We start from the raw sequence: 66,994 nt of genomic DNA, 5'->3' as shown, positions 1-66,994 counted from the left end.
AGAAGTTTTCCTCTTGATCCTGTCCACAGTGTTGGTGTGTGGTGATGAATGTTGAATCGTTGTGTACATTTTGTGTGTGTAACGTACAGTAGCTGATGTGTTTGCATAAAGGTGTGTGTGTGTATGTGCTTAAGGGTATATGTGGTTGATTGGGATCTGTACATGATATGTATTCGGGGTCAAAGTTGAAGCTTTTATGTTTGTGGGGCGGGTGTTGACGGAGGGTATTTTTGGTCACTGGTGACGTGGTGTGTGTACTGTGTGTGTGTACTGTGTGTGTGTGTACTGTGTGTGTGTCTGTGTACTGTGTGTGTGTACTGTGTACAGTGTGTGTGTGTGTGTACTGTGTGTGTGTATATAACAAGATCTCATGTTGCTCCAAACGTCACATTTCTAAGTGGTTTTGACAATCCTCCTGCTGCTCAGTATCGTTCTGTTTCTCCAAACATAACATTTCAAAGTTGCTTCATACCACAAATGTCAAAGTTAAGGGTTAAGGTTTGGGATAGGGTTGGATCCGCAGTCATGGAATTACGTCCATTCACCACCCCTGTCCGCAGCTCCCTAGCAAAATTCAAGCCTACTCAGTGGCATGTATTCATGGATGCCAAGGGAAGCCAGGCTTCCCCCAAAAATGTACCAAGAAAAAATAAAAAAAATACAATATTTACTCTCTCTGTGTTTCATAATTTTCCTTCAATTCGGAGGAGGCTTTATGCATCTCTTCTATGAAAGCATCCGAGCGAGCAAAACAGCGCCCCTCTGTCTGTGTAGCCCATCTATCTGAAGCTGTCTGGTCAAAGAGTAAGATATTGTTGCCGCCATAGCATTGCATGCAAGGGAAGCCAGCGAGAATTTGGCCTCCCTTAATAAAAAATATATTAATAATAGCCAATCAGCATTGAGCTAAACTGAGCAAGCTCAACTGAGAATGGTCCTGGCGCACCAAAAAAAGTGTAAAGGGAAGCCATGTTGGAGTTGGCTTCACACCAATCACATCACATCAAAAGCCAAACGTCATTTACAGAAAAACCTTGAGTTGTTGCATCTCGTTGTGTTGTTGTCCTCCAGTGGCTAGCTAAAATTGTCCCTTTCCTAAAATTAGCCATGGATGGAGATAGGGATTTGCACTTAATTCTCCGTACTCACCAATGATTGTAATGCTGATCCAACCATAAATTCATAAGTTGTACCCCTGGCCTGAGAGGATGGAAGTTCAATATGTAGCTAGATGAAGATTTTAACTAGCCAACATTGCCCATGAAAGGAAGTCAGGTTATTGAGCAAGCATTTTAACCAGGTAGTTTAGGACAACAAAAACTAAGTGTGTATTGTCTGACAGTCATAGACTGTTTTGGCAACATGAAAGAAAGGAGGATGCCATTGGTGTTTCTCCACAAGTAGGGTGAGTCAATATTTTGTTATACTTGCAAACACACACACACACACACACACACACACACACACACACACACACACACACACACACACACACAGAAATCAGTACCATGGACAGCCACATCATATTTAGCAGACGTTGATTGGACTGAATTGTTTTTGGTATTTTATTTGTAACTGTATTAGATTAAGCAGAGGTTATTTGATGAAGTTGAAATGGTGCTGGAATAGTGGAGGCAGCTCCTGTTTTCTTTGCAACTTGTGGTAAGTCTCTGTGGTTCTAAATCAAAAGTTGTTTAGTAGTCCGAAAATGTCAGAAACATGAACTTGCTTGACCATGCTGTAGGTCATGTGACTGTTTGTTACATGCAATATAGTTTTTGGACTTCACCGGACAGAGATTGCTCTCTGGTTTTGTGATAAAAACAAAGGTGTGGTTGAATTTATTCTATCCCTGTGTCTTCTTGTTTTCTCGGTCTTTAGGCCTATATATCACGGTGTCAAGGCATATGAACTAACAGGTTATAGAGCAAACAACTAAATTATCCCAACACGTTGTAATATGGAATTTACAGTGATTTTACCCACACACCGCTGCTGAGCCTACTTGACCCTGATTTCCAGATTCATGGGATTATGCTCATTCACCACCGCCATCCACAATGCTTTAGCAAAACACAGGCCTACTTGATGGAAATTGCACTTACTGTTTCCCCCAGTGGACGGTTTTGAAGGCATTTCCCAACTTTGTCGGGAGATGGACAGATGTCCAATTTCTAAGTCAATCTTGGACGATCTGGCATGTGTGTGAGAACATTCTAACCCCTCTCTTTCTTTACTTAATTGTTTACCTGGCCAGAGAACTTAAAGAATGTGTGTGTGTGGGCAACTTGCAAGTTCGTGTGTGTGTGTGTGTGTGTGTGTGTGTTTTGGACTGGCCATACACGCCACACCTCTTTTTTCACTACGAACTCTGCCTCACATACCCAACTATTAGTTCTAGGATGTACTGTATGATAATGCTGTTTTTGATAGATACATGGAAGTTTGGAGGGAATGATTAAATGGAGGGAGGGATAGCTTGAAGACAGGTGGAGGAAGGAGGTGGTATGAGGCAGATAGCTGCTGAGGGTTGTGGGTAGTGAGAGGAACAGGGTCAGAGTATCGGGTGACTTGGGAAGGGATGTAGAACTAGGTGAAGGGTTATGGACTGGAAGATGGGCTGTTAAGGGGCTGTGGTGACACATACACACAGTCGCACTGAAACACACGCACAGACAGTGCTGGCTGCTGGCGCCTGATGAACAAGAGTGATCACCTCAGTGACTCATAGTCCAGTCATGGAACCATAAATGCAGAGCACTTATGTGTTAAAACCTCTTTGGGCTAGACGTGGCGCTAGCAATCCACCTCGACAACATCCGGTGAAATTGCAGAGCGCGAAATTCAAATTACAGAAATAGTAATATTTAACATTCATGAAAATACGAGTCTCATACATCAGAAAAAAGCTTAACTTCTTGTTAATCCAGCCGCTGTGTCAGATTTCAAAAAGGCTTTACGGCGAAAGCACACCATGCGATTATCTGAGGACAGCACCCAGCACACAAAAGCATTAAAAACATTTTCCAACCAGGCTGGTGCGCCACGAAAGTCAGAAATAGCGATTAAAATAAAGGCCTTAACTTTGAAGATCTTCTTCTGTTGGCACTCCAAAAGGTCCCAGCTACATCACAAATGGTCCTTCTTTATATCCCTAAAAACTCTTTATATCCCTCCTTCAAAATGCATACAAAATGAATCCCAAACGTTACCAATAAACTTCTCCAAACAGGTCAAACAACGTTTATAATCAAACCTCAGGTACCCTAATACGTAAATAAATGATACAATTTAAGACGGAGAATCGTTATTGTCTTCACCGGAGATAAACAACAAAGAACGCGCTCTCATCCACGGGCATTAAAACACTACAGCCAAAACGGGAGCCACTTCGAAAATCTACAAATTCTAGCTCATTTTTCCAAAAACAAGCCTGAAACTCTTTCTAAAGACTGTTGGAAGCCATAGGAACTGCAATCTGGGAGGTTTTCCCTTCATATTAAACATGACAGCCATTGGAATCAGTGGTGGGCTGAATCTTTTTTTTTCTGGATGGTTTTTCCTCTGGTTTTTGCCTGCCATATCAGTTCTGTTATACTCACATACATTATTGTAATAGTTCTAAAACTTTAAGAGTGTTTTCTATCCAAATCTACCAATTATATGCATATCCTAGCTTCTGGGCCTGAGTAACAGGCAGTTTACTTTGGGCACGCTTGTCATGCAGATGACAAAATACTGCCCCCTTGCCCAAAGAGGTTTTAATGGATGTGGACATGTTTAACTATACTTGTGGGGACCAGAAGTCTCCATTAGAATAGTAAATGAACAAAAATGTTATCAACTGGTGACATTTTGTTAGTCCCCACAAGGTCAAATGCTATTTCTAGGGGGTTTAGGGTTAAGGTTAGAATTAGTGTCAGGGTTAGAATTAGGTTTAGTGTTAGGAGCTAGCATTAGTTTTAGGGTTAGGGTTAAGGTTAGGTTTTGGGGTTAGAGTCAGGTAAGGGTTAGAGTTAGGGAAAATAGGATTTTGAATGGGACTGGATATTGTGTCCCCACAAGGTTAGTTGTACAAGACTGTGTGTGTGTGTGTGACAGGTGTTCCCGCACAGTGGGAAGTGAGTCAGGAATGAGCAATCCACCAGTGAGGGTTTATATATTTTGGCGGGAAACAGAGAGGTGCCCCTCAACACACACGCCACAGGCCACACACCACGCATACTCCACGAGAAAGGACCACAGGCAACTTCCTAGCATTCTCCACGGCATTCCACGTGTGTGTGTGTGTGTGTGTGTGTGTGTGTGTGTGTGTGTGTGTGTGTGTGTGTGTGTGTGTGTGTGTGTGTGTGTGTGTGTGTGATGGCATGTAGACGTACTGTCTCCATGTGTTTCCATCCCAGTGAAATGGTGTTTAACATCTAGTTTGGGCAGATATCTCTCTCTCGATGTCTCCCTCTCTCACCATGATTACAACCTTTTTGAAGGACAGCAAAACGTTTTTTTTTTCTTCATGAAACATCTGTTTAATCTTTTCAACAAGTTGTTTTTGATTGTAGTCGGAGGATTCTTCTACCCTCCCAGCTTTCCAACACAATGGCAGCACGTCACAACCACAACCACAATAACACAATCCCAACACAACAGTCACACTAACCATTACAAATGTGAATCATGGCAGTCAGAGGATGTTTTCACTCTGAAAAAGTACCGGCTGCTGTGCGTTAGAAGAACTGCAACTGAAGAAGACAACCAGTCTATACACAGAGAGGAGTAAAGGGAGAATCTTAGAGTGTTTTGGAGAGTGGTAGAGAAAGAAGGAATTGGAAAGGGGATAAGTGGAAGAGGGGGAGAGGAAGAGAGAGAGAGGCTCACTGCCTGTTGACTCACTGAGCAGGAATGACTTGACTGGTCATGATCTGTATGACTGAGCAGTGCGCACGCTCTCTCTTTCACACACACGCTCTCTCTCTTTCTATTTCTCTCTTGTGCTCTTTCACCACAGACACACTCACCCGCTGAGTGGAGAGCTCCAGGACAGGCTGCTCTCGCAGCACAGCCTCAGGGACTTAGAGGGACTCTGCTGGGGAAGAGGGACAGGCAGGGACCCCCCCCCCCCCCGGAGCTCACTGGAACTTACTCTGTTTTTCTCTCCCTCTCTTTTTGTCTGTTCCCTCTCACTCAGTCTCTCTCCCCTTTCTCTCCCATTATCTCTCTATTTCTACTCTCTCCTTCCGTCTCTTTCCCTCTCTCTCTTTCCCTCTCTCCTCTCTTACTCAGGATGGACACGGGATGTGAAGAGAGCAGGTGGCTGACAGGCTCACAGCGACAGTAGGTTACTTTTTCTATTTTCATTTTTTCCGTGTTTATAATATATTACAGGGAGTTTGTTAGTGTGTTTTCGTTTCAAGGACACGGAGTCATATTGGAACAAAGTACTGCAAGTCAGGACAGATTCAGAGGAGATTCAAATCATGATGTTAATAAGTTGATTGCCTGATTATTCAAATGCTGCTGCTTATTCTCAGAACTCATTGTTCATATACTGCCAGAGCTTGGCTTTAGGCTACCCTTTGGCTAGGTTAGTGATGATATGGTGCAGCTCTGTGCTTAGTCATTAGTAGGGAACTATGATGCAGTCTGTCTATTCGCTGATAATGACTGAGGTCATTCATCTCCATTATATCTCCTCCTCTAATCGTGCTGGTTGATTGCTGTGAAATACGAGAGGCTAGAGAGGGAGGTAACTTACCTACTGTACGGTTGTGAACGGGTCAACTCAATTAGGAGCCAATTTCAATTAGAATGGGACTCCAAGGGACATTGGAATGGACAAGATATTCCAAGGCGTGTTTGAATCAGATTTATTGTGCAACATTCCGGTTTCTGAGACCAATCTCACAGAGACACACACACACACACACACACACACACCTACCTACACCTGAGGTACCTATAGCTGTTGACTCAGCTGGTTTTGTGTTTTTGTGAGGCTCCTCCCCACACCTCCGTATGTTCTTGGAATCAACGTGTGAATGGCTGGGAGGGGTGGGTGTGGCACGCACCACTGTACCTTGACCTAACACCCGCAACGCCCACACACTCGTAAAACTTTATCTACACAAGCACACTCTTACATACAAGGTAAGGGCATGGCAAAGTGTGTGATTTATATTGGACTAGTTCAGATAGGGGCTACTTCCTTCTCCCTATCCTTCGGATGATAGGTGAACACACCTGGATTGTCCTACTGTGTGTGTGTCTGCTGTAATAGAAAGGCCTCATTCTGTCAGTATGGCTGATTCACTGTAGGGGGAGGCCGGGGGAGCTTAAAACCTGCTCGTCTCTCAGGTGACACACACACATATACATATATACATATATATATATATATATATACACACACACTTATCTCTGCTGGTCAGACTTAGCAGTGTGTTTGTGGCCATAGATCATGTCACTTTAATTGAAAATGCAGCTCCTGTTCTCATGGCTCTGGCTCTGGATGTATGGGGGCTGAGGGGGCTGGTGTTGTCTTTGTGCCCCACTAGAGTGGCCCAGATTCAGTCAGGTCAGCTTGGGTCTCCACTTCAGGGTTGGTAGACAGGTCAGGGTCAATGGTTGGCATGGTTGTTTACATATGTGTACATGAGTTTATGTAGGAAATGTGTGTGTGTGTGTGAGAGAGAAAGAAAGAAAGAAAGAAAGAAAGAAAGAAAGAAAGAAAGAAAGAAAGAAAAAGTTGGATACCACAGAGAGAGCATGTGAATTGGGTCTGGTTTCCCACAATGCCAAGTGTGTATGTACAGAGATATGTATGTACAGAGATATGTATGTACAGAGATATGTATGTACAGAGTCGTGGTCACTCAGGTGGAACCCTCCTCTGTTCCTACATCACCACAGAAACAGGCCTCTCATTTTGTTATCACAGACATACTAAATTGGGGCTACATTGAGATTGCCCCACTTGACCAACAATCACCCGCCCTACTATGAGGGATTATGCTGTTTAAGGAATAGCTAACACTTGGGAACTGAAAGGTGGGATTGACAATAATCTGTGGATAATATGTGGATGTTTAAACTTCCTCTTCACTTTTTGGTTGGTGTCTCTACTGTTTGCTTGTCCAAGCCTGTGGCTATTCCCATTTCTCCTGGTATTCCCAGTCCTCCTCCTGGCTTGGCTGGGCTCCTCTCCAGCTTCCTGTAGTGAAGTGTTTGGCATCACGCTGTGCCCAGGAACACACACTGCAGCCATGCCTGTGGGCATGAAGTGTGCGTGTGGGAGAGAGAGAGAGAGAGAGGGAGAGAGAGAGAGGGAGTGTCAGAGGGGGTGGAGTAAAGGTACTGTCTCTCCCAAACACACACACACACACTACTTAGCAGTGCCACACTTTCTCACATGGTTGTGGGCTTCCTTTTCTTTACTGGTTTTTGTTGACCGCTGAGAAAGACACACCCTCTGTGTTTGGTAGATCAGGAGTCAGAGGAGAGGACAGGAGAGGGGCCAGACTCACCCAGGTGGATTGAGGTAGGAGTGGATGGAGGGGTCACCCATGGAGGACGGTCACTCTGATATTCCCCACTACTGACCCCCTTGTCTTGCGTAGCCAGTCATCATATTCTTGCAATCGCAAAAATCAAAGTTAGTGACACGTTGATGACTCGGCTGGTATCCTTGTGCTTTCTCAGGAAATGGGAGGCTGTGGAGGATATGACATTCAGTCAGCAGACTAACTGGACAGCTCTACTGTACGCCACAGGGGACAGTGAGTAAACCTATTTATTTACTAAGGACCATACGGGAAGCCGTAAGCCATTTGTCATGGTCCTGTTAATGACTAATTAGCGTGTGTGTGTGTGTGCGGATGTATTTCCATTCTGAATTTTTTTCTATTTTATTTGTGTGTCTGTCAGTGCCTGCGTTTCTTCATTGTATGTTAGTATTGTGTAGAGTATGCGTGTTTGCGTTTTTGTGGGTGTGTGTATTTGTTTACATCTGTGTGTGTCTCTGTGTGAATGTGCGTCAGTGGATGGTAACCAAATCCGGCCTGCTCTGACCCATCCCTCTGGTGATGCACACACACTCTGCCACGTCTCACAGCTTTGTTGTAGTGGAATGAATACCTGTTACATCTCGGAGGGAGGGAGGGAGGGAGGGAGGGAGGGGAAGGAAGGAAGAGAGAGAGAGAGAGAGAAGGAGGGAGGGAGGGAGAGTGAGGAAGGAAGGAAGGAAGGAAGGAAGGAAGGAAGGAAGGAAGGAAGGAAGGAAGGAAGGAAGGAAGGAAGGAAGGAAGGAAGGAAGGAAGGAAGGAAGGGAGGGAGGGAGGGAGGGAAAGAAATAAAAATAAAAAGAGAAGGAATGAGAGAGAGCAGTGGGAGGGGGTGTTACAGAGATTGAGGGGTGATTGTTATGTTAGAATAGTAAATATGAGTTGTGTGTCCCTCCTTTCCTATACTGGTGTCTGTAACAGTAAAACACAGGGAATTCCCTTTTCTGCTACCTCTGATAAATACACCTCCGGGGGATGATTTCTGAAAACGTGTTTTTTGTGGGCCTTACACAGAGACACAGAGCATCAATGGGCGTCAATTGAGTGTTCTCAGAATAGCACAGGAAGTGACTTGATTTGACTATGACATCACTTCCATGTGGGGTGGTCCAGAACAGTTTGTTCAGTTGGAACAAACGGTTTTGCTAATGTCATCGGGTGTGTTTATGTGTGGTAGTCCATGTTTACCTGTTAAATTCACCTGTGACGACTTCTCAGTTGAAGCAGAACACACACAGTTCTGAATCGTTGAAGCTCGCTCCCACACATGCTGGAGAACGGTCACTGTTTGGCTGGCCCCAAGGGTGTCTACACATCAGGCCCTGAGTGTTGCGAGAAACCAGGCCAGCCTGTTCCATAGACACACCCGACCCACACACACACACGCTCCCACACACACACACGCTCACACACACACACACGCTCACACACGCTCACGCACACACGCTCACACACGCTCACGCACACACGCTCACACACACACACACACACACGCTCACACACACACACACACGCTCACACACACACACGCTCACACACACTCACACACACACACGCTCACACACACACACGCACCCCTCTGTAGCTATCACTCTGTCAGAGCTCCCATTAGCGTCATTGTTCCCTTGGTGACAACAGGGTCAGGGGTCACTTAGCAACGGCAGAATGTTGAGGACAATTCCTGTGAGGGAGACTGGAGCTCAGTGCTTCTGGCCTTTTGTTCCAGAACATAGCCTCAAGTCTGAAAATAGATATGGGCTGTAATATTTCCACACTGTATTCCGCCGCAAAGTGATGACACACTTAGTCAGATGACGTCATCCCAGCTGATGACACGTTAATGTATAGAGAATCTATGTCCTTCTATGAAATGAGGAAGCCGGCGTGATGTTCTACATGACACTGAGCATGATGGATCGTCTCCTCTCCTTCTGGCTCGCTGCCAAGAAGGGGTTTACATGTCTTAGAGTAGGCTTCCTCTTTCCTTAGTCCCTCTCTGATCAGACAGCACACCGTAAACACAAGGGGTGGTGATCGATACAAGCAGTGTGAGAGTTCTTCCCAGTAACAAATGTTTTTGACAAGGTAAACAGCGGTGATAAATGACTATAGTACTGGAAAAGCACGCGTGTACGTTTATGACGCCACCAGGCTGTGCTGCCATGTACCTGTGCTTCATGTAGTACCTGCGTCACACTACCTGTGTACTCTAGTGACCGTTAGAGGAGTGGCCCTATATAGTCCTTACAGTGCACTATAAACTGAATAATCAGATAAAGATGATATTATGACAAAGCTTATCATATACTGGGAACCACGTACATATACGCTGGCAAAAGAACATTCTGGGACTTGGATATGCTTATACCTATGGCTAGTTTCTGTTCCTCTCTCTCTCTCTCTCTCTCTCTCTCTCTCTCTCTCTCTCTCTCTCTCTCTCGAGTGGCACTGCGACACAGAGGGATTGAACCTTTAGATATTGAGGCAGGCGGAGATCAAAAACTTCCTGTAGTTATTGATTTGTAGGGACGGAGAGGTGCCTGAGGAATGATTTGTAGGGACGGAGAGGTGCCTGAGGAATGATTTGTAGGGAAGGAGAGGTGCCTGAGGAAGGATTTGTAGGGAAGGAGAGGTGCCTGAGGAATGATTTGTAGGGAAGGAGAGGTGCCTGAGGAATGATTTGTAGGGAAGGAGAGGTGCCTGAGGAATGATTTGTAGGGAAGGAGAGGTGCCTGAGGAATGATTTGTAGGGAAGGAGAGGTGCCTGGGGAATGATTTGTAGGGACGGAGAGGTGCCTGGGGAATGATTTGTAGGGAAGGAGAGGTGCCTGAGGAATGATTTGTAGGGAAGGAGAGGTGCCTGGGGAATGATTTGTAGGGACGGAGAGGTGCCTGGGGAATGATTTGTAGGGAAGGAGAGGTGCCTGGGGAATGATTTGTAGGGAAGGAGAGGTGCCTGAGGAATGATTTGTAGGGACGGAGAGGTGCCTGAGGAATGATTTGTAGGGAAGGAGAGGTGCCTGAGGAATGATTTGTAGGGAAGGAGAGGTGCCTGAGGAATGATTTGTAGGGAAGGAGAGGAGCCTGAGGAATGATTTGTAGGGAAGGAGAGGAGCCTGAGGAATGATTTGTAGGGAAGGAGAGGTGCCTGAGGAATGATTTGTAGGGAAGGAGAGGTGCCTGAGGAATGATTTGTAGGGAAGGAGAGGTGCCTGAGGAATGATTTGTAGGGACGGAGAGGTGCCTGAGGAAGGATTTGTAGGGAAGGAGAGGTGCCTGAGGAATGATTTGTAGGGACGGAGAGGTGCCTGAGGAAGGATTTGTAGGGAAGGAGAGGTGCCTGAGGAAGGATTTGTAGGGAAGGAGAGATGCCTGAGGAAGGATTTGTAGGGAAGGAGAGGTGCCTGAGGAATGATTTGTAGGGACGGAGAGGTGCCTGAGGAATGATTTGTAGGGAAGGAGAGGAGCCTGAGGAATGATTTGTAGGGAAGGAGAGGTGCCTGAGGAATGATTTGTAGGGACGGAGAGGTGCCTGAGGAAGGATTTGTAGGGAAGGAGAGGTGCCTGAGGAAGGATTTGTAGGGAAGGAGAGGTGCCTGGGGAATGATTTGTAGGGACGGAGAGGTGCCTGAGGAAGGATTTGTAGGGAAGGAGAGGTGCCTGGGGAATGATTTGTAGGGAAGGAGAGGTGCCTGAGGAAGGATTTGTAGGGAAGGAGAGATGCCTGAGGAAGGATTTGTAGGGAAGGAGAGGTGCCTGAGGAATGATTTGTAGGGACGGAGAGGTGCCTGAGGAATGATTTGTAGGGAAGGAGAGGAGCCTGAGGAATGATTTGTAGGGAAGGAGAGGTGCCTGAGGAATGATTTGTAGGGAAGGAGAGGTGCCTGAGGAATGATTTGTAGGGAAGGAGAGGTGCCTGGGGAATGATTTGTAGGGAAGGAGAGGTGCCTGAGGAATGATTTGTAGGGAAGGAGAGGTGCCTGGGGAATGATTTGTAGGGACGGAGATGTGCCTGAGGAATGATTTGTAGGGAAGGAGAGGTGCCTGAGGAATGATTTGTAGGGAAGGAGAGGTGCCTGAGGAATGATTTGTAGGGACGGAGAGGTGCCTGAGGAATGATTTGTAGGGAAGGAGAGGTGCCTGAGGAAGGATTTGTAGGGAAGGAGAGGTGCCTGAGGAAGGATTTGTAGGGAAGGAGAGGTGCCTGAGGAATGATTTGTAGGGACGGAGAGGTGCCTGAGGAATGATTTGTAGGGACGGAGAGGTGCCTGAGGAATGATTTGTAGGGACGGAGAGGTGCCTGAGGAATGATTTGTAGGGAAGGAGAGGTGCCTGAGGAATGATTTGTAGGGAAGGAGAGGTGCCTGAGGAATGATTTGTAGGGAAGGAGAGGAGCCTGAGGAATGATTTGTAGGGAAGGAGAGGAGCCTGAGGAATGATTTGTAGGGACGGAGAGGTGCCTGAGGAATGATTTGTAGGGACGGAGATGTGCCTGAGGAATGATTTGTAGGGAAGGAGAGGTGCCTGAGGAATGATTTGTAGGGAAGGAGAGGAGCCTGAGGAATGATTTGTAGGGACGGAGAGGTGCCTGAGGAATGATTTGTAGGGAAGGAGAGGTGCCTGGGGAATGATTTGTAGGGAAGGAGAGGTGCCTGAGGAAGGATTTGTAGGGACGGAGAGGTGCCTGAGGAATGATTTGTAGGGAAGGAGAGGTGCCTGAGGAATGATTTGTAGGGACGGAGAGGTGCCTGAGGAATGATTTGTAGGGACGGAGAGGTGCCTGAGGAATGATTTGTAGGGAAGGAGAGGTGCCTGAGGAAGGATTTGTAGGGAAGGAGAGGTGCCTGAGGAATGATTTGTAGGGAAGGAGAGGTGCCTGAGGAATGATTTGTAGGGAAGGAGAGGTGCCTGAGGAATGATTTGTAGGGAAGGAGAGGTGCCTGAGGAATGATTTGTAGGGAAGGAGAGGTGCCTGAGGAATGATTTGTAGGGACGGAGAGGTGCCTGAGGAATGATTTGTAGGGACGGAGAGGTGCCTGAGGAATGATTTGTATGGAAGGAGAGGTGCCTGAGGAATGATTTGTAGGGAAGGAGAGGTGCCTGAGGAATGATTTGTAGGGAAGGAGAGGTGCCTGAGGAATGATTTGTAGGGAAGGAGAGGTGCCTGAGGAATGATTTGTAGGGAAGGAGAGGTGCCTGAGGAATGATTTGTAGGGAAGGAGAGGAGCCTGAGGAATGATTTGTAGGGAAGGAGAGGTGCCTGAGGAATGATTTGTAGGGAAGGAGAGGTGCCTGAGGAATGATTTGTAGGGACGGAGAGGTGCCTGAGGAATGATTTGTAGGGAAGGAGAGGAGCCTGAGGAATGATTTGTAGGGAAGGAGAGGAGCCTGAGGAATGATTTGTAGGGAAGGAGAGGAGCCTGAGGAATGATTTGTAGGGACGGAGAGGTGCCTGAGGAATGATTTGTAGGGAAGGAGAGGAGCCTGAGGAATGATTTGTAGGGACGGAGAGGTGCCTGAGGAATGATTTGTAGGGAAGGAGAGGAGCCTGAGGAATGATTTGTAGGGGCGGAGAGGTGCCTGAGGAATGATTTGTAGGGAAGGAGAGGAGCCTGAGGAATGATTTGTAGGGGCGGAGAGGTGCCTGAGGAATGATTTGTATGGAAGGAGAGGTGCCTGAGGAATGATTTGTAGGGAAGGAGAGGTGCCTGAGGAATGATTTGTAGGGAAGGAGAGGTGCCTGAGGAATGATTTGTAGGGAAGGAGAGGTGCCTGAGGAATGATTTGTAGGGAAGGAGAGGTGCCTGAGGAATGATTTGTAGGGAAGGAGAGGAGCCTGAGGAATGATTTGTAGGGAAGGAGAGGAGCCTGAGGAATGCTCTTCAGATGTACAGTCATTGATTCTAGAGGTGGAAGAGAGAAGTGCTCAGACACCGAGGGCTTTGGACTGGCCGTGAGCCAGCAACCAAACACTGGGCTCCTTTGAGGAGAACCGCTATGGTGCTGGGGGGAGGTCAGAAATAGTTGGATCATTTACCATCTGCATATCCAACGATAGAGAAACTATATATTCTTCTCTGGAGACCGTGACATAAACTTCTAGCCTAATCATCATTCATTCCCCACTCACTCAAACACACGCCTACACAGTACTATCAGATGTCTGAACTTGAAGATTTCTCTCTTGATAAACAATGTTGTACATTCATAGCGTGGCTGCTGGAAAATTAGTTTACGGTAAAAAGGAGCTCTCTTTTTGGGAAGTTGCCTTGGCGATGGGCCAACAGGGAGTCCGTCTGCGGTCAATCTTTGGGACTTTGTGTGTGTGTGTGTGTGTGTGTGTGTGTGTGTGTGTGTGTGTGTGTGTGTGTTTTTATTATTTGCCACCATGTTGAAAGACATTCTGCTTCCTGACATTTGAGTGTTGTTGTGACTCAGTGTTTGTGGCCTGCAGAGAACTGTGTCAAAATGAAAAGCAAATGTGTCCCATCTCAAATGGATTTTAGGGCTTTAGTAAGAAAATAACAGTCCTCAGTTTGCTGCGGTAGATGTTTGTCAGAGACTAAGAATGTACTGTACAGATATACTATCTTAATTTGACCAGTTTGGCACAGCAGGAAAATAATCCTGCAGGAACAGGAAATGTGAATTATTATGTGGATTGTAATTAATGGATGTTTTTGTAGGGGTTGATTCATAAAAATAAAAAAATGTTTTTATCAAGTCTGACAATTTAAAGTGGAAATGACATACTTAAGAAGCCTTTTCAAACCTCAAATACACTACAATTTGTATTTCCTGTAGCACCTCAAAATTCTCTGCGACAACACTATGATCAAATTATGATAGCACATCTGTGTATAATTGGTTTACTGTAAACGTGAACCACTTTCTCAAAATGTGTGAGTTTTGTCTCAGCATAATTCCAAGGAGGGTGATGGTTCCCCCCTTTCCCCTCTCTTGCAATACACACACACACAAACACACACCCTGTCAGTTGAGAGGTGTGGAGATAAACAGGAGGCTGATCACAGCAGCCCTGAATGCCACATCATTTAGTGACTCACCCTGCCGTCATCCAGCCCTCCGGGGGTCACACACGTCACCCAGAGCCCCACAACACAGCCCCTCTTCCTGGCATGGGCTAACCCCCCCACGGCCTACTCATCCCTTACTGGCTTCCTGGCAGCCTGCTCCTGAGCCGGAGTTGAAGAGAGTCTCTGTTTTTCCCTCTCGCACATTTCCAGAGCCTTTCAGTCTCATACGCAGAAAAACAAGGGCTATTTTTTAACCGTGCTCCAATTAGGCTGTTAAGATTGTTTATCTGTTTCCGCGAAAGACGAGTCCTCCCGGCTTGTAGTGGCACAGAAAATGGACGAAAGTTCGTCCCGTTCCCGGAACTGGATCCAAACAAAGCCAGATGTTTAAGATTCTTTAGAAAGCGAGGAGACGCACTTGTTATTGTCCTCTTTTTCTCTGACCGTGGAAAAATACTTTGGAGGGTTATGGAGAAACGTCAGCCTGCCTTGTGTGTGTTCTGAAAATCCAGGAACTCTTAAATCTTATCTTATGATGTGGGCTTATTTTGTGTGTGTGTGGCATTCAAGTGTGTAGCACTGTACTGTATTCCTCGCTTACTGCATAGATGCATGTTCGATAGTATTTGATTAAAAGCCCCCACTTACTCCACAACCATGATGGATGTTCTGTTCTCCCTCCATCAGACTGATCTGCCATTAGCATAGCTCCACACAGCGGGCTAATACCTGCCATCAGTACAGCCTATTGCTCTGCATGGCCCATGCATGAACCCCTAGTGCAGCTAGCACTCGCGCGCTGATGCACATTAACACACACATGAGCCCAGCGATACACGCTAGGCTTAACCGCATTATCTGGAAAGAGGTACTGACAGAGACACTTATCCAGTAATGGAGGGTCTTTATTGGTTAACTCCTGGAATGGCCCTCAGAGAATGGCCCCATCATCCAGTTTAATGCCTTATCACCACATCTGTACTGAACGTGTGGCATCATCTGTCACGGTTCACATACTGTACAGCACAGGGTCTTTGACGGGGCTGCAGTCTCCTTCATTATCATTACTCAGTTGGCACTCTTGTTTTGTAGCATCCTACGCAGATTAACACCCACGCGCACACACAGAAACACACACACCCAATATTCACATCATGGACACCGGTGCATGTTGGCTGTGTACCCTATCACGAAAGATCTGTTTCAATGTGCAACCTCCTCCTTTAGCTTCTTCCATTGACTTTCCATAGACTTTCTTGATCAGGAATCCAATAATGAGACTCAAGCCCGAGTTTCCAGGGGTTCTGAAAAGACTAGGAGGGAAGGTATTAATCAGTAGTATGTCAACACTGATTCACTGTCTCTGATGAAATGCCAGTCACTCCTTTGAGCCTCTTCAGCACTACATTCCGCTACACAGTTCCTGGAACAATTATGTCAATATAATGGCTCAGATGCTATCTTTACGGGAATGAAGGATACGCTCAGGTCAGTGATGATGTAGTCCCAGGGGGATAGAGGGGTTTTATCGTGCTGCCTGTTGAAGACAGCCCAGTAGGGAGAACTTAGAGAGGAGTCAGTCATCAGGCCTCATAAAGCTCTGGATGACTCAGTGTTTTAACACCTCAGCAGTGTGCGCTCTCTATTCCGCTATAGTGAGTCCCATCAGAACAGTGTTTCTCGCATTTATCAGATGACTGATTCGCATTATATTAGATGTGTTGTCATGGTGGGAAAGATGCTCTGACCGATGACTCATAATCCCTTTACCATCCCACACGTATCGACACACACACACACACACACAAACCGTAGGTAAGTAATGCCATATCCGGCAGGAGGGGTAACCTTGTCGTCTGATTATCATACTGGCAGTGAGTAATTCTTCCTGTGTAATGATGAGAACATCCTTTCCAGAGTCGACCCTCTATCATCCCCCATCTCCTTTCATCATTCCTCCTCCTCTTATGCACCTTGACCACAATCAACCCTCTCGCAGTCACCCCACATCCACAGAGCTCCGTCTGTCTGTCTCCTCCTCTTGTGTGAGGCGTTTATGTGTGTTTGAAACTCAGAGTGGACGACTTGCAGCACATACCGTTTCCACCCTTTTCTGAAACTAACAAATTAATAACCTTGTGTCACTTTTTTGGATGAGTATAAGATGAAGTCTAATCTCACTAAATAGGTGTGCCGCAAGGCAGATGTGCCCATACAAGTTTGGACAAAAGAAAGATGCTACTCTACCCAGCATCGGAATAGGCCGGCCTCTCCCTGAAAAAGGAATCTCATATAATTTTCAGGAAAATTACCCCCCCACCCCACTCCACCACCATCCAGGCTGTTATATAAACACACCACCGTCACTCTCTCTCTTTCTTGCTCTCTCTCTCTCTCTTTCTTGCTCTCTCTTGATCTTTTTGATACCCCGAGTGAAGGAATGGAGGAGCAGCAGCAGGAAGGGCGACATTACTGTCACCAGCAGCAGCTAGGGCCTGCCGGGCTGGTGTGTGGGAGTCTCTATCTCTGCATGTTACTTCCTGGGAGAGAATGAAACAGAAAGCGCAACGGCCAACCCTCCACAAGGGCTCCTTTCACATGGGGGGAGAGAGAAAGGGAGCGGTAACGTTGAAATGTGTCTCTTACTTATTCATTCATCCCACAGGGTGTTGTTGTTAGGTTTGAGGTTGGCTTCTTTCTTTCCTCTCCCCTACCATGCTACGGACTGGTGCTGCTGGGTGACTACTTATGGTGTGGTTTATGAGATGTTATGCTGCCCCCTGGTGTCCAAAGGCAGGATTGTAGAAAAGTGTCACGTTGTGATGATACTGTTCCATCCAACTGTGTTTTTCTTCTTTACAACATGCGCTGACATACACCATGTTATATGGCCATTATAGGTCAGCCAACACCCAGCATTCAGACACCTGTGATTGACTGTGAGAACCTCTGGGACCAACTGCTATTAAGCTGTGTTGTCATGGCAACGGCATGGTTACGTAAGTGTTTTGGCCTGGTTCTCATAATCACACAGCACAGAGCTCTTTGTGCCCCAGTCGTTTTTTCCGACACTGAACACCCCAGCTGCGATCTGTTCACTCACTGTACATTCCTCCACCTGAATGTGGTATGATGAAGATCAGGTGGGATCCACAGGTGTGTGTGCTGCCTGCCACGCCCTACGTGAAACACACGTGTGTGTTGGTCATGATGTCATGGTCAACATTAGCCCCATTGTAAATAGAAATAGGGTTTGGGGAGGTGTGTCACTCAGTCACATGGACAGCAGCCTGTGCCCTGCCTTGTCCATAGATACCTGCAGGACAGGTACAGTAAGCAGGACACAATAAGGAAGCTATAGTAAGGCTGAGGCAAGCACTGTCAAACAGGTAAGATATCACGACTAGTGTTTAGTGGCTGTGAGAGTAGTTTGTTTGGTTACTCATGGATGTGGAGTGTTTGCCCAAACACACACTTACACACAGACACAGACACACACACACACACACACACACAGACACACACACACACACACACACACACACACACACACACACTCACACACACTCTGTGGTCATGTGGTGTTTCTATGTGTTTTTCCCAGGACCCTTGGCAGGCAGAGAGGTCGCTGAGCTCTGAGAACAACAGTTAGTTGGGTGGGTGAGTAACATTGTGTTCATGCTTGTTGGATGACTTCTAGAATAGAACACTAGTAGACTGGTTAGATGTTGTTACGTATTTCTTACAGTCATTTATTGTTGCTAGATAATGATTGTTGTAATGAATTGTGCATGCAAAATTGTATCATTTTCCTATACTGTCTAATATTGTAATGTGTTATGTTTTCTTTATGTTGACGTGAAGAGAATAGTATCTAAAGATATTATATTATTCTTATAAAGTTACTGCAGTTCTTCTTCACAGTTCTACAGTTAAGAGGTAGTGTCCAAAGTGTGGAGGATGATGTCACACGTCAGCTGTCCTCATAGCTGGGCTACCATGGCAACGACATTCATCAGAATGACTTCCTGCTAAAGCAAAGTAATGTCACGATCACTTTCTGTACTGACAGATCACTTTATACTGATAATTATTGTGTTTGTGTAAGGTTAAGCATAGAAATGCTAAGCCAAATGAGTGGACTGTCTTTGTAAATGTACTTGTCATCCATGTCACAACTGCTGCACAGAGTTTCTAAATAAGCAAAGTATCCTCCAAAATCTTTGCTGCTGCCGCGCATCCACTGCATCCCTATTGTCCGGCAGGGAAAGTCTTCCCCCAGAGGCTGGTTTCACATGGTGGTTTAGATTAATGTTCCCAGTGTCTAGCACCATTTGAAATCAGTGTTCTTGGGGACAGGAGAACAGCACTGGGCCTCTGGTAGTGTCAGTCAGTCTACTGGAGCCATCCTCTCTCTCTCCCCTTTAAAGGATGACTGATTTCTTCTGGTGTTTAGAGCCCCTTACAGCCTTCTAGCACCATTTGAAATCGGTTATAATGACTGGGGATCAATGCCTCGATGTCTTCATGATGTCTACATGTCAACTCTACAGTCAAGCAGACAGGAAATGAATTGGATGAATGTTCATATTGTACGTGTCACAGGGTTCTGCTCTACAGATCCTGGAATCGAAATGAGTTGGACGGGAGCTCATTTCCAGTGGGACAGTTTTACATTTTTTATTGAATAAATGTTCAATAAAACTGAATTGATATTGCATACTAATCTTACTTTTTCCTGTGTGTATGTTATCACATTTGTGTCCGTGGTCCTGAACCTGCATGTGAACTATATAACCCTGTTCTGCTAGGTATAAAACTTATCCGAGCTCAAGGGATCATAACAAGTCTTTTCACAATACCCTCAATCATAACAGATTTAATCACTGTTATATCTAGAAGCACTCAACACAATCCAACACTTACTTTATAACGTGATAATGGAAACAGGAAAGGCCTTTTATTGCAGGACTTGTCCCAGACACTGCACAGAACCACAGAAGATAGCGTCTACTGAGTACGGAATCTTAAACCGGGAAAGTTCCTGTTCTGTAATGTGGATGAATGAGTTCCAAGGAAGCCTGATGTTCTCAATAAGGTTTTAAAGTTGTGGAAGTTTATCTTATCTCTGCTCAGTGTCCCTGTCGCCTGTGTTACCATGTCACTGTCCGGGTCTGACAAGACATGCAGTGCTCAACCTGTATCTATTCATATAGTGTGTTAGGTGTAGATAAAGGTGTGGTTGGATAGGGCATTGATGGTGGTTAGCATGGTAGTATGAACATGATCATGGATTTGGACTTGGAGACCATCCCAGAGAATGCAGTTGAACTGGGAGAGGAGGAGGAGGAGGAGGAGGAGGAGGCAAAGGAAGAAAAATAAGTGCCTCTCCACATTCAAGCGCTCCAGAGGTACAACATGGACCCGAGGTCATTATGTGTACATGATTATTAGCTGAGATACTATGCAATTTCAACTCACATCATTCTTTTAGAACCTGCCATTATTCCATAATGAGCTATTTCCCTCAAATCAATGGGGTTTTAATGGAGCCTAGTTGTCCTAGCATCTCTCCCATTGCCCTAGGCCTAGGGCACTGCAGTAGTACACTTTTCCTTTCACCTTGGTGGCCTTGTTTGAGTCAAATGCAAACAGATATCAATGCCACCAATATATTACCTATCTCCTGACTGTATGGGTGTTTCAACCCCCATAGGTGAGCTTTTCACAGGTGGTTGGTGGTACCCTAATTGGGGAGGACACGCTCGTTGTAATTGCTGGAATGGAATGACTGGTAAGAAACACATCAAACCTGTGGTATTATGAGCCATTCTTCCCTCACCAGCCTCCTGTGGAGCCTGTATTGGCTAGGTTGAAGACAAAATAGGTAAGGACAAGTTGCATTCATGAAATTAAACAGATTCCTGTTTATTCTAGTTGATAACAAGCATCGCCTGGTCGTTCTTTAAAAGTAATTTCCTCACCATCTTAAATATGCATGCCCCTTTCAAAAAATGTAGAACTAAGAACAGATATAGCCCTTGGTTCACTCCAGACCTGACTGCCCTCGACCAGCACAAAAACATCCTGTGGCGGACTGCACTAGTATCGAATAGTCCCCGCAATATGCAACTGTTCAGGGAAGTCAGGAACCAATACACACAGTCAGTCAAGAAAGCAAAGACTAGCTTTTTCAAACTGAAATTTGCCTCCTGTAGCTCAAACTTCAAAAAGTTTTGGGATACTGTAAAGTCCATGGAGAATAAGAACACCTCCCAGCTGCCCACTGCACTGAGGCTAGGTAACACTGTCACCACCGATAAATCCTAGGTAATCGAGAATTTTAATAAGCATTTCTCTACGGCTGGCCATGCTTTCCTCCTGGCTACCCCAACCCCGGCCAACAGCTCCGCACCCCCCCGCAGCTACTTGCCCAAGCCTCCCCAGCTTCTCCTTCACCCAAATCCAGATAGCAGATGTTCTGAAAGAGCTGCAAAACCTGGACCTGTACAAATCAGCTGGGCTAGACAATCAGGACCCTCTCTTTCTAAAATTATCCGCCGCCATTGTTGCAACCCCTATTACCAGTCTGTTCAACCTCTCTTTCGTATCGTCCGAGATCCCTAAAGATTGGAAAGCTGCCGCGGTGACACTCTAGACCCAAACTGTTATAGACCTATATCCATCCTGCCCTGCCTTTCTAAAGTCTTCGAAATCCAAGTTAATAAACAGATCACTGACCATTTCGAATCCCACCGTACCTTCTCCGCTGTGCAATCCGTTTCTGAGCTGGTCACGGGTGCACCTCAGCCATGCTCAAGGTACTAAACGATATCATAACCACTATCGATAAAAGACAGTACTGTGCAGCCGTCTTCATCGACCTGGCCAAGGCTTTCGACTCTGTCAATCACTGTATTCTTATCGGCAGACTCAATAGCCTTGGTTTCTCAAATGACTGCCTCGCCTGGTTCATCAACTACTTCTCAGACAGAGTTCAGTGTGTCAAATCGGAGGGCTTGTTGTCCGGACCTCTGGCAGTCTCTTGTGGGATACCATAGGGTTCAATTCTTAGGCCGACACTTTTCTCTGTATATATCAACGATGTCGCTCTTGCTGCGGGTGATTCCCTGATCCACCTCTGCGCAGACGACACCATTCTGTATACATCTGGCCCTTCTTTGGACACTGTGTTAACTAACCTCCAAACGAGCTTCAATGCCATACAACACTCCTTCCGTGGCCTCCAACTGCTCTTAAATGCTAGTAAAACTAAATGCATGCTCTTCAACCGTTCGCTGCCTGCACTTGCCCGCCCGACAAGCATCACTACTCTGGACGGTTCTGACTTAGAATATGTGGACAACTACAAATACCTAGGTGTCTGGCTAGACTGTACTCTCCTTCCAGACTCATATTAAACATCTCCAATCCAATATTAAATCTAGAATCGGCTTCCTATTTCGCAACAAAGCCTCCTTCACTCATGCTGCCAAACATACCCTTGTAAAATTGACTATCCTACCGATCCTCGACTTTGGCGATGTCATTTACAAAATAGCTTCCAATACTCTACTCAGTAAACTGGATGCAGTCTATCACAGTGCCATCCGTTTTGTCACCAAAGCCCCTTATACCACCCACCACTCCGACCTGTATGCTCAAGTCGGCTGGCCCTCGCTACATATTTGTTGCCAGACCCACTGGCTCCAGGTCATCTATAAGTCTATGTTAGGTAAAGCTCTGCCTTATCTCAGCTCACTGGTCATGATAACAATACCCACCCGTAGCACGCGCTCCAGCAGGTATATCTCACTGGTCATCCCCAAAGCCAACACCCCCTTTGGCCGCCTTTCCTTCCAGTTCTCTGCTGCCAATGACTGGAATGAATTGCAAAAATCGCTGAAGCTGGAGACTTATTTTTCCCTCGCCAACTTTAAGCATCAGCTATCTGAGCAGCTAACCAATCGCTGCAGCTGTACATAGCCCATCTGTAAATAGCCCACCCAATCTACCTACCTCATCCCCATATTGTTTTTATTTACTTTTCTGCTCTTTTGCACACCAGTATTTCTACTTGCACATCATCATCTGCTCATCTATCACTCCAGTGTTAATCTGCTAAATTGTAATTACTTTGCTACTATGGCCTATTTATTGCCTTACCTCCTCACGCCATTTGCACACACTGTATATAGACTTTCTTTTTTTTCTATTGTGTTATTGACTGTTCGCTTGTTTATTCTATGTGTAACTGTGTGTTGTTTGTGTCACACTGCTTTGCTTTATCTTGGCAAGGTTGCAGTTGTAAATGAGAACTTGTTCTCCACTAGCCTACCTGGTTAAATAAAGGTGAAATAAAATAAAAAATAAAAATCGCTAGTCTGTTTGATTATAAATTGTTTACAAAGCTTTATGGGATATTAGAAATCCTCCTAACCTGGGTATCTTCAACCTAGCATATTATTGCTTCGATGTCACAACATACAGCTTTGGGGATGTTTCAGCAACAGTGCAAAGTTCTACATTACAGTTCTACAGTACACTATGACATCACCCAAAGGCCTGTAGAATGTTAAATATCAAATCTAAATATGATGGAACGGTGCTTTCACTTAAGCCTCTGAATCACAATGTCAGTATTCTCATTGTAGCAACTTGTTTTTGAATCCTCCATGCAGGCTAAAAAGTACGGTTTAATTTGATAAATTATTAGAGTTTGTTATTATAATACTTATTGATTGCAATATGATTTGGCTGCAGTGAGATTGTCCATGCATTGATTTACAGGGCTTTAGGGAATATAAGGCTTTCCTCCAGCCAGTGAGCAAGGATGAGATTATTGCTCCAAAGGCCCCTGAGATCTATCAGAAAGCAAAAGGTGAGAGAATCATTCTAATAATGCAAATATATGACCGGGTTCATGCACTGAAACACAATACAAACCATCAAATGTTTATCTGTGTCTGGATTTTGCTACATTGCTGCTATCCTTGATACAGTAGACAGACTACAGTACTAATGAGCAGTATTGTGTGTCGAAGTGGATGACATTTGTCATATTTTCTATATGTCTGTAACAGTCCTGGATTCCAAAGAGATCTGGAACATTCTAAGGGAGGAGTCGGAGTCCAAACTGGCTCGGACAGAGACAGCCATTGACGTGCCCTCCGTGATCAAGGTTTCCCTGATACAACACACAGAACACATCCTGTCACAATGTCACACACCGTTACCAACCATGACCTGTGTCATCTTTATAAGATATTCAACCAATGCAAACTCTGTTGTCTATAAAAACAGTCATGAATGAATAAACCAACATGTAGATTTCTAGATACTTGCTTAGATTAGATTTGCACTCTTTCTTTCTCTCTCTCTCGGTCTCTCTCTCAGGCGTTTAATGACAGGATGGAGTGTCAGAAGCTGCTGGAGGTTCAGGGTCAAGGGAAGTCTAGCCGCCATAAGAATTGAGTGCCGCTCATGTTCAAGGCCTCGGAGGCCAACCTGGACAGGACAGCCTTACTCATAGCCAACAACCCCCTGCCTGACCTCCATAACCTGAAGGAGGGTGACAGCCCCGCCAAATACCTGGCAGGCAACCCCCTCGCACCTGCCCCCCGCCCCCACCAAGGTAAGAGGTCATTTAAAAAATCATGTGATGTTGAGCAAAACCCCCAAGCCTGAATGTGCAAAAAGCAAGAGTAATGTGGGAAACTTTAATGTTGAATGCTCTTAAATTGATCAATTGGCTGCTCCATCAGAGGCTTGAAGTCATTCGAGGTCGTCAGAGTAGTTTGCCCCCTCTGAAACATCCTCTTAAATTGCCATCTGGGACGAGAAGAGATGGCAGTTAGTGGAGCAGCATGTGCGTGTGCAGCATGTACGTGTGCTGGGAAAGAGTTGAGTGGTCTTGAGTTGTTTTCACAAATCATTTGAAGCATTATATTTCTCTCCATTACCATGTACAGTTAGGGATATTGATGAATGGCAATACTTTGTTGTCCCACAAAGCTGCATCATGGGTGCGAACAAGTCTCTGTGTGCAGTTCTCTGAGGATGGGTCAACTTTTTCAGACAGGGACAACTGGCAAGAAGATATTTCATTACACACGACAAGACATTGATTTTGGTGATGATTACAATGATATAAATATTTTGTGTGTGTGTGTCTGTATCTAGGTGCTGCCCTAGATCTGACCCAGAGCACTGAGGTTAAAGATCAGTGCGCTGAACTGTGTGAGCCCCTCACTCTCTCGGCCCTGCTGGAGACTGCAGTCACAGTAACAGCACCAGGACAGGGGGCACACCGTTACGGACAGACCGCCTACTGGAACGTGACCAGCAGCTGTGAACTGCCGCCATGACTTCTGAAGCCTGGACCTTTCAATGCATGCACGCTATATTTGGAGCTGTTTGACAACTATGTGTTGAAATTCAGCAATAAATACTTTGTGTGTGTGGACTCACTAAACACAAATGCATCTTTTGTAAATAATGTGTTGGAGTGTGCCCCTGGCTATCTGTAAATTTTAAACAACAAAATGTTGCCGTCTGCTTATTTTTACTTTTGATATTTAAGTATATTTTAGCAATTACATTTACTTTTGATACTTAAGTATTTTCAAAACTAATAACTTTTAGACTTTTACTGAAGTAGTGTTTTACTGGGTGATTTTCACTTTTACTTGAGTAACTTTCTATTAAGGTATCTATACTTTTACTCAAGTATGACAATTGGGTACTTTTTCTCTCTCTCTCTGTGTGTGTGTGTGTGTGTGTGTGTGTGTGTGTGAGATTCTATCCAGAATAGTTAATTTTACACCAGATGATCCCATCTGCCTTTTGCAGTTGCATAACAATAATGTAATATTTTAAATCCTTGCAGAACACAACTGTTTGTTGAACTGAAATATCAAAGAGGGGAGAAATGCACAACATTAGTCTATTACAGTACAAAAACACTAGAGTGCATTGACATTTAATTGTGTCAAAGGGTTGTTTTGTGCAGATAACAGAAGCAAGTTCATTGTAACAGGATTTCCAATTGTTATTAGAGGTGCTGGCCCCGCCCAGAGTTGTCTGTTTATGGTATGACCCCGCCCATTTAACCACATATCCTAGCAACTAGAACCTCAGGTCTCTCCTTATTGGTCATTGTTCGGATTTCCGCCATATTCAAAGAATTTCAAACATCCTTCTACTATTATTTTTTCGTCAATAGTTATGTATTATTCGCACCTTTAACATTGATTTCTGGTTCTGCATTTCAAATGGAGGAAACCGGTGAAGCACAGGTTCAAAGTTCGATACCAGAGAAGCAGAATGACAGACCAAAGAGAAAGGCAAACATGAAGAGGAAGTTCACCATTGATGATGAGACGTCCCCCGAGAGAAATAACAATAGCAAATCAAGGTGAGACAAACGCGGCCTTAACTATTGAGTGCAGGGAATGAAACGAATATAAGTGTAAACTATTTCTATGGCGTTAACGTATTACCAACAGACTCTAGCTAACATTATTTAGATAGCTAATACTATTACAGTTACGTCAGCTGAATGTTTGTTTCGATGGCTAGCATGTGCCTGGCTGACGTTACAATTCCAGTAAGTTGTCATTGTTACACCCCAGCTCATGGTTCTCACAAGGGAAGTGAAATTATAGGCTTGATGACTTTCATCATGATCATGCACGACGCAAATGACATGTTACTATAAGTTCCTTGAATTTTCTTTCACCGGTGCCTTTTCATTATCGTTCTAGATAACGTTACACCTATCAAAGCAGGGCTAGTGTGATGAATGGTCAAAACCATTCATCTTGGAGCGGGTTTGCGGCATGCTGTCATATCACGTAATTATACAATTTTATAAAATTGAGATTTATATATATATATATATATATATATATATATATATATATATATATATATATATATATATATATATATATATATATATATATATATATATATATATATATTAGCTAAAAATTGACAAATTATCCAATGGATTATGGTATTTTTTTCCCACCAAAGAGCACAAAAGGCTGTTTGGCTCATCTATCATGAAGAGGAGTAACTTTGCTGCTGTTTCTGATTAATAAGCAATGCCATGCTGGTGGGTGGTAACCAGTGGCGATTTTAGCATGTAAGTCTTGGTGGGGCAACCTCAACAAAACATGTTTTATTTGCATGCCAGCAAAGCCACAACACTAAACAATGCATTCAAATGGTGCCCACAAACTGTTAGGACCTACATAAAGCTGTCCCAACAGCAGTCCCAACACCTGGATATCAACTAAGACCTGTCTGGCAGCGAAACAGTTCATTCAGCCTCATTTACTGCCTTTAACAAAAAAACACAGCTAATATGGCTGACTTGGTTAAACAACTGTGGTTAAACAAATGTGGATAAGAAGCAATCTGTAATTTGATTAAGACATTAATGAGCTAGGATGGACGTAGTCAATATAACTATTTGTTCAGCACTTTTGAAATGTACAGCAACAGAATTCAGAACAGGCCATTCTTACAGTGTTCTCCCTGTACAGCAAGTCAGAACTGTAGTATAAATAAAGGGGGCATATAAGCAGACAATGAAAGCGCTTACAATACATTTTTCTAAAACAGGCTATAGGCTACATGTACACCATCAGAACACTCGAAACATTAGGCTAAGTTATGGGGGGAAAGGGGACCAAATTATTAGGGTGAGGCACACAGGCTACCAACAGCTTACTACACAACATACATTAGTATTACTTTCTTAGCTACAGTATACATATCTCCCTGGCATATTACATCATTTATGCAGCAGTATACAATACATTTTTAGACTCACCTTGTTGTGCTGTGCTCACTTGAACTAGAAGGTGGTGCGGTGGTCCTTCGTGGGCAAATTCTGTCATCAAAGTCTGGCATCCTCTGGATTTATGGTGCTATCTCCCATTGGCTATCTAGCTAGCTTTGTTTAACCCCGATTGGTGCTTATTTGACAAAGATACAGCCATTCAAGTGATGGCCGCCTGTGTCATCGGCGTGCCATGAAGGCGTTGCTCTCTGACCAAATATGGTGTCTTATAGGATATACTACACCCCTAATGAAATAGTGAAGTCTTTTTACCTTCTAGGATCTCTGAGGAATAGATACAAATGTGATTTGACTCGTTCAAACAACGTTCAGGGTGAGATTTTCACAGATTCCTTTCTTTGCAAATTGAACGAGTGGAAATACAAAATCGATTGTGCGTGCTATATGGACCTTTTTAGGATATGAAAAATTATTTTATCTAACAAAACGACACTTCGTGTTATCTCTGGGACCCTTTGAATGATACATTCTGAAATCTTGCTCTAAGTACACATTTCACCTTCAGAGGTGAATTTATCCAACCTATTGTGTTGAAAAAAGTGTTTTGTTGTTAGGAGCTCTCCTCAAACAATAGCATGGCATTTTTTTGCAGTAATAGCTACAGTAAATTGGACAGTGCAGTTTTATATATCATCTGAAAGCTTAAATTCTTGTTAATAAGACACTTCTATGTACCAACATTTGTTGTTACTCTAAAATATGCGATCTTGATATAACGCTCTGCATGATTTCTAACTGACCCGTTGATGGAACGCCGATCCTTAATTAAACAAGCAAACACATTTATATTGCAGCTAGAAGGTAGTGCTGGTTGCATATTCCAAGTCCTTGGAAAACTATTTTAGCTGGTTACTTTTGCATGTTCCCGTCAGGACCTAATTATCTTTTTGCGTCAGCACATGCCATAATTGTAAACTTTTATACAGACAGTCGGCTACAGATAGCAAGTACTGCAAATAATTGTGAACTACTGGACAGTTTGCTGCAATACTGTAATACACACTAGTTGACCACAAGGTGGCAGTAAATACCGACACATTAATCAAGGAACCACGAATAACAGTTGGTGTGGGTGTTTGGATGACAGAGTTTAATAGTCACGTGTGTAGGGACGTCGATGTCATTTCCGGGTACAGTGAAAATCTTATGCGCCGTACTCCAACAGTGCAGGTCATTTATAAAATAAAATAAATAAAAAGAAGTGAGTGAAACAAAATAAAGATGATGATGATAATAATATATACACATTTACAATTGTGGGGGCAGGGTAAGAGTGAATGAAACAGGAATATGAAAAATAATACTATATACTTAATTATTTAAAAAAATGTAACCTTTAATTAACTAAGCAAGTCAGTTAAGAACAGATTCTTATTTTCAATGATGGCATCGGAACAGTGGGTTCAGGGGCAGAAAGACACATTTTTACCTTGTCAGCTCGGGGATTTGATCTTGCAACCTTTCAGTTGGGGGGGGGGGGGGGTTAGCAGGTAGCTGCCTAGTGGCTGTCGAGCAGCCTGGTGGTCTGGGGGTAGAAGCCAGTCTGACAGTTTTTTTTCAGAGTTGGGACATGCCAAGTATACCGTTTAGACTTCCTATCAATTCAAAGTGCCTTATTGACAAGGGAAACATATATTTACATTGCCAAAGCATGCGAAATAAATAATAAACAGTAAACAATACTCTCAAAAATTCTGAAGGAATAGAGACATTTCAAATGTCATAGTATGGCTATATACAGTGTTGTAATGATGGGCAAATAGTTAAAGTACAGAAGGGAAAATAAACATAAATATGGGTTGTATTTACAATGGTGTTTGTTCTTCACTGGTTGCCCTTTTCTTGTGGCAACAGGTCATACATCTTACTGCTGTGATGGCACACTGGTATTTCACTGAATAGATATGGGAGTTTATCAAAATTGTATTTGTTTTCGAATTCTTTGTGGGTCTGTGTAATCTGAGGGAAATATGTGTCTCTAATATGGTCATACATTTGGCAGGAGGTTAGGGAGTGCAGCTCAGTTTCCACTTAATTTTGTGGACAGTGTACACAGCCTGTCTTTTCTTGGAAGCCAGGTCTACCTTCGGCGGCCTGTCTTTTCTTGGAAGCCAGGTCTGCCTTCGGCGGCCTGTCTTTTCTTGGGAGCCAGGTCTGTCTTCGGCGGCCTGTCTTTTCTTGGGAGCCAGGTCTGTCTTCGGCGGCCTGTCTTTTCTTGGAAGCCAGGTCTGCCTTCGGCGGCCTGTCTTTTCTTGGGAGCCAGGTCTGCCTTCGGCGGCCTGTCTTTTCTTGGGAGCCAGGTCTGCCTTCGGCGGCCTGTCTTTTCTTGGGAGCCAGGTCTGCCTTCGGCGGCCTGTCTTTTCTTGGGAGCCAGGTCTGCCTTCGGCGGCCTGTCTTTTCTTGGGAGCCAGGTCTGCCTTCGGCGGCCTGTCTTTTCTTGGGTGCCAGGTCTGCCTTCGGCGGCCTGTCTTTTCTTGGGAGCCAGGTCTGCCTTCGGCGGCCTGTCTTTTCTTGGGAGCCAGGTCTGCCTTCGGCGGCCTGTCTTTTCTTGGGTGCCAGGTCTGCCTTCGGCGGCCTGTCTTTTCTTGGGAGCCAGGTCTACCTTCGGCGGCCTGTCTTTTCTTGGAAGCCAGGTCTGCCTTCGGCGGCCTGTCTTTTCTTGGGAGCCAGGTCTGCCTTCGGCGGCCTGTCTTTTCTTGGGAGCCAGGTCTGCCTTCGGCGGCCTGTCTTTTCTTGGGAGCCAGGTCTGCCTTCGGCGGCCTGTCTTTTCTTGGGAGCCAGGTCTGCCTTCGGCGGCCTGTCTTTTCTTGGGAGCCAGGTCTGCCTTCGGCGGCCTGTCTTTTCTTGGGAGCCAGGTCTGCCTTCGGCGGCCTGTCTTTTCTTGGGAGCCAGGTCTGCCTTCGGCGGCCTGTCTTTTCTTGGGAGCCAGGTCTGCCTTCGGCGGCCTGTCTTTTCTTGGGTGCCAGGTCTGCCTTCGGCGGCCTGTCTTTTCTTGGGTGCCAGGTCTGCCTTCGGCGGCCTGTCTTTTCTTGGGTGCCAGGTCTGCCTTCGGCGGCCTGTCTTTTCTTGGGTGCCAGGTCTGCCTTCGGCGGCCTGTCTTTTCTTGGGAGCCAGGTCTGCCTTCGGCGGCCTGTCTTTTCTTGGGAGCCAGGTCTGCCTTCGGCGGCCTGTCTTTTCTTGGGAGCCAGGTCTGCCTTCGGCGGCCTGTCTTTTCTTGGGAGCCAGGTCTGCCTTCGGCGGCCTGTCTTTTCTTGGGAGCCAGGTCTGCCTTCGGCGGCCTGTCTTTTCTTGGGTGCCAGGTCTGCCTTCGGCGGCCTGTCTTTTCTTGGGTGCCAGGTCTGCCTTCGGCGGCCTGTCTTTTCTTGGGTGCCAGGTCTGCCTTCGGCGGCCTGTCTTTTCTTGGGTGCCAGGTCTGCCTTCGGCGGCCTGTCTTTTCTTGGGTGCCAGGTCTGCCTTCGGCGGCCTGTCTTTTCTTGGGTGCCAGGTCTGCCTTCGGCGGCCTGTCTTTTCTTGGGAGCCAGGTCTGCCTTCGGCGGCCTGTCTTTTCTTGGGAGCCAGGTCTGCCTTCGGCGGCCTGTCTTTTCTTGGGAGCCAGGTCTGCCTTCGGCGGCCTGTCTTTTCTTGGGAGCCAGGTCTGCCTTCGGCGGCCTGTCTTTTCTTGGGTGCCAGGTCTGCCTTCGGCGGCCTGTCTTTTCTTGGGAGCCAGGTCTGCCTTCGGCGGCCTGTCTTTTCTTGGGAGCCAGGTCTGCCTTCGGCGGCCTGTCTTTTCTTGGGAGCCAGGTCTGCCTTCGGCGGCCTGTCTTTTCTTGGGAGCCAGGTCTGCCTTCGGCGGCCTGTCTTTTCTTGGGAGCCAGGTCTGCCTTCGGCGGCCTGTCTTTTCTTGGGTGCCAGGTCTGCCTTCGGCGGCCTGTCTTTTCTTGGGAGCCAGGTCTGTCTTCGGCGGCCTGTCTTTTCTTGGGAGCCAGGTCTGTCTTCGGCGGCCTGTCTTTTCTTGGGAGCCAGGTCTGTCTTCGGCGGCCTGTCTTTTCTTGGGAGCCAGGTCTGCCTTCGGCGGCCTCTCTCAATAGCAAGACTATGCTCACTGAGTCTGTCAAAGCTTTCCTTAATTTTGGGTCAGTCACAGTGGTCAGGTATTCTGCCACTGTGTTCTCTCTGTTTAGGGCCAAATAGCATCTAGTTTGCTCAGTTTTTTTTGTTAGTAGTTTCCAATATGTCAACTAATTATCGTTTTGTTTTCTCGTGTTTTGGTTGGGTCTAATTGTGTTGCTTTGTGTGGTCTGTTTGTTTGTGACCAGAGCCCTGGGACTCTTCTATAGGTTTCCTCTCTCTGTATGTGATGGCTTTGTTATGGAAGGTTTGGGAATCGCTTTCCATTTAGGTGGTTGTCGAATTGAACGTCTCTTTACTGGATCTTTATAATTAGCGGCTATCGGCCTAATTCTGCTCTGCATTATTTGGTGTTTTACGTTGTACACCAATATTTTTGCAGAATTCTGCATATCTCTCATAAAGATAGTATTCCCGTCTGAGTCCAACCTCTACGGTTCCACATTTTGTAAGGAAGAAAATACTTGATTTGTTTATACTTTTTTAACCTTTCCTGTTTGAGTATACACTTTACAACACAAATAGTCTTCATGAATTTCCCCAGGCCTTTAAATCAAACTTTTATCATTTCAGTTTTAGTCAGACAGCAGACTAAGAGAGCCAAAAGTCCATTTTATTTTGGGGTAATCAGTACTGAGAAAGTTGATGTTGGCAAGTGGCAAACTGCTAGGCTTTCCATGCTTTGTGCCAAAAGGCCCCTGCCCACTGTTGGGAAAACATGGAAAACTGTGACTATAAATATGACCCCAATAGCCAACCCTGCAGGAAAACAAGGAGAGTGTCGCTCAGTGGACTTTGGACTACTAGGTAATAGGTGTTTGATTGAATGTTACCTCTGTGATTATTGAGCCGCGTGCTCCTGTCTCGATCGTTATTCACTGTCCTTCAGCCTCAATTATGTAAACATTTTCCGACTTGCTTCCAGCCTATTCAGGTGTTAATCACCCACAGAAGTGTGTAACAAATAGGTCTACCTCTGCGTAAGAATCATACCCCTGCCTGTGACTTCCAATCACAAGCCCCCAGGGACCGACCTTTGTCCCCTTTTACAATCGACAGGTGTCGTGGGAGCAGAATGGTCAGTAATGTTCTAGAAAAATAAACAACTAACTCTGTCATACAAACCTAGATTGTAAACATCTGTAGTTTTTAGACCCTTTAACAATAGCATTCAGGTGTATCACTGTAATGTATCCAATGTCACATTTCCCCCACGACGAGCTGTTCAGAAAGCTGATACCAGCCATTGTGCTGGTGTGTGGGGCCTTTTTATGCGTACGTGATTGATGTCACTTCGTATTCACTTGGTCATAGCAGTCAACCTGGGGGCAAAGGTCACTTTCACTGTGCCAGTGTGAGAGCGCTGTATGTGCTGTGAGTCAGTGGAAAGGCATCATACTAGGCCCTGCCTTTGTTTGTCAGGTTAGGTTATGTAAAACTGATTCCCACCTCCCGCTCCCCCGGCCTCCACTCGTCCAGTGTTTCTCATGAGTTTACTTCACCTGGAGAAACTCTCTTGCCCCAGGTAAAGATTTCAGAGTAAATTACCTTCAGGCGTGCACAGTCAGACACTCGGAGGGGTTTTTATGATGAAGTCTGTCAGGTGCACCACATTGCTAGGCTATCTCTGTTATTTAACAGGTCAGCATCCATAAACATCCGGTCCACACAGGTAAGGTCAAATAAAAGGAAATCACATCTAAAATAATCATTTGTTTTGTCATTGGGATGTTTTTTTCATTTGAATGACCCAGGCTCCCGAGTGGCGCAGCAGTCTAAGGCACTGCATCTCAGTGCTTGAGGCGTCACTACAGACACCCTGGTTTGAATCCAGGCTGTATCACAACCGGCCATGATTGGGAGTCCCATAGGGCTGCGCTGAATTGGCCCAGTGTCATCCAGATGTGGCCCTCTAAACAACATTACATCTCATCGACATTACAGCATCTGAAATAATCGATTTAGGCTAAGGTCAGGTTTGACTGTTATCTGGACATGTGAGTAAAAGCAATGCTGGCCTAATCACTCTAGGATGATACAACTTTGATGTCATTTACTGTACAAAGTGTGCATCAAAGAGGAAGAACCTTCCAAAACATCATGATTAGGCCTAAATCCTGTTAGCAAACACCTTTCCCAGTCTCTGGGTGGAATTCTTTTCTTCATTAAAGGAGCTCTACAGGAATTATTTTCTGCATTATTACATAATGTACCTTTTACTGTGTTTGTTTAGAATGATGAGCCAGAGGGAGAATGAGAGACAGGACTGGTGGTGATATGTGTGGTGTTGTACACACAACCTGTGTTGGGCTCGGGTCTCATTCCCTGCGTGTTTTGTCCACTGTCTGAGAAATAGCCCTGCTCTGGCCGTCCCTTGGCTTCTCCTGAGGGAACAACTGTGATTATCTAGTGTTCCTGTGAAGCTCCGTTGCATTCCTCAGACACCGCCATCAGGCGGACACCAATGAGCCACCCAGGTCGTCACAGCGCGGCAGCATAGCTTTCATTCATCACCTCGCATACCTCAGTGTTCCTGGTGTCTACAGAACACACCGGTTCCCAGAACATAGAATAACACAAAGCATCACCTCACTTTATGAGCTCATTGGCTGCCAGATGTCACTGGGATGTCTATTGGACAGGAATGTCTTACTGAACAAAGACGTTCTCATAGCATACTGTTGATAGACCTATTAGGCTACTTATTACTGGTGTCTCTTCAGATTTGTTTCACATCATGGCTCATTGTCTGAGGTAATGTCATTTTGAATAATGTACACATTAATACACACCCAGGGGCGTTCTTGACAGTCGTCATAACCATCCTCCTCACCTCCAGGCCACAGCAGATCCAGCAACTATACTCTCCCTCCTTTTTCCCACGTTATGGTGCGTTCCGTTGAATATTGAGTCAAACCGATCATCCAGTTCAGGCTGTGGTTCTGACTCATGCAGGAGCAGCACTGCTTGCGCGTAGGTCTGTTGCTCATAATGGCTGTATGGTCTCTACCATGAGCGTCACTGACCACAGTCCTCATGATGTAAAGGGATAAGATGGTGGAGGAGTGTGGTGTCTGCTGACCACCTGTAGTGACCTTTCACATCTCCCAGTGCCACACAGACACAACTCTCTCTTCTGCCCAGGTCTCTCTCTCTCGCTCAATTCAAAGGGATTTATTGGCATGGTAAACATATGTTTACATTGCCAAAGCAAGTGAAATAGATAATAAATACAAGTAAAATAAACAAATAATAACATTACACTCATAAAATATCCAAAGGAATATAGAGACATTTCAAATGTCATTATGTTTATATACAGTGTTGTTACAATGTGCAAATAGTTAAAGTACAAAAGGCAAAAAAATAAACATAAATATGGATTGTATTTACAATGGTGTTTCTATTCACTGCTTGCCCGTGTGGCAGCAGGTCACAAATATTGTTACTGTGGTGGCACACTGTGGTATTTTACCCAATAGATATGGGAGTTTATCAAAATTGGATTTGTTTTTGAATTCTTTGTGGGTCTGTGTAATCTGTGGGGAAATATGTGTCTCTATGGTCATACATTTAGTAGGAGGTTAGGAAGTGCACCTCAGTTTCCACCTCATTTTGTGGGCAGTGTGCACATAGCCTGTCTTCTCTTGAGAGCCAGGTCTGCCTACGGTGGCCTCTCAATAGCAAAGCTATGCTCACTGAGTCTGTACATAGTCAAAGCTTTTTATTGTCTTTTTTTTCTTGTTGATTCTCCCATCCCTCTCTTTATCCTTGGCCTTATTCCCTATAATCTACTTTCCACCTTTTAGTCTTATATTGTTCTTCCTGTTTGATTTGTCTTATCTAAACTCCCTATGTTCTTCGCTCTCTCATGCGTTCTCTTACACTCATTCTCTCCTGTGCTCTTTCTCTCACACTCGTGCTCTCTCTCGTTCTCACACTCATTCTCTCGTGCTCTCTTTCTCTCACACTCGTGCTCTCTTTCTCTCACACTTGTGCTCTCGCACTCGTTCTTGCTCTCTTTCACTCACTCACTCTTGGTGAATTCCTCCACTGTCCGCCAGGCCTCCAGTACTAGTCGTTCAGTACTGATTTCTGAGTGCAGACCACATAGGAAGCTGTGGAGTGGCACTACAGCTGCGGTCAGTGCAGTCTGCCCTTCACTATAGACAAGTGCTGTGTCACTGTGCACACTGCCACCTGTAGCAACGAGGCAGGCAGGCCAACGGAATGACTTGGCCCAGTAACAGCAGTACAAGAGGAACATATGCTAGAGACAAGTGGTTCAGTGGAATCAAGGAAAGAATGTCAGGATTGTAGAGATTGATTTCCTTTTGAGATCTCTCAATATATTAACACCATTATCCCCAATCTGTGTTCAGATATGATCTGAACATATTGTTGACGGTTTCAGAAGATATGAGTGTTCATCTAGGTAACACCTTGACATTAACTCAAACCCAAACTATGTGGAAACTGGTCTTTTTGAAAGTCGTCCAATTTGGCTTCATCATCACTAATGTGGGTTGTTATCAGCATGTGACAGGACAATAATAGAAATCCAATCCTTCTGTCTCAAAAGACTGACATAGGTTTTTAGGTGTGCTGACAGGGTGCCTGTCTGAAGGGTAATCGTCTAGTCAGACAGAGGGAATAGATTGCTTTGTCTAAGAGCCCTCAACTTGTCCTGATCTGACCTAAACTAGCCCACCTAATGGCCAGATTGACGTAATCCCTCAAATACCTCATACAGATCTTTCCCTCACAAGGTTCATCATCAATGATTTAATCTGAAGTTGAATCATTGATGATAACCTGATAAGGGTGAGTATTGTATTTGAGGGGTTCCATGAGGTTGGGGGTGACCAGCATGGGGCAGTAGGGCTGCTTCATCTGTGTTTGTTTTAAACCACTCCCTGCTCAGGCTCTCAGCAAACAAACTTCTGACAGGGGGCAACAGTTGCTTTCTTTCCCCAATTAGGAAAGGGGCGGGTAGGGTCCTCCTCTTACACGTGTGAGAGGGGTAGGCTGTCTGTCCTATAGATGGAGAGAAAATAGTATTGTGAGGACATCTTGGAGACCTGGTAACCCTGTGGGTGCTGCACAGAGAGTGAGGGGTGAAGGACAGTTCTCTGACTGAGTCTTCTCTGCTGGGTGTCTATCCTAGCTTGCCGTCTGAGGATGCAGCGAAGGGGACATCACTATGGCTACAGCAGGCTGTGGTATGTACCAGAGCCCATACACCGTGTGCCACAGACGTATACGGTGGCACCTGAGCATGGGTCTTCGGGGAAGGCACTGAATGACTGAAGTAGTTATTGTGTTTGAGGCACTTCCTGCACTACCATGATTGAGCGTTCACAAGGCGGGGGTGAGCTTGCGTTCTTGCATGCGGCATTGTGTTGTGTGGTTGTTACCTGGTGGAGTTGTGGTGGTGGTGTTATGTCATCTCGTGCCCTGAGATGTAAAGGTCTTAGTAGTGTCACCTTTTTGAATTAGGGTATGGTGTTATTCATATTGTACTAGTTGAACAAGCAATCATTTCCTGCTCTTTTCCCATCTTCATCTTGTAGGCCTGGACTGAGAAGAGGGAGCTCCTTCACCTTCCTCACCCCTGGACCTCAATGGGACTTCAGTCTGGTGAGTACAGCTCCATCCAGCTCTTGTTTTTGTGTCTCCCTGTTCCCTCACAGGACCGGTACCTCGGCTCATTCCACTGTCCTCAACATTTTGTCCTGGCATTGTTTGGGATGATTATGGCTCTCTGGCCTGTTTGTGCGGACAGAAAGTGCCTGTCCCTGTCATAACTCTGTCATAACCGTCTGTTTTGGCTTCAAATCTGGCCTTGGTGTTTTTAAACATGCACGGAAGCAAATGGACCTGTTCATTCTCAAAGCTGTAAAGTTCCTTTGACTTGGACCACTGACTCTGTGCACTTAGGTTTAGGAAAAAGTCCTTTATTAGTTCATGACAAATGACTGATCCACTTTGGTCTTCAGGTTTTGAGGGGAGGTTTGGACTGCATCTTGGATGCATCCGGCATCACCTGTGTATCGGTATTCAGAACATAGTCTATTGTAACCCAGTCTTCACCCATTACTCCATAGTGGATGATGGTGTCACTCGGGCTCCCGAGTGGCGCAGCGGTCTAAGGCACTGCATCTCAGTGCAAGAGGCGTCACTACCGTCCCTGGTTCGAATCCAGGCTGTATCACATCCGGCTGTGATTGGAGTCCCATAGGGCGGTGCACAATTGGCCCAGCGACATCCAGGTTTGGCCGATGTAGGCCGTCATTGTAAATAAGAATTTGTTTTTAACTAACTTGCCTAGTTAAATAAAGGTTTAAAAAATACACATTAGTACATAGTTCATGATAGCCTTGATCCCCCAAATAAAGACATTGAAACTAAACCTTGAAGTGCTCATGCAGCATCAGAAACCCTGTAAACTGATACTATGTATACATGCCAGTTCAGTTTCTTTAGGCAACTCACAATCACCTCTGAGTGAGAGGTGACATAAGCATTCTGCAGGTCCATCTGATCCTCCATTCAGGAACTTTTTAATTGCATGACTCCCTCGGCTGATGCCAGGCACAGGACAGACTCCCCACACTACCCAGTGACCCAACAGTGAACAAACAAGAAAAATCTTCCTGTTTCTATTTCCCCTTCAACATAATGGAATCAACATAGCTCTTGTTCCTCTCAGATTGTCTGGCCTACCGTTTACAGTAAAACCTAGACCTCAATGCGATCAGTGATTGGAAACAGAGTTGAGAGGAGAAATTAGAGAGAGGAACGGAACGACAAGGCCTGGAGCATACCAGGATTTGAGTGAACCCCAGCTGAAACCCTATCTATCACTCATCTGAGCCGGGGAGAGGAGGAGATGAAAAGAAGGGACGAGGGAGGGGTAGAGGAGAGGAGGCCAGAGGCTCTTCATCTCATGCCAAATGTTGCCTTTGATTCCACTAATTTACTTTAACTGGCATGCTTAGCTCAACCACTAAAAGCGTATGGCGCTTGTTACCTAGGCTACCCCCTCCCCCCGCCCCATGATTCCACTATTATCTCAACTTTATAAATCTACCCAAAGATAGAGAAATGTAGACAAACGGTGGGCTCCTTTGTCTCCCATCCCCTCTTATCTCTACCTTGAAACTTGAATAAGGTCAGGAGGGTCCTGTGCTTTGATGTGGGAATGTAGGCTGGGGCGGGCATAGTACAGTTTAGGTAGGAGTGTATAGGTGGGGGGGGGGGGGGGGGGCCTGTAGTGTTTTTCATATTATCTCAGACTACATTAGCAAGGCCTCAGGGCAGTTCTGTAATGTTGAGAATGTCATTTAGGTTTCCAGCTCTGTGCAAAACCCACCTGCTGTTGTATAAATGTAGGCAGGTAATTAGTAGGAGAGATGGCAGCTTTTCTGTCTCTCCCAGCGACGTGTTCAGACAGCCAGAATGTCAGTTTGCTTTCCATGCAAACATTCCCACTTCAAACACGTGTGTCTATGTGCCTAGAAATTGAGATTGTATTTTGATGTGCCTATGTGCGTATCCCTGTGTGTATGAGCAAGCACCCTAATTCAATGACATCAACATTAACCTACCCAGCACATACCAAAACACTGAGGTGGGGTACTAAGTATGACCACTGATTATCATAGTCTCTGTTCTAGAATCTCTTGAGAGTCCATGGCATTCCTAAGCACAGTATCGACCCCACTGCCCCCACCTTTTTCTATGCCTACCTACCTCATACTTTGCTTTGTGCTGGTAATTACATAGGGCTTGCCAGGTTGTGTATTTTGGCAGCTGACCAGGTCATGGTTTATTGTGCCATTTTCACGTGACACACACAAACAGGCCAGCACAATAATAGGCCAGTGTTACTCGTGAGAGAGAACTCCACTGTTGCCTCAGTCCCAACCCCCCACTCTGCCCTTTCTACACCTCTCCCCATCCTCCCTCTACCACTCTCACTCACCACGCTCTCCTTCTCTCACTGTTTCCCTCTCTCTGTGCAGTCGATGTCTCTCACCTACTGTTCTATCAAGCAGAACATGCTTAACAAATATCACCAAGTTCTTTATCTAATCCCACCTGACGTTAATGCCCTATTTTCTCAGGCCTAAGCTGGGCTTGTTTAAAAGGTTAGTTTAGCCTAGCCCATGATGTCATCGTAATGTAAAACTATCATTTGCATGGGCGGCAGCAGTCAACAGAGACTCTGCCCTCACACAAGCCTTGTTGTCTGGGGGAGGCTCTGAAGAGGAGACCCCTCTAGCCCAGACTTGCATTGCATAGGCAGTAGTTTGTTAGGTTCATGAGCTGAGGAACTTCTACATTATGCCTCTAGTCCAGTGTAAACGTTCCATCTAACCTGGCCCACCCTTTTGATGATTTAATCAAAAAAACTGACCCGAAACCCATCGTTATTTTAAAAGCTAGCCTAGCACTATGCAGTTAAGCCCTCTGATGATAATAACAAGACATTAAAGGGGATTTCTCTGATCAATCACTCAAATTCCTTTTGAATGGGGATCAGCTTAATGATTAGTCGTTCAGTCACTAGCTGATTAAAGACACTAGTCTAAAGCTATTGGCTAATGAGCCTTTCTTTTTTTTATAGCTAGTTGATGATGACTGGCCTTTTGATCAGATTTCCAGTTTCAGCCTCTCCTTTTACCATCAGCTCTACTATAAACAAGAGTTTAATTGATTGATCCATGATCCCACTTCCCTCATTAGCTTCAGCAAAGGTCCTAACTGCCTCAATTCGCCTACCTTTAAAAAAACTGACTTAGTGTGAAACTACTGTATTCAACAGCTGTAGCACTAAATGAGAATCTCTTGATAAGGAGCTGTACTGTAGTGTTGCGTAACTCTCTGTTAGCCAAAGCACTGTTCACTCCCCTTAGTAGGCTAGCTAATCATCTAGCCTTGTTCTCCCGTCTGGGGCATTGCATATGGAGGCCCCTTGTGTCCCATTGTAATTTATGAACCATGCAAATTCACATTTTCTCACCTTGTGTGATCAGATATTGCACAAGGAGTTCTCTTTACTGTGGGAAAGCGAACAGGTTTGAGGAAGAAATGCCCATTTACCCCCTTCAAAACCAACTATTGATAACAAACAACTACCTCAACATACTGTCTCACTCTGCACACCCTTGGTCCCGTCTCGGCTTCCTGAATGCCCTGTGATGGCCCTCTACTCCCTCCGTGGTTAATGCGCCCTAATGACGGCGCCCTAAGAGCCCCGGCAGTCAGGCGACGCCAGCGCTCCTCCAGCCTTTTCAACCCCAGTCACATACACACAAACTCCGGGCCAGACCTCATCTCACCTGCCAGCTGGTCTTCTCCCCAGGTGTTCAAGTGCTCTTGTGCTTCATTAACCCTTTCCTGTTCCCAATGGAACCTCCAGGGGTGAACATTGTCCCTGGGAATGGTGGCAGTTCTTCACTTCACTGGGGTTATTCTCAAACCTATGAGACCAGGATAGGACAGGGTAATGGGGCAGAGGGGTGGTGGTTGTCTGTTCTTGTCTAACATCAGAGAACAGCAGGAGTCCAGACTAGATGTAGTTGTTTTGTGTGAATTGGAGAGACTCGTGTGTGTGTGTGTGTGTAGCTATCTGCCTAAAGAGTATATGTGTGTGTATTGGTGTGTCTACCTGTGTGTGTATAATAGATATGGGTAAGTTTATCTGTCTAAATTTGAATAATAACAATCTCATTTCCATCTGTCCCCAGAAGCGGAAGTGCATAGAGAAGGATGACTCTGATGCAGTCAGCCTGTGCAGCTTTGACTTTAAGGTAAAACACACAATGAATCGGCCCATACCACTGATCTGAGTTCACAATATAGATACCCTGAACCAGCATTACTGATCCTAGATCAGTTTGTGAAAGTGATGCACACAGTTCTGTAAACTGTTGTTGTCCCCAAGAGTTGCTGACATTCATAAATGTACGGGAAATTGCAGTCTAGACTTAGAATGTTATTGCAATGGATCATTTGGTACCAACATGGAGGACAGTTTCCTGACCTCTGTATATCTTTGGCTGAGGTCTGAAGAAGCTAGGTCTATAGCCTATCCAAAGTCTAGCCCTGTCCTGTTTGTTTGTGATACTTGAGCATATCACTGAAAACCATCCAGATAAGGACCATGTTTGTTTATAGCAACCACCACAACACTCATCAACTCATGTTTGGGGAATTCACCAAATCTACTGTAGTTACTAAGATTCTTATTTTTAGTAAATTGGCAATCAGGACTCGTTGGTTGGAAAACGTCCTCATAATATGGATCTATATTGTTGTCTGGGTGTTTGACTCACACACCCAGGCTTGTCACCAGTATTCCAACTTGGGATGATTTTCTCAATAATCCCCCTTTGGTAATGCTCTCTGTTTCCACAGAGGTTTCATTATCACACTCAATCTGGAGGCAAAAGAAACACACCTGTTTAGGCGAGGTGCTGGCTAGCGGAGTAGAACACTTGGAAAAGAAAAGGAGAGCCGCACAGTCTAGGAGCTCAGATGCAATAATTGAATAACCTAATAAAGTTCTTTCATCAGGGTATAATTATCACACTCAAAACATAACAAGCACTCTTCTGAGTAATCAGATGATTAATAGTAACCTGTTAAATTTCTCACAAACCACTATGACAGGCCACATTTCCAGTGAACACTTTTACTTTCGATGACAACATGGAGGATATTAGTCCGTTCCTACCCAGCGGATCCTAATCTTTGATTGCTTCATATTTCTTCAGTAAAATGTTTGGGTCTGAAATGACTCGAAAGCTGAGGGTGGCCTGATGAGACTGTTGATAGTAGTGCATTAAAGAGATTTGCCCATCACAATTTCTAAACAACCCTACATCATTATGCTCAATCAGATTTGAGCCATTTTACTGGTGGTCTCTATATACAAAGACTTGTTATTGTCCTGTAGCATCGTGTGTTTGACATTTTTGAGGTGGTTTATAGGCTGGTCTATGTATTGGTCTATACCAGGGAACTCCGTCGGGGTCTCGACTTACTTTCTAGAGTTAAAATAGTAGAATACACAAGGTGACATTTCAAAATGTGGTTGTGCATCAGCAGTTTCTCTTATGTCAATCACTGATAGTCAGTCAATTAGCTCATGTTGGCTAATAGTTTTTTTTTTAGATTAGCGGTCAGCTATTTAAACTTGTTATCATTGAGGAAATACGACCAGGGGGCCCCCCGTTGATTTTGTTAGTCAGTCTCACTCGGATATGATATTAAAAAATGCTAACATTTCTCTCCACCCCATGGCAAAATGAATAGAATTGCATAAAATGACACTGAGCAAAAATATAAACGCAACGTGTAAAGTGTTGGTCCCATGTTTAATGAGCTGAAGTAAAATATCCCGGAAATGTTCCATACGCACAAAAAACGCATTTCTCTCAAATTTAGCGCTCAAGTTTGTTTACATCCCTCTTAGTGAACATTTCTCCTTTGCCAAGATAATCCATCCACCTGACAGGTGTGGCATATCAACAAGCTGATTAAACAGCATGATCATTACACAGGTGCACCTTGTGCTGGAGACAATAGAAGGCCACTCTAAAATGTGCAGTTTTGTCACACAACACAATGCCACAGATGGCTCAAGTTTTGAGGGAGCGTGCAATTGGCATGCTGCCTGCAGGAATGTCCACCAGAGCTGTTGCCAGTAAATTGAATGTTCATTTCTCTACCGTAAGCTGACTCCAATGTCATTTTAGATAATTTGGCAGTAAGTCCAACCGGCCTCACAACCGCAGACCACGATATATGATGTTGTGTGTGTGTGTGTGTGTGTGTGTGTGTGTGTGTGGGGGCGAGCGGTTTGCTGACGTCAACGTTGTGAACAGAGTGCCCCGTGGTGCAGATTAAGCCATGCCTTGTCTCTGTTGCTTCATTCATTCCATGATCCTTGCCTGAGCTTCCAACACTTTCATGGTTGAACTGATTTTAGTCACCTCCAAGGTATTATGATGGGCTATAGTGGAATGGAAGTGTGGATACAGACGTAATTTTTCCACTGTGTTACTGGTGGTTTGTCAACACAAGGAGTTGTCAAACTGTTAGAATGACCACTTCATGATCAGAGTTATTGTAACACAGGGTACATCCATGCTTCAGTACAGGACAGCCATGCTGTGTACTGAGATTTAGCAGCCAGAGTCACTTAGAAATTGGACGTCCATCCGTGTCCCGAGGGCAATGTGGACAGAGATGGTGGATGGGCGTAAGCCACAAGCCATGTGTTGAATCCCAGCGCTAAACAGTGGTTTTACATGTATTTGTTTTAACCCTATCCCAAACCTTAACCTTGTTAGTTCTAGATCTGTCATTCTCATTGAAAGCAAGTCTAAGAAGTAGTGTATATGTGCTGTATTTCTATGCTTGCTGTTCTTAAGTTTTGTTTTTGTGTCTTTTACCTTCGGTTTTGTACACTAACTTCAAACAGATGAAAATACAATCTTTTCAGTTATTGAAAATATATTTCACAGCGGTTTAAATAGTACAATGATTCTCTACACTAAAAGGTTAAAGGTGCAATATGCAGAAATCGCTCCACCATTTCCTGCTTTCTAAAATTCGAATAGTTAGTTTAATTTCAGTTTATGCTAAATTGCTTGTTTTGTCACTGAAATTAGGCAAACTATTAGAATTTTAGCAACCAGCAAATGGCGGCGTGATTTCTGCACATTGCAGCTTTTAACTGTTGAGTTGTTTTTATTTGAACTCTATCCCAACCCTTAACTCTTAACTTAACCATTCAGAATGAGAGCCAGCAGCTGTGCAACCCCAGATGCAGATGCTGCAGTAGGAGCAACCCTGGGTGTCCAAAACACGTAGACATTTTACGTTTAGCGCCACTTCTAGATTTTACATTTGGAGAAACATTTGAAGTGCGGTGAATTTAAGCAAAGGTTAAAGGCTCTTGTAGTGTATGACTAACTGAGGTCAAACCACTCACTGACTCAAACTAAACACGATCAAAAGAAGATTAGGCTCCGCTGGGGAAGAACGGACTAATTACAATAAACTTGCCAAGTGATATTTCATAAAGTCGAAGTTGGGCAAGAATGGAGAGAGGAATGATTGAATGAACCACTCCTCTGTCATAAAAAAAGTATGTGTTTACTAGAAATGTGGCCTGTCAGAGGTTTGTGACAAATTGAACAGGGTACTATTATTCATCTGATTAAAATAATCTGCCGTTGTGTCCTTGAGCAAGGCACTTAACCCTAACTGCTGCTGTAAGTCGCTCTGGATAAGAGCGTCTTGCTAAAGGACTAAAATGTCAAATGAACTCATTCGGCTGCTAGGTGAACAGTCTACTCTGGCGAATAGTCCTCGTTTAATGAAGTTAGATCAAAGCTGAATCAATGTCTGCATACAAGATCACACCATGATGGTATTCTACATAACTGAGTATAATGGCATATTATAGTTTTCCTGTAAGACAAACACCACCTCATTTCTTATGAGATTTCAGGGTGATTGTGACTTGTTGCCTTTTTCTCTCATGTGGCCAAACCTTAACGTGCTCCAATAGGTTAAATATGTGCTTTGATTGAAACTAAACACAGGCATGCTACAGTTTGATAACCCATCTACACTAAACTTTGCCCACTGTCCATAATTCTAAACCACACTGTAGGCTACTTCGGAACAACGCTGTATAACTCCAGAAGATCTAAATGTATCTCCCCATGAAACTGCTTGAGATCCAATAGTTGGCATGCAGACGCTGCATGGACGTTTCACCGGTAAAGCTTGAAGAATTATTATTCCCGAGCGACAGTGAGAAATGTGCAGGGAGGGTACCACAGAAATGTGTGCGTAAATCCCCCCCACATGCGCAGAACGTGATTTGGATCTTCAGCTCTGGGGGGAAAAGGGATATAGACTGGGCGGTTACCTACGGATTCGCGATCTCGGCCTATTCGCAAACCTGTTGCACCAGACCAGATCACCTCCCCAAATCCACCTTCAACCCCCCCATTCTGTCTGGCTCTTTGGCCCAGGTGGAGGGGGTTGAGGCAGGTAAACAACCGACGAACAATAGGCTACTTCCATAGTTCTCTGCCCCCCCTCCTCCTCCTCACCCCTCCAGGTTTGACCTGCCACCTGCACGCTCGCCCAGAGAGCCAAAATGTTGCCATAATAAAAACAGGGTAGGGGGGTTAAGTAGCTGACTAGAAGGTGTTTGCTGTAAATGCTGCACACTTGTATTGAGTATTGCCAGTCCTGGCTGGAATCAGGGTTCCTTAAAAAACCTGAAGCCACAAGGTGTAACTTTCCAAGCTTCTTTCACCATCCCTTTTTTCCTCTTCTACATGTTTGCTTGGTGGGTTAGCTAGACATGTGTGTGCTCTCTATGAATGTGTCATGACAAACCTGTGGTTCTTGGTTACCGCCACACTGTTTGGTAGCAACCCATAGAAGCCCTGGTTGTGTGCACTGAGTAAAACTCACTTAAGTAAACTATTGAGTTACCAGGAGATGTTTGTCTGGTGTGAAATCTATCTCTGGTATTGTGTCTAATGGCTGCTCTGTGATGGTTTTAGTGGGGCACTGATGGATAAGAAGCCCTGCCCTCATCTCCCCTCCAATAGCTGCCGACGAGACTGTTTTTATAGGTTGATTGGCAGTAAGGCAGAAGAATGAGGGAGGAATCAAATCAAAGTTTTATTTGTCACGTGCGCCAAATACAACAGGTGTAGTAGACCTTACAGTGAAAGGCTTACTTACAGGCTCTAACCAATAGTGCAAAAAAGGTATTAGGTGAATGGAGAGGAATGGAGACCACAGGAAATTGGGGAACAAGTATAGGTGGAAAGTGAATGGGAAGAATGGAGCGAGAACAAAGGAGGCAAATTCCAAATAGTGAGAAATGGGGCAATTTCCAAATAGTGAGAAATGGGGCAATACAGGAGTTGGTGTATCAGAAACGAAACTGTTTTTGTTTTTCTCTTGGCCCACTCAATCTGGCAGTGCCTGGGCTTGATATGATCACACTAAAGCCGTGATTCATTATAGTATATGAACACCCGTAGGCCTATTCTCTTCCTGCCTGCTCAAATAAGGACTCACAGACCAAATGTGTATATAGGGAGGAATAATCCAGTAATATTAGATTAATTCTAGACCATATCTGACATTTATTGTACCTGAGCTCCTGCACCAAACTCCCACCACCAGGGGGCAATGGTTCCACCACTTGTTGGGTGAATTAGTCCCCTTGGGAAGTATTGGCTGTTATGTTTTCCCCAGAACTCTGATAAACACTATCCTTTTCCTGTACTGCTGATGTGGAGGGCATGTTCAGTTCAGTCCGAACTGTAAGCCCCAGGGCTCTGTTTGTTCCTGGCAGGGAGGTACCGTGGTGGAATAGAGGGTAACGCTATGGTTGAGGTGACTCACTCCTGCCTGCCCCTCTGTGTGTGTGTGTGTGTGTGTGTGGAGGATAGCAAAGTGTGTGAGGGTAGTATTAAGTAAGTGTGTGTGAATACACATTTGTTTGTCAAACCTTTACTATAGCTGACTGGGTGTTTGGGCCTGGCAAGTTGAGCTATTTTGTGTTTGGTTGTGTTCACAGCAGCCCACCCACGGTGGATGGCCCAGACAGGGGGGTGACTCAGCCTCAGGTCTCCCCACACGGAGTGACGAACACTGAGATGCACCGTGTTGTCTTCCCTGTGTCTGGATGATTGCACGGTACAGACACAGGTTTTGACTTTCTCCACTGAAAGTGTACACTGGGGCAGTGTTGTGTTTTATAGTCTATCTCCTCCAGACTGTCTATCCTGGTTCATATTCCAGCAAACAGACATGTAAATATTATTATTCAGTCTTACCTGAATAATCATTCACACCATCCTCCCTTCTGGCAAACTGCTCTCCCCTTTTTCACAAGTAATCCAATCATCACCCAAATCAACATGTAGTCAGACTTTCCCCCTGGGCTGTTAATTAGCATTTGATTCCTGAACCGGAGCTGTGAATCCTAGCCACTAGTTGGGTCAGTTTGTGGAGTGGACTCTGCTTGTGGAGTGATGTATGTCAGACTGTCAGAGCCCTGTTGGTCTGTATAACACCATACATTTGAACTGTAAACAGACAGTCCTGACGAACACATTCTCAACCATGGTGCCAGTCTTCATGTAGTTTAGCAACAATAACCCATCTGTGTTCTCTCACTTCTGTCACCACACACACACACACACACACACACACACACTTTCTCACTCTCACACATGCTTAGTTGCATATGTCCTGTTTCACACCGTAGTATTGACACAGGAGGGTGAATTCGAGCCTTCACATTGGTCTAATTCGTTTGCTCAACACACACACGCACGCACACACAGACAGTGGCTAAATGACTAGCAAGGTTTTACATCCCTTCCACCACATAGCACCTCAGCACATTATCCAGTCCATCACACAGTCAACACCTTGGATTCTGCAGTCCATTTGTGCAGCAGTTATGAGTATGTAGCAACATGTGCAGGGTTTAGTGGCTTTCCACAGGTGTTTTCACATCTAATCACGTCTCAGTTAACTTTTATTCAAATGGAGCATGAATGTGTCTGACTGTGACATGAGTTTGTGCAGGAAAAGGGAAGCAAGCTTGTCTTTTACTTTAAAACTCTGTTTCAGAATGACCTGAGTTTAGTTTCTCACTTCTGTTTACTGTTAAACTGGGTGCAGATGTAATTAGGATTTTGTCAGTGAAGCCCTTTATCTACTTCCCCAGAGTCTGATGAACTTGTGGATACCATTTTTATGTCTCTGTGTGCAGTTTGAAGGAAGTTGCTAATTAGCGTTAGCGCAATGGAAGTCTATAGTATCTACTAGCATTCTGGGTAATAACGAACTAAACACCCCTAATTTAAATCCACCCCACCCCCACACACTACACTTCTGCCCTCAATACACAGGGTCTAGTGTGTGTGTGTGTGTGTGTGTGTGAGATATAATGAGGTGAGTGAGTGCTCCCGTCTTATTGATATTGTAACTGATCGCCCCCATCCCCTGCTGATCAGAGCCTGGTAACAGCTCTCTGTCGTTAGCTAAAGTAGACAACGAACTCTGGTGCACTTTACACCTTTCACACCAGAAAGCCAGGGGACAAAGAAGTGCTCCATATTTACTCACTCAATGAGGTGTGATATTGATTTACACGATGGTTCACTACTTATAGGTTGTGTTTGAACTAGATTCTATAGGTGGAAATGTACAACTGCTGTTTTCAAGGAATTTACATGATTAATTATCTGAAGTAGAATTCTTCTAAGCCTACTTTTTGACATGATTCATCAGTATGAGCTCAGAAGGCATTTCTCTATTTTGTTTAGTTTTAAAACACATTTAAAAACATGACGCAAGTTTCTCTGTTAGGGCTGCTCAATGAATCTAATTTGAATCGAAATGTCAATATTGTTAGAGGCTGCATTTAAAAATGATATATATATATATATTTTAAATTAAGGGTCTCCAGGGAAACTCTGACCAACACTTTGGGTTCCTTCCCTTTCACGTCTACTGTACCTGTCTTTTTCATTAGTTGTCATGCCAAACAACACCAACCATAGAATTGGAATATTCATTTTATTTCTATGATTCTTACAGTGTTTTGATCTAAATCGGAAGTAAAATCGCAATCATAATATTGGGTTCAAAAATTGCAATTCGATTATTTTCCCATATTGTGCAGCCCTGAACTGTTGGACAGTAACTTTTTCTCTGATGCGATAGCCATAGATCTCTTATCATATCTGTGACCGAATCAGCAACTAGCCTTGTTCTCTCTGCTATCTCCACTGAACACTGTACCTTTAGCAGGGTAGGTTTGTGTGTGTTTAGTCTCCGGCAGATTACTGCCTTGTTCAAACCTGAACTCTTAGAGATCATTGTTCTGTAATAGTCTGCATATGATGCATAACTTTTCCATTCACTTTAACAACAAACCTCAGTACATGGAATTCTCCCAGCACTTTTTTGTTTTAATGTGTGTGTGTGTGTGTCACCAACAAAAAGCAACCGGGCTGCTTCGCCTGTATAGCCCTTCACACTTCCAAGAAGAGTCTGATTCCTCCAACAGTAACCCCCCCCTAAACAGTGGGATGGGTTTGGAGAGCTTGCTCCTCCCTTTACCAAGGAGTATTTAAACCGCCCCCTCCCTAACTCCACCTCAGACCAAAGTTTAGAAAGAGAGAGCGGTAGTGTGTGTGGAGTGAATTTGTTCTACTCTCACAAAGATATTTTGAAGAAGAGAAAAAAATATATTTCATATGGATTAATGAAGACTAATTGGATATAGCAGAAACCTTGTAGGATTTTTTTTACTCAACGCTATGGTGGCTTACGATGAACTGGGTAGCTTGGTGCCTATCAAACGGACTCTACAAGCTATAGACGGTCAGAACCGAGGCAACAAAGACTCAGAGGTGAGATACTGGGAGAAGAAGTGATTGATCTAGTATGTTCTTTCTGCTGGCTTTGTCATTTGGTATCAGTTGGATAGGAACTTGTTCTCTGCTGCGATAGCCACTGGTCTCTTATCAGATCTAAGTGAATCAGCACCTTGCCTTGTTCTCTGCTATCAAATTTTATTTGTCACATGCTTCGTAAACAACAGCTTGGTCACATACTTCATATCTCACCTGCACACTGCACCTTAGTAAGGTGTGTGTGTGTGTGTGTTTAGTCTCTGGCAGAACCTTGTTAAATTCAAACTTTTAGAGATATTTGTTCTATGACACTATCGGACTGAAGATTGCTCAACAGGTTGAAGTTGAGGTCATAAAACTATCCATCCCTTTAGCTTTGCTGGCTTTTGTGTGAATCTATCTGCCCAGACAGGTAATGTATCCCAGCCCTGGGGGTTGAGTAGTACCTCCATCAGCACTCTAACAGCAGGGGACAAATAGCCATACAGAGCTCAGCACCATGTTTTCAACTCCCCCCACCCCCCTTTCTCAGAGCCCTGGGGGAGTGAGTGCAGTGAAGCAGCTCTCAGGTGTGAGTGCTCACACAGAAGGCTGAGAGCATTCCTCACACACAATTAAAGGGAAGGAGGGGTAGAACCCAGGTGTGCCTCTTCTTCTCTGACTCACACAGAGCCACTGGTCAGCAGAAGCCTTTCTTACTCACTTCTCTAGTCTCCTTCCTTCCCCCATTCAAGGTTTTTGTGGTTATGTTTCGGAAGGGGTTTCAGGGGGAAGCCAGCGGCTGCGTTGTCGGTAAATCACAAAGGAGAAGTTGAGTTCTTCAATGAAGTGAGTAGTCGCGTTTGGAAACTTAAGTCACCCCACAGTTACTCTTTGATGAGCTCTTTCGTTGGAGTCCAGGGTAAACAGTGGTGTTCCACTCCCTCAGAGCCCTGCTATCAGCTATGCTGTAATGAGAGAGATGCAGCAGGGAGGGACAGCCAAGCCAGCAGGGATTAACACATGTGGGGTTACATCAAAGGGAGGCCAGGGGCACAGGAAGGGGCTATTGGGGGGGCTGGCTGAAAAAGTGGATACATTTAGTTGATGAGCCTTTGGCTTTCTGTTTGGAGATAACGAGGGAGAAGGATAATTGTGGGTAGGAGAGGAGGAAGGGAGGGGTGTTTAGATGTCCTAAAGGGGCAATTTAAGGACATTAGGGAAGATTTGAGTGAGTGCCGATGGTCCCTCAATCTGTGGAGGGGGGGGGGGGGGGTACAGAACGATACAGTCCAGCAGCAGCACAAACCCAGGATATGTCTGGCTTCCTGAAGGGAGCGAGACTGGACAATATTCCAGGGAGTTCCCTGTTGTCAAACAGCCTGGACTAGGACTAGTTTCTATCAGTCTGCATGTTGTCTCTCCAGCTGATAGTAACACTGGGTGGGTGTACAAAGAACAGCACTTTGTTATTCCAGGCCCAGTCCCCAAATGACAGGAAAGGCACAATGGGCAACACACGTTTCCAAAGTTTACATTGGAAGACCTCTTGATTTCCAAAGCAAATTCCCCCTCTGTTTCCATTGTCCAATGGGGTTTACAGCAGAAGTAGTTGGACACAGTGTGGCCGTTATGGTCCTCTCTCCACTCAGGAATGAGGCCCATTAAAATAAAGTCTAAAGAGGTTTAAATCAGGCCTGTGTTTTAGGATTGGGATTCCTTTCTGACCGCACAATTTCTGGACCACTGTCAGAGCGGTTCGGATGTGGTCAGCGCTGGTCCTCTCGGTTTATTGGCTCTGGGATACAGTGGTTTAGATAAGTTCCTGGACTGTCTGGCGGTCCTGGTCAAAGACCCCGACCACATTTGGACCATGACCCGAGCTGGCCACAGCCACAGTGGCTTTCACACCAGACTCTGGGGTGGATCTGTTCTGCAGCTGTGGTCTGCTTCTGGGGCCAGGAGGAGCCTGAATGGCTCTCTGTTCCCCCAGTTTCACTGAGCCAAGGCAAAACCCCATTCATCCTGAGTCAGGAGAAGGCTCTGAGAGTTTAAGAGCTTGGGGGTCCCAATAGAGCATGCAGCATAGATTTCATAAGACCGATTTTATTTTTCAGATGTTTAAAAAAATAAAAATAATTCTTCCCAAACATGTCTAAGAGCATTATATTTCTGGTTGTATTTGAAGAGGTCTCTCTCACAGTCTATGAATTCATTACCTCAGATCTGCAGTGCTTTGATATGTTTGCAGCAGGCCAGTTCATTGGCAGGTGAGTGTTGCACTCAGTACAGGGGAGGGAAGAGGGATTACCTGGTGTGGTGTTCCTCTCACGCAACGAGGGCTCCGGGGTCTGTTTCCGACTCGCACCCACAAACCCCACGCCACCCCCTGTGACTCCTAAAAAAGACTGCGACTTCCAGTATTCTAGTGCCTGTTTAGGACGAGGCCTGTTAGTTCCTCTGTCTCTCTCACTGGTGGTCTTTCGTCTAGAGCCACACATCAGTTTTACTGTGGCTGTCCAAACACAGCACCGTCCTATCCCGTACCTCCCTGAACTCTGGGAGACGGGAGTTAAATGATGAGGCTTTTTGTCTTCCCATGTTTTGAGTGACTGAACAGTCCCAGTCTCACGGCCCGTTTGCTGTAGTCTGGCCATAATGCTGAGTAGTTGTGTAGTGTGTGTGTGACAGAGTAAGTGTGAGTGTGTTGGACAGCTGAGAGCAGGGGTCCCGTGCATTCCTGGCATGCCTCCAGGCCCCTTCTCTGGTCGGCGCCTCTGGGCTGCAGTCTGAAAGGGGGTCTTTGTGCTCCCCCAGCCTGCCCTGGGCTCCTCAGTCCTCATATGATGGAGGCAACAGCTGCTGGGGCTGCTGCTTCCTCCTGCCCGCTGTCTCTATGGCCTGACCCCAGGGCCAAACCCCTCCTCCCTGGTAACAGTTTCCTGACCAAGTCCCTTGTGGAGGTAGTGTCATCAATAGGGATTCATGGCTGGCATCATCTGGGCCATGTCATATCAGTGATGGGGAAGCTTCTAGCTGTTTCCTGGTGAGACTTCTGCTAAAGGAGTTGACGTTCTGATGGTTGAGGTTTATGACAAAGGAAGTTGAGAATCTGAGGCCTAATCTGTGTTTCCCCGCCTCTCTCTCTCCTCTCCAGGAACCCAGCAACAAGCGTGTCCGTCCTCTCGGCAGGGTGACCTCGCTGGCTAACTTCATCTCCCCCGTGAGGAATGGGGCCGTCCGGCGCTTCGGCCAGACCATCCAGTCCATATCCTTCCGGGGCGATGGCAATGGTGGCAAGACGCCGGGCGTGCCCCAGAAGCCATGCAGTAAGGCGGCGGCGCCCACGCCGCCCAAGAGACGCAACAGCACGCTGTGGTCGGAGACATTAGACGTCCACCAGAAGGGCACCTTCTCCACCAAGGAGATCAAGAGACAGGAGGTGAGAGTCAACACTTCTCAAATCTCTTTTCACACAAATCCCAATAGAGAAAGAATGGGAAATCGGCTGCAACCAGAGATGGTGTGTTTAGCTTGTGAGGTGAGAGACTGAACCACATACCTGATGTCTAGTCCGGCTGGCCCTGCTAAAGCGCTCCAGATGACTGAGTGCGCTCCAGGTCACAAAGCCAGACGCCACGGTATTCAACCTAGCCTGGGACAGAGTTATTAAAGCCAGAGGGCTGGGTGCTTTTCCTGCCCCCCCCCCCCCCTCTTTTGCTCTGTTTTTGTCTTTTGATTCTCATACAAGAGAGTTCAGATTTTTGTTTGTTTTGAAAGTCCTCTCGGTATTTGTGCTGAGTGTGCTAAGTGGGGTTAGAAGCGGTCAGGGCCCAGTCTGTCACCAGTCTGTTCCAGAGCTGGTGTCTGACGTCACTAATGTACCCCTGGCCTGGCAGACCTCTCAACCAGCTGACAGAATACTCTCAAACCATAAACAACACAGAGAGAGTAATTGAGAGAGAGAGAAGGGACCCAAGAATTTGGCAACTCATTGACCTCAGTAATTTGCTGTTGATTTGTCCTCTTACTTTAATATGTCCTCAGTAATTTGGTGTCCTTTTTAGTTTGATGCTGTTTAATATGTCCTCAGTGTTTTAATTTGGCATGACCTCCTGTTCCATTGTGTTTTAAATATGTCTTTCATCTCCTTCTTCCTCAGGCCATATTTGAGTTGACTCGCGGAGAACAGGACCTGATTGAGGACCTCCAGCTCGCACGCAAGGTTCGTGCTTTAATTCAAACCCTCCGAGAGTACATATCAGGCAAACAGATTAAACCTGACTAGTTGGCAACTCTCCTGTAAACATGACCGGCCATTACCCATGAGCTATAAAAAGAAATGATTCCATTTCTATTTCACTAAAACCTCTCCTCCAGAGCTATACTTAGCCTCCCTCTCTCTTTCTAAATAAACTGTAAGCTGTTGAATGACCGCTTGGCTCTATTTTTCTCTCTCCTCCAGGCGTACCACGACCCCATGCTGAAGCTAAGTATCATGTCGGAGGAGGAGCTGACCCATATCTTCGGGGACCTGGATGCCTACATCCCCCTCCACGAGGACCTGCTGGCCCAGCTGGCCAGAGCCACCGGCCCCGACGGCACCGTGGGACAGATAGGACAAATCGTCGTCAGCTGGGTACGTACCAGGGCCTGTGCCCGCTCAACTTTGGCCTCTCTCTATCTTTCTCTACCTGTCTAAGTGTTTATCTAGCAGGGACCAACGTGTTGAAGATGTCATAAAGATGCCCCTTTATGACATGACATCTGTATGTTTATTTAGCAGTGAATGGCCAAAGTGCTAACGGTACGGTACATCTCTCTCCCCACCAGTTGCCAGGGCTGAATGCATACCGAGACTACTGCAGTAACCAGGTGGCGGCCAAGGCCCTGTTGGACCAGAAGAAACAGGACCGGAGGGTGCAGGACTTCCTGCAGCGCTGCCTGGAGTCTCCCTTCAGCAGGAAGCTGGACCTGTGGAGCTTCCTGGACATCCCCCGCTCCCGCCTGTTCAAATACCCCCTCCTGCTCAAAGAGATCCTCAAACACACGGCGCCCGAGCACCCCGACACGCCCCACCTGGAGCTAGCGGTGAGTGGAGACGCCCACAAACACTTATGAACACAGCGTTCTGAAACATCAAATACATCATCAAATACATCATTGTATCCTATCAGTTTGTGACTATAACAGTGTGTGTTTGTCTCCAGATCACCATCATCCAGGGTGTGTTGTCTGACATCAACATGAAGAAGGGTGAGTCAGAGAGCCAGTACTACATAGACAAGCTGGAGTATCTGGACGACAGGCAAAGAGACCCGCGCATCGACCAGTGCAAGAGTCTGTTGTGTCACGGCGAGCTACGCAACAAGAGCGGAACAGTGAGTTTAGAACACACGCACGAATACACACACATTATAATGCTAAAATACACACACTCGCACCCCAATCCTCCTAAAGCAATGATTCTTCCCTGGCTCCTTCTAACCCTCACGTGCACAAACTTGAGCTTTGCACCCCTAAATAAGGCAATCGGGGCCAAAACTTGGACCTTTTTTCATTTAAAACGAACCGAATAACACATGAATTACATAACCACATGAGAATCTCTACCAATGATAAATCCTCAGGAAAATTAAAATCTGTTGGCAGATGAGAATGTGAGAAACTGTCTGAAATTTAACAAAACTTTTGTAATGATCTGATTTTAATATATATATATATATTTCTTCCTTTCTTTTGTCCTCCCTCCAGAAGCTGCATGTTTTCCTGTTCACAGAGCTGTTGGTGATGACCCGGTCTGTGACGCGGAACGAGCACCACTGTTTCCAGGTGTACCGGCAGCCAATCCCGTTGCAGGACCTGGTGCTGGAGGACCTGCAGGATGGAGACGTCAAAATGGGTGGCTCCTTCAGAGGAGCATTCAGTAACTCAGACAAAGGTGAGCCCCTGACCCCTATGACCTTCCATGTCTATCTGGAGGTTAAAGCCTGTAACTGAAACTGATGGTTAATCTAACGTCTTGTTCTCTGTTCTCCTCAGCCAAGAACATCTTCCGTGTGCGTTTCCATGACCCGTCTCAGGGCCAGTCCCACACGCTGCAGGTCAACGACGTCTTCCACAAGCAGCAGTGGCTCAACTGCCTGCGCAGCGCCATCTCCGTCCACCACCCCGCCGCCGTCACCACGCCTGCTTCCTCCCCGGCAGCCGACGGCCACTCCACCAAAATCTCCTCCGTCATCCACACGGAGGAGGCCGACGAGAACTGCCCTTTGACGCCCGCAGGTGCTACATCCGCCTCCAGTTCGCTATGCGGGGACGAGACCCCCAGTCCCACCTCAACGTCTCCCTCCTCCCGCTCCTCATCCTCCTCTTCATCACCACTATCCTCCCCGTCGCCCAAACACAAAACCAAAAAGGACAAGCGCTCCCTCTGTGCCTTAGGGAAGAGGAAGGAGACCATGGTGTAATTAGAGGGGAGAAGATGGACTCCTGGGCAAGCGGACAATATGTTTGTACATAAGGGGGGGGCTGTGTCCCCTCCCCGTGGGACTTTTATTTATGCATCTGTGTGTTTATTACAACAGTGTTTTGTGTTACTGTCCCCATTGGCAGCTATTTACATTACCCTTCCATCCCTCCACTGTTTGGTTCTGTCCACAAAGGGGCTAAGTGCATACCATTCAGTATTCTGGAGAGGCCTGCTTGGCTTTCAGTAATTAGATAGAAGTCGTGCATATTGTCCTGTTTACTATTTGATTTTTTAAATTGAAGTTTACTCCCTTTTTTTCCAATCTGAACTTACTGTAGCTCTATGTTTAAAACAGCACTGTTTCTAGCTTTTTGCTGAAGTTATTTAACACTTTTTGGGGATGTGAGGTGGATAGAAGGGAAGAGTTCCCACAATAGATGAGATGTATATGAACCTGAAAACTATACATTTTGATAAGTCTGATTCGTAGGTGTACTGGAGGACGGGTCTTATTTTTGTACATTCCTAATAACAGATCATTTTTTTTAATGGTTATGCCACCTTTTTGCATCACCTGCAGTTGAAGGCATTAACTTTAATCAAATCGCATTTTAATGGGAAAAAACATTCATTGCTACAGAATGTAGTCATTTTATGTCAAAATGCATATCAAATGAGATTTTGTTTTACTACAATGTAAAAACAATTTAAACTGAGCCATGTTGGTTTAAAAAGCTGACTCTTCCAAATGAAAAATGGATCACTTTTCAGTGTAGCAATCTTGCATGGAGCTTTAGTTGTTGACACTGCCACTACCCAGCCACAGTAGTGGCAGGAGCATATACATGCTTGTCTGATGGGTTGGGATCTACTAAGGAGATGATGTATAGCTGAAAGAAACCACAAAGATGGGTTGAGAAAAGCAAAAGAGTATGTTAGAAGAAGACTTAAGAGATGTGGGAAAAAAGAGGGAAATGTTGAACGTGTTTGAACCGAGAAGTCTGGGTTTTTGTTTTCAAGGTGTGTGTAGCCACTAGCCACGCAATGATGGAGCTGGGATGTGGTGCCTTGTCCAAAAAGGAAGGTTTGAGGCACTGGTCAAAAGCCAGTGAGAGAAATGAAAAGAAAGACTATGTATGTTATAGGGAGAAAACAGATGGTGTTAGGAAAGTGTTGAAGAAGGAAAATGAGGTTTGGCTGTTTGAAAAGGGGATGGTAAAGAACTGTACTGAAAAGTAAAGGGCTGGGATATGACTGCCATGGCCTGTATGTATGTGGTGTAAAAACAACAACACACAAATCTATAATAAAGATCTGTTGCATCTGACCTTTTGAGTTACTATCTTCCTTTCTATTTTCTACCTCAAAGTGGACTGAATGATCTGACCTGAATGACACGTGTCATACATAAACACACAATCATCTTCATGGCCGTTGGTTGCTGCCTTGGTAACCGTTTTTGAGTTCTCTGAATTGTTTAGATAGTTGATGGAGTGACAACAATGATTACACCATTATGGCATCTCTTAGTCTTGCTTATAACAGGCAAATCACATTTACATTAGTATTCAGACCCGTTACTCAGTACTTTGTTGAAGCACCTTTGGCAGTGATTACAGCCTTGAGTCTTCTTTGGTATGATGCTACAAGCTTGGCACCTGTATTTGGGCAGTTTCTCCCATTCTCTGCAGATCCACTCAAGCTCTGTCAGGTTGGATGGGGAGTGTCGCTGCACAGCTATTTTCAGGTCTCTCATGAGATGTTCGATCGGGCTCTGGCTGGGAAACTCGAGGACATTCAGAAACTTGTCCCAAAGCCACTGCTGCGTTGTCTTGGCTGTGTGCTTAATGTCGTTGTCCTGAGCGCTCTGGAGCAGGTTTTCATCAAGGATCTCCCTGTACATGCTCTCTTAATCTTCCCCTCGATCCTGACTACTCCCAGTCCCTGCTGCTGAAAAACATCCCTGCATAGTCACTTTAACTATACATTCATGTACATACTACCTCAAGTGGGCCGACCAACCAGTGCTCCCGCACATTGGCTAAACAGGCCATCTGCTTGTGTCCCACCACCCGCCAACCCATAACTTTGATTTGATTAGATTTTTTTGCTGCCATCACCATGCTTCACCGTAGGGATGGTGCCAGGTTTCCTCCAAATGTGACGCTTGGCATTCAGGCCAAAGAGTTCAATCATGGTTTCGTCAGACCAGATAATCTTGTTTCTCATGATCTGAGAGTCTTTTAGATGCCTTTTGGAAAACTTGAAGCAGGCTGCCATGTGCCTTTTACTGAGGAGTGGCTTCCGTCTGGCCACTCTACATAAAGGCCTGATTAGTGGAGTGCTGCAGAGATGGTTGTCCTTCTGGAAGGTTCTCCCATCTCCACAGAGGAACTCTGGAACTCTGTCAAGTGACCATCGGGTTCTTGATCAGCTCCCTGACCAAGGCCCTTCTCCCACAAGTTTGGCCGGGCGGCCAGCTCTAGGAAGAGTCTTGGTGGTTCCAAACTTATTCCATTTAAGAATGATAGAGGCCACTGTGTTCTTGGGGACTTTCAAAGCTGCAGACATTTTTTGGTACCCTTCCGCAGATCTATGGCTCGACACAATCCGGTCTCGGAGCTGTACGGACAATTCCTTTGACCTCATTGCTTGGTTTTTGCTCTGACATGCACTGTCAACTGTGGGACCTTATATAGACAGGTGTGTGCTTTTCCAAATCATGTCCAATCGACTGAATTTACCACAGGTGGATCAATGGAAACAGGATGCACCTGAGCTCAATTTTGAGTCTCATAGGAAAGGGTCTGAATACTTATGCAAATAAGGTGTTTATGTTTTTATTTGTAATACATTTAGAAACATTTCTAAAAACATGTTTTACTTTGTCGTTATGGGGTATTGTGTGTAGATTGATAAGGACATTTGTTTATTTAATCAATTTTAGAATAAGGCTGTAACGTAACAAAATGTGGGAAAAGGGAAGAGGTCTGAATACTTTCCGGATGCACTGTACCTCAGTCTGTCCCCAGATCTTCCATTCCTCACAACACCACTGACCGTATTAACAGAAAAGCCTCACTCTGAAAGGGGGGACTTAACGGACGGACCATCAAAACCCTTTAATACCATTAGCATGTTAACAGTGGCAAATGAGGGTTCATATAGGTTGTTATGACAAGAGAGACCAACAACAAATTCTTATTAACAATGACGGCCTACCAAAAGGCAAAAGGCCTCCTGCGGGGACGGGGCTGGGATAAAAAAAATTATATAGGACAAAAAAACATAACGACGAGAGACACCACAACACTACATGAAGAGAGACCTAAGACAACAGCATAGCATGGCAACAACACATGACAACAACATGGTAGCAACAAAACATGGCAGCAGCACAACATGTTAGCATAACAAAACATGGTACAAACATTATTAGGCACAGACAACAGCACAAAGGCAAGAAGGTAGAGACAACAATACATCACGTGAAGCATCCACAACTTTCAGTAAGAGTGTCCATGATGGAGTCTTTGAATGAAGAGATGGAGATAAAACTGTCCAGTTTGTGGGTTTTTTGCAGCTCATTCCAGTCGCTAGCTGCAGCGAACTGAAAAGAGGAGCGACTCAGGGATGTGTGTGCTCTGGGGACCTTTAACAGAATGTGACTGGCAGAACGGGTGTTGTATGTGGAGGATGAGGGTTGCAGTAGGTATCTCAGATAGGCCTACGAGGGTTTTTATCAACAAGCATCAACCAGTAGGTCTTGCAACGGGTTTACAAAGATGACCAGTTTACAGAGGAGTATAGAGTGCAGTGATGTGTCCTATAAGGAGCATTGGTGGCAAATCTGATGGCCGAATGGTAAAGAACATCTAGCCACTCGAGAGCACCTTTGCCTGCCAATCTATAAATTACATCTCCACAATCCAGTATGGGTAGGATGGTCATCTGAATCAGGCTAGTTTGGCAGCTGGGGTAAAAGAGGAGCGATTATCATAGAGGAAACCAAATCTAGATGTAACTTTAGCCTGCAGCTTTGATATGTGCTGAGAGAAGGACAGTGTACTGTTTAGCCATACTCCCAAGTACGTGTATGAGGGGACTACCTCAAGCTCTCAACTCTCAGAGGAAGTAATCACACCGGTGGGGAGAGGGGCATTCTTCTTACCAAACCACATTACCTTTATTTTGGAGGTGTTCAGAACAAGGTTAAGGGCAGAGAAGGCTTGTTGGACACTAAGAAAGCATTGTTGTTGAGTGTTTAACACAAAATCCAGGGAGGGGCCAGCTGAGTATAAGACTGTATCATCTGCATATAATGGATAAGAGAGCTTCCTACTGCCTGAGCTATGTTGTTGATGTAAATTGAGAAGAGCGTGGGGCCTAGGATTGAGCCTTGGGGTACTCCCTTGGTGACAGGCAGTGGCTGAGACAGCAGATGTTCTGACTTTATACACTGCACTCTTTGAGAGAGATAGTTAGCAAACCAGGCCAAAGACCCCTCAGAGACACCAATACTCCTTAGCCGGCCCACAAGAATGGAATGGTCTACCGTATCAAAAGCTTAGGCCAAGTCAATAAAAATAGCAGCACAATATTGCTTAGAATCAAGGGCAATGGAGACATCATTTAGGACCTTTAAGGTTGCAATGACACGTCCATAACCTGAGCGGAAACCAGATTGCATACCAGAGAGAATACTATAGACATCAAGAAAGTCAGTCGGCTGATTATTGACAAGTTTTTCCAACACTTTTGTTAAACAGGGAAAAATAGAAATAGGCCTATAACCGTTAGGATCAGCTTGATCTCCCCTTTTAAATAAAGGACGAACCGTGGCTGCCTTCCAAGCAATGGGAACCTCCCCAGAGAGGAGAGACAGGTTAAAAAGGTCAGAGATAGGTTTGGTGATGATAGGGGCAGCAACCTTAGAAGAAAGGATCTAAACCATCTGACCCAGATGTTTTTTTGGGGTCAAGTTTCAGGAGCTCCTTTAGCACCTCAGACTCAGTGACTGCCTGTAGGGAGACACTTTGTAGCGGGGAAGGAGAAAAAGAGAGATCGGCATCGGGATAGTCCTATTAGAAGGGGTGGGAGATGAGTAAATGTTGGATGAGCAATGAGGCATGGCAAAGTCAAATAGGAATCCTTTGTTCACATATTTAGATATCAAAGTGCTTTTTATGAAAGAGGAGATATACACTCAGTATACTAAATATTAGGAACACCTGCTCTTTCCATGACATCGACTGACCAGGTGAATCCAGGTGAAAGCTATGATCCCTTATTGATGTCACTTGTTAAATCCACTTCAATCAGTGAGGATGAAGGGGAGGAGATCAGTTAAAGAAGGATTTTTAAGCCTTGAGACAATGTGTCAAGAACTGCAAAGCTGCTGGGTTTTTCACACTCAACAGTTTCCAGTGTGTATCAAGAAGGGTCCACCACCCAAAGGACATTCAGCCAACTTGACACAACTTTGGGAAGCATTGGAGTCAACATGGGTCAGCATCCCTGTGGAACGCTTTCGACACCTTGTAGAGTCCATGACCCAACGAACTGAGGCTGTTCTGAGGGCAAAAAGGGGGTGCAGCTCAATATTAGGAAGGTGTTCTTAATGTTTGGTAAACTCAGTGTATAATGTGTGTCCAATAATGTGATTGGTAATATAGTGCCAACATAAGTATGGAGTTAAGTTATGAGCTATGGGCGAGAGAGAGATAGGGAGTCCATTGCAGACATCACTGTAAACACATTCTAGTCCAGCAGCATAAAGTAATTTGTTAGACTGGTTTAACTTACAGCCATTTTAATTGGTCTCTGTGCAGCCAGTGCCGCTTGGCAGGGCCAAGCTCGGGTTTAGCTTTTATGGAGTAATGGCCTCATGTCTGCTTTTCAGTAATAGGAGAATTTTCAGAGCATTCGCTCATTCTCTCCGCAAAGCAAACCTGCTGTTACATATTTACTTTAACCCAGGCCTTATATACACAAGTACATAATTGTTACAATTCAACAAATGGACACTTAACTTTATTTGCCAGTGAGGTAATGTACGGTTCTTATCAAGTGTCTGTAGTCAGTAGAAACTAAAACATTTACTTTTATTGTTTTTATCTGCTTGAGGAAAGGGATATTTTGTGCTTTTTCCTACAAAGAAAGTCCAAATGAGAAATGATTGTCAGTGATTGTCATTTAACAACCCTGACTGAGACTAAACATTAATCAGTGTCAGCTCACTGCTTGAGGGGTTGTTAGGCTCCAAGCCCTCTGAAAGTATTACAACACCCTCATCACTGTGTTAAACTAATGTTTCGTTTCTTGTGTTTTCCTTTGACCCCCAATTTGGAGAACTGGGTAACATCCGTCGTTGTGCAACACTATTATACACAATCTTCGTCTTTAGAGCGGAAGGGAGGAAGGGAGTCACTCGGGAGAAAACCCCCAGGCGTTCGCTGTTGTCTTTTGTGCTTAAGGTGTTTCTAAACAAACAAGAGAACATTTGGCTTAAAGTGGTCGATAAAACTGCCAAGCACCCCATTAACAGTAATAACTGCGCTTGCGTAACAGGGCTTTGTCTCAAGTGTGTACTTTTGAGATGTGGATGTATGTAATTCAATGCATGGTCTTTGAAGCAGACTGTTACACCATATTATTGTTTATGAGGCTACAGAGTCAAAGCATTGCTCTGGACACTGTTATACCTGTAGATATTGATATGGAGAAAGATATTGATATGCAGAGACCATATCAGAAAGTGATTGTGATACCACAGTGGCATCAGTTGTCAAAGTTATTGGGTCAGGGAGCATTCAACAAAGCTGGCTTGTATCCAGCATGGCAGGAAGCGGTCTCTTTAGGCTATGTAGTTGAAACTACCCAGTGTCCTAACATTCAATCAATGTACACCTCCGCAAACCATGGTCAAAATCCCCTATTGCATGATACCATATAATTGCTACTAAATGTTGATATGTGAATACTGAATAATGCACAAACAAACCCATATCAAAACTCTTGTCCACCCTAAAAAATATTCCTCTCAGCAGCTCATGGGGACATGTAGTTGAACGAGCATGGGGGAGCTGATTGAGATAGACAGCTGTGGCTCGTTGCAGTAACTGATCACCCCTCCATCCGGTAACACTCATCCTAAACCCCCCACCATGCATCACTCATCCGAACTCTTCCGGATAGACAGCCTACTTCTCTATTACCCCGGGGGTGACAAAGAGACACAGGGATATGATTCAGACCAAGTAGGGAAGCAGCAACTTTTCTACTAAGTGACTAAGTTACATACACATATTACCTTAACAGTGCCATGGAAGTGACACTGTTACTCAGTTCCGGAATCAAACCAACTTGACAAAGACTACAATGGAGAAAGGCGATAACACACTCTCCTCTATACACACTCCCATATCAGTGCACTACCCCCGGGCTAGCTCTATGACCAAACTGTTTTGTATTTCCCTAATAGTGCAACCCCACACTCCAATGCTTTGGACAAGCTCCCCAAGTCAATTCTCACCACCCCCAGTGAAAATGTAAAACATATGCACACACCATCAAAGAGTCCTTTGAAATCAAATTGGTTCTGAATCGTAATAAGTGAGGCCCATGAATAGCCAAAAGGTCAGCCTCCCCTACACACAAGTACATACATATTACAGAACAAGGATTATCATGTGATAGATGTTATGTAGTGACAGACATGCTTTGATGAAAAGCCCTCAACAGCGTTGCCTCCCTTATAGAGCCTGCGAGTCAGAACAGAGTGAACCTGCTAAACTCTTTGTTATGTCAGTGTTATGACTCTCAAGGTAGAAATGACCCACTTTGCACAGACCTAGGGTCAGTTTTCCCAAATGACATCTCAAACTGAACTAATTTGGAGCTAAATATAACATATGACTTCAGACCAGTGCTTAAGGCAACTTCTATGGACCCCAGGTCACATGGGTACAAAGACGCCCCATTTGAAAGCCAGCCTTCATGTTTCTGTCACAGAAGCGGTCCTCCATCCTGTGTAGAATCAAAAGGCATGTTCAGTCACCACTAACACTGTGTCAAAAGGACCTGTCAGCTAAATGCATTTTCCTCTAAGACAAACCGTCTCAGAGATTTCCGCCATAGACAGTCGCCTCAGGTGAATGAATTCACCCTGAAAGACAGCTCAAAATGGACCCAAAATAAGATTAACCTGTTTCAGTCTGAAATGTAACTTTAACTTTAACTTTCTGCTCTAACGGCAGTTATCAATCCTCCAAAAGATACAGTGAAGAATACCACCAAATACCAAGTAGGCCGTCATTGTAAATAAGAATTTGTTCTTAACTGACTTGCCTAGTTAAATTAAGGTTAAATAAATAAATACAATTCAATACCACTGACATTTAGAAGTCTTTAATCATGCCTTCAAGTGCAGAAGGTCACTAGTTTCGTAGAATGGGTGGATAAATCTCTATTGACAATGGGATAAACTTAATTGTGACTGAGTCATGTGTGGTATTATACTAACTTAATATGTAACCAATTGTCATCTTGACTATAACATTTTCTGGTTCATATCAATCTGATGCTCACCATTATCTTTCTAACCTAGATTTTGAAGCATGATACTTCTGTGTAATCACTCTCACCCACTTCTGAAATATTTAAATATAAAATGTATAAATAGAAGATATAGAAAAGGGTATAAACATGTAGGTGTGGCTTTAGGTGAGTAACCCAGAAACGACACACCTTGGTTAACTCCCAAAACCAAATGGATTAGCAGTGGGGTAAAGTACTTAAGTAAAAATACTTTCAAGTACTACCTAAGTAGTTATTTTTTGGGTATATGTTCTTTACTTTACTATTTATATTTGACAACTTTTACTTTTGCTTCACTACATTCCTAAAGAAAATGATGTACTTTTTACTCCATACATTTTCCCTGACACCCAAGTACTCGGTACATTTTGAATGCTTAGCAGGACGGAAAATGGACCAATTCGCACACTTATCAAGAGAACATCCCAGGTCATCCTACTGCCTCTGATCTGGCGGACTCACTAAACACAAATGCTTTGTTTTTAAATGATGTCTGAGTGTTGGAGTGTGACCCTGCTATCCATAAATACAAAAACAAGAAAATTGTGCAATTTGGTTTGCTTAATATAAGGAATTGTATTCATACCTTTACTTTTGATACTTAAGTATATTTTAGCAACTACATATACTTTTGATACTTACGTATATTTAAAACAAAATACCTTTAGACTTTTACTCAAGTAGTATTTTACTGGGTGACTTTCACTTTTACTTGAGTCATTTTCTATGAAGGTCTTTACTTTGACTCAAGTATGAGAATTGAGTACTTTTTTCACCACTGGGGATTAGTTTGCCATCATCACAAGTACCTAATGGGCAGTGCATGGCAGGCTCATTGCCATTGCCATTTTTCATACCAGTCACAAAACCCCTGTCCCGGTTCATGTCTGGCCTCTTTACACAAATGGCATTTTACTAGTGTTGTGTTATACAAGCGTATTGAGCATAAATCTATGGTGTTATGCAAAGGTTGAGTTATTTTCCCCCACATTTAGGTCATATCTAATGATTTTCAATATGTCTGGAATATGTTTGTGGAATATGGGGAACGGAAAGGGAATACCTAGTCAGTTGTACATCTGAATGCATTCAACTGAAATGTGTCTTCTGCATTTAAGGAGACGTTCCGGTAGACTGTTTTGGCAACTACAGGAAGTATTTTTTAAACCTCTCTCTTGGGTTGGATGTGTCAATGTGTAGTTCATACATGCATTATTTATGAGCAGAATTACTGTTTTACCTTAATGCAAAAATATGTTGAATTCAGACTGCCATTGTTTTACCACTATCCACTACGTTTTTTAAAACTACGGTGAGCCACATGATTCTACATGCCAATAAATCAGCACAATATTCTTTTTAGTTTTTTCATATTGCCGGAGTACACTGGGCTAATGACAACACACAAGATAGTAGGTCTAAAGGAGAGAAATGTACAATACAGCGAACTTAGCAAACCAGGCATTTGTGGTGAGTGCATGGGGGCCGCCACCTTTATAAACCTCCGCTATTAGCCACAAAATCCCTAGTTTGAAAGCGATTGTTTTCTGCAAGCAGTGTGGTGAATCATTCGTGATACACACTGTTGAGCGCTGCAGTTCTTGACACAAGAACTGGTACCTACTACCATACCCCGTTCAAAGGCACTTACATTTTTTGTCTTGCTCATTCACCCTCTGAATAGCACACAATCCATGTCTCAATTGTCTGAAAGCTTAAAAATCCTTCTTTAACCTGTCTCTTCCCCTTCGTCTAGTGGATTTAACAAGTGACATCAATAAGGATCACACTGTAACTTTCACCTGGATTCACCTGGTCAGTCTATGTCATGGAAATAGTGTTCTTAATATGTTGTATACTCAGTGTAAAATGAGTGA

General features: G+C 44.8%; 1 protein-coding gene and 1 long non-coding RNA gene across 4 annotated transcripts; both read left to right on the top strand.

Moving 5' to 3' along the window:
• Positions 1–5,243: 5,243 nt before the first annotated feature.
• Positions 5,244–8,123, top strand: LOC115180284 (uncharacterized). Its single transcript, XR_003873048.1, has 2 exons — positions 5,244–5,331; positions 7,696–8,123. It is a non-coding gene; the product is annotated as an uncharacterized LOC115180284 (long non-coding RNA).
• Positions 8,124–25,806: 17,683 nt separating this feature from the next.
• Positions 25,807–57,846, top strand: LOC115180591 (neuroepithelial cell-transforming gene 1 protein). 3 transcript variants are annotated; one of them, XM_029742789.1, is made up of 11 exons: positions 25,807–26,009; positions 36,742–36,796; positions 37,148–37,214; positions 41,330–41,392; positions 53,205–53,489; positions 54,210–54,272; positions 54,513–54,686; positions 54,881–55,138; positions 55,258–55,428; positions 55,802–55,988; positions 56,090–57,846. In XM_029742789.1, exons 1-11 carry the CDS (start codon positions 25,967–25,969, stop codon positions 56,515–56,517), a joined length of 1,794 nt encoding a protein of 597 aa, XP_029598649.1. In that variant the 5' UTR covers positions 25,807–25,966; the 3' UTR covers positions 56,518–57,846. The 3 variants fall into 3 exon arrangements, with proteins under 3 accessions (XP_029598649.1, XP_029598648.1, XP_029598650.1); XM_029742788.1 differs by lacking the exon at positions 36,742–36,796; XM_029742790.1 differs by lacking the exons at positions 25,807–26,009; positions 36,742–36,796; positions 37,148–37,214; positions 41,330–41,392 and adding an exon at positions 49,791–50,065.
• Positions 57,847–66,994: the final 9,148 nt, after the last annotated feature.

This window comes from Salmo trutta, chromosome 40 (genome assembly GCF_901001165.1).
Source record: "Salmo trutta chromosome 40, fSalTru1.1, whole genome shotgun sequence".
Classification (NCBI taxonomy): Eukaryota; Metazoa; Chordata; class Actinopteri; order Salmoniformes; family Salmonidae; genus Salmo; species Salmo trutta.
This window is presented reverse-complemented; position numbering and strand designations above follow the sequence as displayed.

Bases quoted from the DNA above. Each gene is read 5' to 3' on its own strand.
- LOC115180591 (XM_029742788.1), top strand. From the start codon at position 25,867: ATGGAGGAAACCGGTGAAGCACAGGTTCAAAGTTCGATACCAGAGAAG. The intron at 54,687-54,880 runs GTACGTACCAGG...TCTCCCCACCAG, and splicing joins GACAAATCGTCGTCAGCTGG to TTGCCAGGGCTGAATGCATA. The intron at 55,429-55,801 runs GTGAGTTTAGAA...TCCTCCCTCCAG, and splicing joins TACGCAACAAGAGCGGAACA to AAGCTGCATGTTTTCCTGTT.